The sequence below is a fragment of the Asparagus officinalis genome, chromosome 1, assembly GCF_001876935.1.
Source record: "Asparagus officinalis chromosome 1, Aspof.V1, whole genome shotgun sequence".
Taxonomy (NCBI): domain Eukaryota; kingdom Viridiplantae; phylum Streptophyta; class Magnoliopsida; order Asparagales; family Asparagaceae; genus Asparagus; species Asparagus officinalis.
The window spans coordinates 9,706,480-9,771,395 of record NC_033794.1 but is presented as its reverse complement, the minus strand read 5'-3'; the positions used below and the strand labels follow the sequence as shown (position 1 = coordinate 9,771,395).

At 34.9% G+C, this 64,916-nt stretch overlaps 3 protein-coding genes across 3 annotated transcripts; all 3 read right to left on the bottom strand.

Annotated features, from left to right (window-relative positions):
• Positions 24,765-32,396, bottom strand: LOC109848966 (zinc finger protein CONSTANS-LIKE 9-like). Its single transcript, XM_020418714.1, has 5 exons — positions 32,286-32,396; positions 29,958-30,551; positions 29,087-29,308; positions 26,738-27,048; positions 24,765-25,455 (listed from the first exon to the last, which is right to left on the bottom strand). Exons 2-5 carry the CDS (start codon positions 30,528-30,530, stop codon positions 25,326-25,328), a joined length of 1,236 nt encoding a protein of 411 aa, XP_020274303.1. The 5' UTR covers positions 30,531-30,551; positions 32,286-32,396; the 3' UTR covers positions 24,765-25,325.
• On the bottom strand, positions 52,692-55,076 carry LOC109848960 (4,5-DOPA dioxygenase extradiol-like). Its single transcript, XM_020418703.1, has 3 exons — positions 54,731-55,076; positions 53,630-54,000; positions 52,692-53,080 (listed from the first exon to the last, which is right to left on the bottom strand). Exons 1-3 carry the CDS (start codon positions 54,956-54,958, stop codon positions 52,888-52,890), a joined length of 792 nt encoding a protein of 263 aa, XP_020274292.1. The 5' UTR covers positions 54,959-55,076; the 3' UTR covers positions 52,692-52,887.
• Positions 56,761-63,457, bottom strand: LOC109848951 (calcineurin B-like protein 3). Its single transcript, XM_020418690.1, has 10 exons — positions 63,270-63,457; positions 62,927-62,999; positions 62,663-62,829; positions 62,480-62,562; positions 61,825-61,884; positions 61,253-61,361; positions 59,113-59,165; positions 58,786-58,866; positions 57,897-58,009; positions 56,761-57,155 (listed from the first exon to the last, which is right to left on the bottom strand). The coding sequence occupies exons 3-10, from the start codon at positions 62,778-62,780 to the stop codon at positions 57,098-57,100; spliced, it is 675 nt and encodes a 224-aa protein (XP_020274279.1). The 5' UTR covers positions 62,781-62,829; positions 62,927-62,999; positions 63,270-63,457; the 3' UTR covers positions 56,761-57,097.

Below are 64,916 nucleotides of genomic sequence, written 5' to 3'. Positions count from 1 at the left end.
GTAACCTTAACAACAAACGCGTAACCTTAACATGCAACCCGTAACCTTAACAAGCAACACGTATAATCTTAACAACCAACCCGTAACATTAACAACAAACACGTAACCTTCATATTAACGGATCTTGAGGATCTCTCTGTCGGATTGTTAGGCTCTGAAAAACACGCTAATTGAAGAAATATGTAAACTCCTGAACGTAGCTTGAAGCTTGAGAAATGTTGTGAATAGTGCCATGCATATTAATTAAAAGATGTTGCCATATTAAGAGTTATTACAAAAAAGCGAGTGTTCTTGAAAAATATATAAATTTATTTTGGTTACCTATTAAAGACGTTAACATGGATGGGCGGGCCAACATGCATAAAAATAGTGCATCTAGACTTCCTATATCGTCTAAAAGTTACTCTAAATATACAGAACACTCAGGATCTCTCGGTCGGAATCAACGCGTTTTCCCCCCGTCGAGCTTGGATTTGATGTTTTGGTGCATTTTGTTTGCTTCACTGGTCCTTGTTCTGCTGTTATTGTGATGTCGAGATTTCACCTTGTTTGTTAGGTCCAAGTTTACATTTTTCTTCAATTAGCGTGTTTTTCAGAGCCTAATAATCGGTCAGAGAGATCCTCAAGATCCGTTAATATGAAGGTTACATGTTTGTTGTTAATGTTACGGGTTGGTTGTTAAGGTTATACATGTTGTTTGTTAAGGTTACGGGTTGCTTGTTAAAGTTACGCGTTTGTTGTTAAGATTACGCGTTTGTTGTTAAGGTTACGGGTTGGATGTTAAGATTACGGATTGGTTGTTAAGGTTACGAGTTGGTTGTTAAACAAGAAAAAACTCGTAACCTTAACAATCAACCCGTATAACGTTAACACCAATCCGTAACCTTAACAAGTCTGTAACCTTAACAACCAACGCATATTCTTAACAACCAACCCGTAACCTTAACAAGCAACCTGTATAACCTTAACAACCAATACGTAACCTTAACAACAAACGCGTAACATTAACAACCAAAATATAACCTTAACAACCAATGTAGGACATTCTAATGGGGGAGTAATTTTAACAAGCAACCGGTATATTTTTATTTGGGTTATTTTAAAGTTTTTTTGGTGGTAATAGTTTTAGCGTTGGTAATTAGTAACATGTCTGTACCCATCATCATGGCCATCATCATCAACTTTCTCCTCATGGGCGCTCATCTCTTTCGCCAAAACCTCATCAAAATCAATCTTTTTACTCTTCAACCCCCTCTTCTACTTGCTGTTGGCCTCCTTCGATTCAAGGGTCTCTTCAAAGGCATCGAGGATGAGGTGGATGACATGGCGGTTGGGTGAGGCATCCCAACGAGCCCAGAAGCTCTTGTAGCATCCAAAGCAGGAGCAACCAAGGTTAGGGGGCATGGTTGTAATTACTATCAATCTTGTCCTTCTTCTTCTTATTATTGTTCTTGGGTTGGGCGAGTCCTCCCGCACGCTCCCACGCTCCCATGAACAGGTTCTCCCACGCTCCCACGCTCCCATGAACAGGTCCTCCCGCCCGCTCCCACGCTCCCATGAAACCCAGCTCGCAGAGAATCATGAGCGGGTGGAGAGGTGGGGGAGGGAGGAGGGAGAGCAGAGGGATTGCAGGGTTAGAGAGAGAGAGAATGGGTATTATAGTCTTTCCCTGTGTGAAATTCATTGGGCTTTGTGTTTGGGGGCTCAGAGAACAAAAAATTTACTTTTGGGGGCAAAGCACCCGTTGAAAAAGTCTTGGGGGTGGGAAGCTTGTTTTCATTCGTTTTGGGGGCTGGAAGCATTTTTCCCTAGATTTTATTTTATTGTGAGGCGTATATGCTTTTTGGAGCGGTTGTCTTTATTACAATTGATTAAAAGATTCAGATGTGGATCCAAGTTTTTCTCGGCCACATATGACTGTCTACGTTTGAGTGCAATTATTAAACTAGTACTTGCCAATTTTTAGTCACTAGTTTTTATGCATCATAATTATTTATTTTTAGTTTATTTTCTTACAAAAATTTATTCTTCTATTTCAATTCGGTAGTTTTTACTTACTTATGTCTCTAAAATTTAATATTTTGATTATTTATCTTCTTTAATGTTTGTTTGAATGAGCTACATCTAATTTTAAGTTTCATGTTGATAATTGAATTGACACGAAACGAACGTGAAACCAATTTGAATATTCATGTTATTTGGATCGACATGAAAGGAAGTTTTGCTTATAGAAGTATAGTACAGCAAAAATAAAAAATACTTGAAAAAATAGCATTATAATAGAAAGATGAATAATTAAAGCGAATAAGCCTATACAATTGATAAGAAGTGGCTAAAATGGCGCAAAAAAAGAATATGGATTTGATTCATAATCATTAATAGACTTTATTAAAAACCATAAATTAAATATTAATGACAACTCTATTATAATTTTATATGATAAAACGTCCACAAAATAAGTATATAAAAATATTTAAAAATTCATGAAAATCTCTTCCAAATATTCCTAATTTTACTCAAAAAATTAGGTTATTTCATAAAATGTTAAGAATATATTGTCTTTTATTTTTTATGTTTTATTTTTTATTGAGCCGAGATCAAGCCTACTTCACTTTTATCTTTTTCTAGGGTAATTTTATATATATGATAAATTTTTTGTGTTTCTAATTCATTATTTAAGTTAAGTTAGGATTGACCTATTTTTTTCTTTGTAATAAATTCTTGTGTTGTGCACCTGATAAGAGTTTCTACTGCGTCAAACAGTGTTACATTTGCAATGTCCTAAGTCATCAGAGATTCTACAATATTTATTATTTATACAATTGTTATTAACATCAATATCTATCTTCTTGTTGCCGCCTTTGCAAGCATAAAGTCACAACTCAATTCTAGTATAATTGGTAGTTATTTTTGCCTTAAATATGTAATAGCATATCTGTACATTGGTAAATTTTAATTAGGTTTAATTGTGTGAATTATAGAGTAGTTTTTTAAAGATTATACCTCTTTTGAATGTTGTAATGCTTGCATAATATCGCTAAGTTAATTTTTTATTACATTTGTAAAGAGCCTTGATGGAGATGCTTTTGTCTTGATAGCTCATTCTGAATGAGCCCTACATATTAACTTAAAAATGTCATATTTGTTGTTTATTGTGTTATATGAATTTTACTTGGTTTACTTACCATTCTCTTATTTATGTAGTTAGTTGAATCTTTGGGTTGATATATATACACAAAATTGCGATGATGTGCACATCTTCCTAGCAAATTTGAGATGAATATAAGGAAATGAAATATATTACCTTCATATTTGGAGATCATGAAATCCGATAATGTTATTATGGGCTTATCTTTGATCATGTCGTAAAGAATTGATCCTTTTTTCATAGTCATGTTCTTAAATAAAGTTACACGTAGAGGCATGCCACTATATAGTAAAATGAAAAAATATCGATTTAAATTTTTTTATCTTAAGTTATGATAAGTAAGTATCGTGAGTATATATTTTGTCCACTATAGTGATTTCCCACCTTTTGTCTGGCTTGTTAAGTAAGTAATATGTGGATACCTTTTGTCAGTTATAGTGATTTTCCTCATATTGCCTGGTTTGTTATATCTCGTAATATAGTTGATCAATAGCTTCACGTTAGTTACTATTGCAATGTCATCTATATCTAACTATATAATAAGTTTATGACTCCTTTAGTATTTGAAGAATAAAATATATTTATAAGACCTACTAATATTTCTTGTATCTTCTATGAAAAATATTTCTTGATTAGAAAAATAAAATATAAAAATTTAATATTTTCTTCAATGGGAAATTAGTTGGCGCTTCTTTGATAGATACGTCTCTTGTTAATATCAATTCAAGTGATTCATGTAAGTTTATGAATTTTCGGTTAATTTCGTTCACTTTTCCATTTAAAATGAAAACAACTAGATCCTTTTAAAGGATATCTCTGAAGTTTTTAATAGTTTCTCCATACGTAACTCATTGTGTTTTTTTACCATGTGAATATTATTAACATCAAAGTATATTTTTTTACCATGTGAATATTACTAACATCAGAGAATAATGTTTATAAAATATAATCAATTAATGCTAAGCTGTTATATTATAGTCTTTTATCAATTTTAATTGATTTAATCTTCTATCAATTAATGCTACCTCTGTATTTTTATACTCCAACTTATGAGTAAAAATTATATACAATTACTTTTATTTAGACAATGATATTAAATTTTAATCTATCAATATATTTTTTAATTTCATAGTTTTTTGTAATTTTAAACTTTTGAGGGTGTTTTTATAATTTTTAAAACTTTGATGGTGTTAATTATAAATTTTAAATTTTAGGGGTTCACTACTAATTTTTAGATTTTATGTTTGTTGTTTTAAGTTTTTAAAAGTGAGGATGCTTTGTGTAATTTTGAATTATTGAGGGTGTTTTGTGCAAATTTTAAAAGTTTTTAGTTTTTGATAATAATTCATGTATTGTCTTTCTCTATCATCTCTGAGGCTTAATTGATGCGACAAAGAGCTTTTACAATAGAGAAAGGGGAATCTATATTCAAAGTTAATGGTAATCCCTAAAATTCATCTATGTTGTTCGTAAGTTTTGAGAGCGTTTTTTATAATTTAAATTTTTTATGGTGTTTCTATAATTTTTAAAATGTTGAGGGTGTTTATTATAAATTTTATATTCTTCAGAGGATACTGTTAATTTTTAAATTTCATGTTTGTTATTTTTAGTTCTGATATGTGTCGGTGTTTTGTGTAATTTTAAATATTTGAGAGAATTTTGTCCAATTTTTAAAACTTATTGGTTTTTTTTGTTATTATTGTAATATTTTATGTAACTTATTAATCTAATTTTTTTAAAATTTTTGAGTTATTTGGTAATTCACGTGGGATTAAGATAAAATATAATTATGATTATGATAGACTAAAATCTAAATAAAATATTTAGAAAAGTGAAGGATAATATTGACTAAGGAATATTTTCCGGAACTCGTACTTCTAAAAGAAGTATATGATTAGAAATTTTGAGACGGAGCATGTTATTTTGGGCTTGGCATTTGATTCATGTATAACCCATTCTTTTGGTGCATTGCATAGGCTGCAATGCGGTGGTCCATTTGGATCGTGGAATGGCCCCCTTGTATATTTTGTGGGGTGAGTTTTGCAAAAGTGAAATGTTAAATGGACTGCAAGAGTTGTAGGAAATTATGGCGCAACCGAGGTGGCGGAGGAAGTTTGATCGAGAGAGGAAGGAAAAAGAGCCGAAATGATTAAGGGTAACAAAATAATGAAAATATAATCTTTTTCTCACCGGGCCTTCATTATCAAACAATATTTCCAGAAAGCCTTCATCTTTTCCCCCCATTTTTTCTACTTCTACAGGAAAGCTTTTTCTTACTGGGCCTTTATATTCCCTTAAGGCCGGCTGTCAATTCATTAGTTGGCCCATTTCATTTGTCAACCTCTGTAATTTCTCGCTGCTAAACCAACTCTAACAAAATGGAGAAGAAAAGAAAAAGGTAAAAAAAAAAAGCCTTATTGAATGCTATATTCTTGTCCTTTGCAGATCATATCTAGGAGTGTAAATGAGATAACTTCAGCAGAATAAGCATTATTACTATAGAAAACGAAATTAATATATGCACCTTAATGATATGCTCGGCATGCGTTATTATGCAATTGGATGAGGTAAAAAAAAAACCCATTTATATTCAAAACTATGGGACCAATTATAATACGCTAAAAAAAATGCATGCTGAAATCTTCTAAGCGTCCATCATTACTACAAAATCTCAGAAAACTGAATCGAGAAAATTATTAAATAGAATAAATCAGCCAATGCATCAGCATAATTACCTTAGCCGCTGTCACACTGAATTCTTAATCTTTTCAATTGATAGATCATTTCCTTTTTTTTAGCGGAAAGTATACATAATTGATGAATGTAATTATTTATTAGAAATGATACAAGCACACCTTCTGCCACACGCAGGGGGCTCACTTGAGATTTTTTAAAAAAATCTCAAGTAGGACCCCTGCACTGTAGCAAGAGAGGAAGTATGGTAGAGGGTGTGTCTGTAACTGCCATGTTCATAAAAATATTATATATCACCAGTATTTACAAAATAAACCTGAATTAACAAAATGGATAGGGGAGGAAGCACAGTAGATGTAGACGGAGGAGGGCGGACCTTTGTCGTCATCTTCCAATCTACAGCTATCGAGCTTCCAAACCATCCGAAATCCAGGAAAAAAAACTTAAAAAACTTACTTCAGCTGCCATACTACTGCTATATACAAATACAGATCCAAAACATGTTCCTCCTGAATAGAACTATCTAAGGAAGAGCTGAGTAGTGCATGATCCAAAAACAAAAGAAGGTATCTAGAAAATCTTCATTGAACAGAGGTGGAGGGTGTGCCTGTAGCGCCACTCATTATTTAATAGAAGTTGGAATCAAGATGGAATAAATAAGCCCATTGCGACTGTTTATTCAATTTTTTTTTATTTTTTTTATAGGATCAACTGTTTTAGTAGGAAATTAGAATGCCGTCGGTACTACCACGCAAATACCACTGGTTAAGAGATACTATAGCAAAAAAGTAACCAACAGCCGCAATAATAGGAAATTATTGCCTTCAGTATGAAAATTTTAATTGGAGAAGATATTCCTAATTATAGGAGGCACCCCTTGATTACAGGAATTAAACAGAAATATTTTGGTATGAATTCCACGTGTCAGGGCTATTATTAAAGATCCTAATTCCATCTTTCTTGGTTCTGGACTTCGTTACAAATACTCGTTCAGGAATCAATTCTCTCTTGTCCTCTTTCTTGTTCTCTCCTCCAAGAACAGCAGGTAATTTTCAAACCCTTTTGTCCTTTATTTTTAATTTTTTTTCATTATTTTATCAAGTTACGAGTCACATCACATGATCAAGATTACAAGTAAAAAAAAACTTTTAACTTTTTCCATTCTTTATTTTAAGGTTATCACTTAATTATCAGCATCTGAAGAGCACATGGGTTCATGCATTTCTAACATATTTATATTATAGCAAATCTTGTTTATTCGTTTCTTTGTAAAGCAGGTCGCTCATGAAATTATTACATTTGCTTTCTCCGAATAAAAAAATAATAAATAAAATCTATTTGTTTGCTATGGATGTCTGTTGTCTGATCTGAAACTGTTATTGTAATATTAACAATTGATTCCGAAAGATTCTTGTCTCCTGAAAGTCATAGAAGGTGATATTAATATTATTATTAGTTCACTTTTCGCCTTTAGGAAGCCTTTATCTGGCCACAATATTCTTTGAATTAAAAGAACAAGTTTCTATATTTTAGCCCCTTTTAACTTGTTAATTCATCCTTGTCTAGTTGCTTTTATAAATTATATAGTTAATAAGTTTGTTATTGATCTAGAAAATGATTTTAATTATTAGGTAGTTGACAACTTATTGTTTTTTTTAACTTTTTTTTTCTAGAAATCATATCTCTCGTATTCCTGGCCAGCAGCATTTCGATTTCTTTCCTTTTTCTATAATTGGTTTTTGTTAACAAGTGCCCTAGGGGCTAGGGAACTTGTTAAGAGTTATTAATTTCCGATTGAAGAGATTTGAATAATTTTGATGGAAACAGATTTTGATCATTCAATATCTCAAACAGATTAGGATTTTAAAAACAAGTCTGCCACACCATGGTGTGGCACACACCACACCCATGACAAACATGACAGATTCTGGCACACCCTGCCACCTAGGTGTGGTGAAGTTTGTCTTTGCTTATTTTTCACGTTTTTCTCAATTCTTTTCTCAATTCCTTTGCCGTTTTCACATATATCTATTGAGTTTTTGTTCGTATGCAACATCCAAGGTTTATTTTTGTATTTGATATTTTTTTCCCATTTAATTCGTGTTCATATGTGATCTTGACGAATATAGATATACGCATACTTCTGAGGATCATATTTACATTCACTCATACATTCACGATCAGAACTTATATATACAAAGGAAATATGATAAGTGTCATATCTGATCAGCCTGGTACCCTCATATTGAATCTCGGTATCATATTGCAGAGAGGTCCAAAGAGAACGATCGATGGAGGCCGAGAAGAGCAACACAGACTCCGCAAGCTCCCCTAGGTTCGATCAACAAAAGCCGACACCCCTCCTAACGAGACAACTGAGCCAGAAGTCCAACTGCCTCTGCTCGCCGACGAACCACGCCGGTTCGTTCAGGTGCAGGCGCCACAGAACGTCTCTGAAGCGCAGCAGCATGTCGTACGGGTCTGCGCTATCGGAGCTAGCCAATACCAAGGCTTCTCCTGAGCATGGAAGCCCCCTAAGAGGTTGATTTTGTACATATGCACTCTCAAATATTTCTATGTACGTTGAATGCCTCCTAAATGACTAATATACGATAAAAAAAATTCTCACACGAGTGTTTGGATGGTGCCTGAGATTGCCTGTAGTAGTAACAATGATCTGGTTGAACTTAATTGGTGGGTGAAAGAGCTCGGTTCCTGTGGATGATTGAGCTATGCTCACAAATGAAGTGAGATTGTTCGGTTCGTCATATAGTCTCACTGTTGAATTAATGCTTAAGAGAGAGAACTTTAAACATAAAATTGGAGTAAATTCATAACATATAGCTTAGACTTTTTGTTCCAATCCTCTAGTTAAGACATTGACTTCCGCTTGGTCCCGATTTCGCAACCATAAAAACCTTATATAGCCTTTGATTGATGCGGTATATTTAGAAAAGTGCGATGGATTTAGACACTAATATACAATTCATGTAGTGGAAGGTGTCATGTGATATTACTGAACACTAAATAGCTCCGCCACTAACCTTGCAATCCATTCGATGTTATCTGTTTGGCTCATTTGGTAAAAGAAAAGGAACCGGAAAAGGGTTTTAAAAAACTTTTTTCATGCATTTCCAACAATTTTTTTTATAGAAATAAAAAAGATAATGACATACAATTTTATTTAAAACCCATGAGTTAAAATAGGAAAGGGACATTTATATAAACACGATGAAACAATTTTTACTTATAAAAAGTAATAAGGAGAGGAGAGAGAGAGAAAAGGGACGAGAAAATAAACAGTTAAGAAAAAGTGAGTCTTCCATAGCAGTTCTCGCATTTCCTCCCAAATCAAGAGGACGTGAGTTTTTCATAAAACTTTCTCACTTTTCTCCATGTTAAAGTAAGACATATATTTATACAAGTAGAGGAGTGTGAGGTTTGTTCTCCCAAGCAATGTTACTACTACAGTCAAAAGAACGCGAAGGTTAGAATGAAAACCCGAAGGTTAGAATGAAACCCGAAGGTTTAAAATAGAACCCGAAGGTTAGAATGAAACCCGAAGGTTTAAAATAGAACCCAAAGGTTAGAATGAAACCCGAAGGTTTAAAATAGAACCCGAAGGTTAGAATGAAACCCGAAGGTTTAAAATAGAACCCGAAGGTTAAACGAGAACGCGAAACGCGTTAAGAGGCCGCAAAACGACAAGGCCAAAATATCTGGCAGATGAACGCCAAATAATTAAAAATAAAAATAAAAAAAATAAAACATTAAACGGCTGCAAAGCAATAAGGCCAAGATTTGGCAAAAGAACGCAAAAGCGTTAAAAATTTTATTGAAAGGGAAATAGCCCTATCTCTGATACCATGTTAAAGTAAGAGAGAGAGAGAGAATCTTGGGTAAATTTCCCTTGAATTGAATATTGAGTGTGCACATATATTTATACAAGTAGAGGAGTGTGAGGTTTGTTCTCCCAAGCAATGTGGGACTAAAACCCACTACAATACACTATTATCAACACTCCACTTTATAAAAACTTACTTCTACAAATCCAAATTTAATAGTAAAACATTTTTTAATAGTAAAACTTTCTCACTCTCTCCACCTGATTGAAACATGTTTCTATACCCGAAGGTTAGAATGAAACCCGAAGGTTTAAAATAGAACCCGAAGGTTAGAATGAAACCCGAAGGTTTAAAATAGAACCCGAAGGTTAGAATGAAACCCGAAGGTTTAAAATAGAACCCGAAGGTTAAACGAGAACGCGAAACGCGTTAAGAGGCCGCAAAACGACAAGGCCAAAATATCTGGCAGATGAACGCCAAATAATTAAAAATAAAAATAAAAAAAATAAAACATTAAACGGCTGCAAAGCAATAAGGCCAAGATTTGGCAAAAGAACGCAAAAGCGTTAAAAATTTTATTGAAAGGGAAATAGCCCTAGCTCTGATACCATGTTAAAGTAAGAGAGAGAGAGAGAATCTTGGGTAAATTTCCCTTGAATTGAATATTGAGTGTGCACATATATTTATACAAGTAGAGGAGTGTGAGGTTTGTTCTCCCAAGCAATGTGGGACTAAAACCCACTACAATACACTATTATCAACACTCCACTTTATAAAAACTTACTTCTACAAATCCAAATTTAATAGTAAAACATTTTTTAATAGTAAAACTTTCTCACTCTCTCCACCTGATTGAAACATGTTTCTATAATAAATTCAAATTAAGCCAAACATAGGAAGAGGAAATGATGGGAAACATTTCTGGACAATTTGTGACACACACCTTTCCCTATTCCTGTCCATTTCTTACAAATTGGGCGATCCAAACAGCCCCTAATTGTGGGAAGTCATTTCAGCTACAGGCATACGTAGTACTCAACCCTCAGAAAAGTCTATTTCCGTAAAAATCAACACACTGGGTTGGAAACTACAACAAAAAAAAAAAGGAAAAAAGAAAAGAAAAGAAAAACAAAAACGATGTGTGGGCTACGCCAACCGATCAAACTCGATCAGAGAACGCTCACACCCCTACCCCCGTCAGTGCGCTCGAGCGGGTAAGTAGCCCCCACAAAACCCAAGCGCCCTCTCAGGATCGAGCCTGGGGCCTACACAACGGACACGCGGCTCGTAATCCATCCACACTACGTTGTCAAAGCCCTTGTGCGAACTGCCCCACGGCAGCCGCTAACCACCCTCCGGCTGATACGGACAGCAGACCCTGCAGTCGACGACACTGCCTCTCCGCCCGAACATTACGCTTCGCCCGTACCTCCCCGCCTGCCCGGATTCGGTCGGGCGATAAACAGCTGAAGCCGATAACCGAGGACACGTGAAGGCCGTTTAAGGATTGCGATCGACATGACGGTGTTGACTATGATGACCGTTAGCATGCCCTCTGATGGGGTTGGCAAGCTTGAGAGGCCCATTAAGATTTGACGAATTGGGTCTGAGCTTTTTTTTTTTTTTGTTCTTCTTGATTTTAATTGATTTTGGGAAGGAAGAGAGACGGAGACCGGTGAATTAATGATGACGAGAGGCGAGAGAGAGGGGAGGGGGTTATATATACACACGGTTGGCAGGACAAGGAGTCATTAATTATTGAACCGCGGTTAGGTCTAATGTCCCCATTATGGTAGGTTTAGGCTATTATTATTTCTTGAGCTTTGCTACAGGGACCCAAAATATGGGACCAATAGGAGGGACAAGTTAGGTGTCCCCCTCCTATTAGATAATGAGTTGGTCATAATTATGATGACCAACTCATTATCCAATAGGAAAAAAACAACTCACTTGTCCTTCCTATTGGTCTCATATTTTGGGTCCTTAAGGAATTTTTCTTATTTCTTTGGTAATATTTTTAAAGTCGTTTTAATGATCACTCTCGTGTTCTTGTAAAAGTTTTCTTAATGGTGTATAAATGATGTTTAGTTTCTGTTTTGTTTTAGTGGCGTACAAATTAACCCGTTTACGAAAAGCAGCTGCGATTACATCTTAATTACTTTGAAACGGATAAACTGAAAACATTATTCAGGTAGGATTCATGTCTCGCGGATCTGACTATAATTAATTTAAAATAGGCCAGACAACACTAGCGACAAAACAGTGCACAGTATTTTTCTCGAGAAAATAAAAATAAAAATCAAAATGAAGCGCAATGCTAATGGAGTTAAAAAGGACAGGCTGGTGCGTCAAGTTCCAACAATGTGCAAAGGTCCGAGAAGAGATTACACCACTTTGTTTTTATTTATTTATTTAAAGACGGTCATTACTTGTATTTTAATTTTTAAAGTTTTACTATATGCACCCAAAATATGGAACTAACATGGAGACATATGAGATGTCCTCGTCCTATTGTATAATGAGCAGATCATCATTAATGATGACCAGCTCATTATGCTACTTGTATCCCCTGTTGATCCCATATTTTGGGTCATTGGAGAAATTTTCTTATTTTTAAGATGGTTTCTAGAGAATCTTTGAAAAATAACTAAATAGTAATAATTGAAGCATAAATGTTAGGGGGACGATGCTGTGATTTGTGACTTCCATTTCACTTTTTCAGTGAATCCTTTGTACTTAGTAAGTCAACAATATTTAAGAGTTAGGAATTAGCAGATTAACCCCTAAAGACTTGCTCGATATTTGATCTTTGTTTTTTCCCCCCAAGTCCCCAACATAGTTGTCATCTTTGGAACAAGTTGGTAATGTTGCTTTCAGACATTTATGTTCAATGAGTTAGGTAAATTGTCTTTGTATGGACGCGTTGCATTTCGTGGCAAAACTCCGCCTTAAACTCTCCCAACAATGTTCAATGATTTAGGAGGTGGGACTTCGGAATTCAAGATCAGAATTCTTTAAAATCCTTAAATTCCCTTTTGCCTTAGTTGCGTTTAAATGCCCTACGTGGTTTTCCACACTTTGCACTAATTATATGTCCTCACTTGCTTTTGGCAATATTTACATATATATCTTAAAAATTTTAAAACTCACATTATATGCCAATAGTTTTCATCTAAACACCCTAAATTTTTTAAAAATTGCACTTCAATACCCTCAAGTTTGCATAACTGAGGCTATTTGAGGGCAAGTTTCAAAAACTATAGGATAAAAAAGATTTAGGGTATATAAGTGCTGCCAGAAATTAAAAAGTAAGAATACATAAGTGCAAGTTTTAAAAAAATTAAAGTACATAAATGCTGTCAAAGATAAATAAAAGTATATAAGTGCAAAATAGAAAGAACTTTGGGGTATTTAAGTGTAATTAGCACTCCCCTTTTTTACATGAACTGAAGTGTAGATTTTGGGCCTATTTTCCTCCACCATTCTGGGAAAGGAAAAAAGTTTCAGACAAATATTTGACGATATAAAATTTATACGGTTGAATTGCAAAATAAAGATTGTTAAGATTAAAACAATATATTCAAAAAAAATCTTCATATTGAAAAGGACGATGAGGATGGAGGAAATGGACCTTGTCACGTTATCATCTATTTACACTTTTTCTTCGGCAGAAGCATCCCGAAAATGTAACCCCATCTTTTGGGGGATGATGACACGCGTTGATGCTTCATCCACATCATGGCATCATAGGGGACCAATGAATTAGACGATGACTCCAATGGAGCTCATTCTCTTTCCATCAGGAGGAGAATTTGATCCTCATATCATAGGTTGAAACACAAAAAGGGCAGAAGTATGTGTGTGTGTGAAAAGTGTTCCTAAGCTGACGCCTTAGATTATCATCTAAGGACACGGTCTAAAATCACATGATTGGGCAACATTGTGGATGATCCGCTCCGTTGAACTTGATTTACATATTATAAAACCCCAACAAACCAAGTTTGGGGTAAACCCATCGTCGTTTGACCCTCCGTCAGCCATGTGAAAAGTTATATTCATTCAAAACCGTTAAAATTGATACGAGTGGATGAAGGGTCAAACGACGACGAGTCCACCCCAAATTTGGTGTGTTGGGGTTTTAGAATATATAGATCAAGTTCAACGGAACGGATCATCCACAATGTAGCTCAATCATGTGATTTTAAGCCGTGTCATTAGACGATTATCTAAGGCGTCACCTTAGGAACACTTCATATATATATATATACCTATATATATATATGTGTGTGTGTGTGTGTGTGTGTGTGTGTAAACTTGTGTCAACTTAAGTGAATGAGGAATAGTGTGTCTATCAAAGTTTTTAACCGCTTATTTTGCCTAGGATCTTTGTATTATATAAAAATGTGTTTTATATTAATAAATGTGTGGCTAGGAACTTTGGTGGACATCAACTTAAGGATATGCTTGGTACCAAGCACAAATTTTATGTTTGGTAGTGATGTGGCACAATCCCCTCCACTCATTCAAATGAGGGACCACAGTCATGACATGGGTTGAGGAGTGCATGAGAATATGCAACCATTTGAATGAGTGGAGAGAATTATGCTACCTCACTACCAAGCATTATTTTTTGTGCTTGGTACCAAGCATACCTATTTTTCTCATATATATATATATGAGAAAAATGGAGAACCTTGCTACCAAGTTGCTTAAAACAACTTTGTAGTGATGTGGCCTAATCTTGCCCCTACATCACACCTCGAAGATAGAGCCTCAACCACCCATCACCAACTCTAATGTAGATGTAGGGACAAGATTAGGCCACATAACTACCAAGTTATTTGAACCAACTATTAAAAGACTGAGATCAAGATTTGCCATTAAATATGTGCATATTGGGGTAATTACACTTAACTCCCAGGAACTTTCAGTAGTACTCAACAAATCCCGAAAAAATTTCAAAATCACAACAAATCCTAATAATGTTGAAATTGCAGAAAAATCTCAATAAGTTTCCGCGTTTTGTAGATAACCGCCATAAATTCAAGCCAAAAAAGCAACATAAAAAGTCTTCTGAAAGTTATTGAGGGTTTAGTGTAATTCACCCAAAAGATATTGGTGATTTTTCTGTAAAATTCATAGGAGGTTTACAGCAATTTTGAAAGTTATTGAGGGTTTACTATATACGCCAAAAGTTCTTGGGGTTTCGTCTACTTTACCCTATTATATAAGTTATTATACACGCACGTATAATGCCACAAACGACTGTGATTCCAAATTTTTCTAATGAAATAACATTCATTTCCTACTATTGAACCTGTATTTTAGTTTCTAATGTGCATGCTAAAATCTATTACAAATCCTATTTTAGTTTCTAATGTCATTTTATCTTTTGTAAAGTTACCACAATTATCCCGCCAGCTTTCTCTCTTCTTAAAGGTGACCACTTTAGAAATATCCAGAAATAACGGGAAGCTTCCCTTCCTCCCCTTTCCTCAACCAGCCAAAAACAAACAAAAAAAATTCTGACATGCACAGTTTGCACAGTAGTACGCCACACCAAAAAAAAAAAAAAAAATTTCTGACCATGCACAGTATGCCACATGATCACGAGCTCGGTGATCTGTACGCATCAAGAGATAAAAATAGGTCCATATCAAGAAACCATGTGACTCGCTCTCATAGGTTTTCACTGGTCTTGAGTCGTCCATATGAAGGAAATTATTGTAGTGTGGCTGCTTTGTGCGTTCGTGGCGGCGTCCTAGAAACTGAAGAGCGACCCCTTTATTTTCTCGTAGCAAGGGCGTGACATCTGGATGAATCGCTTGCTCATAAGTTTCTGTCAAGCTTGAGAGGTTCATAATGTTCACGGTTTCAGACATGATGATATGATATTTATGCTAAAATGCTTCGAGAGGGAATAAATCAGCGGTAGAGTACAAAAGATATAAAGAGGGGGCAGAGCTCACGTTGAGGAGTTTGCCATCTGTTAAGCTGGGGGTTGCGTTGAAATTAAGGTGATCATGCTAATTTTTTTACTGATCAGCCTTAAGTAAATATATATTACATGAGCTACTAACGCTCCTGTGCGGTTATAACCAGACACAACGAAAATGAAATCTATTTTCGGTAGATAGTGAAGAGGAACTACTAGTTCTCTATCTAAAGGTTCAATAGCTAGGTTTAATTGCAAAGAAAAATAGAATAATTCTTATAATGTAGTTAACGTTTCCATGAAAAGTTTGTCACTGATTGATACATCATAACTGTGAAAATTATGGTAAAGGTTAAGAGTTATAATTTTCTATTATAATGTATTATTACAGGTTGAGAATCCTTTTTAACAGACGTACTGAAATCGGGACACATGAGTTAGTGTTAACTTTTAAAGAATTCACTTTAAATTTGCGATTGATGACATCTGAATCATGATGTATAATTTTATATTGTAATATATCATTACAGGTTGGGCATCCTTTTTCATAGGCTGAAATCTGAACCCATGAGTTAGTGCTAACTTTTAAAAAATTCACTTTCCAAAATTTATTTTAAATTTGTGATTGATGGCATTCGAATCATGATTGCTTTGATACTATTTTAAAAGAATCCAATCAATACACCGTAAGTTACGGCAAAGATTGAGTGTTATATTTTTGAATTTATATTCCAGCATTCCAACATTCTTCTAGCCTATGAGATGTTATTTGGGGATAGAGTACTTCTTGATCTTGAATCTCTTCACCAATTGTGATGCTCTGTTTGTTCGGAATCGTGAAGCTTCATCAGTGTTTGGGTCAAAAAATGTTTTCTTCATTGCGATTGAATCTATTACAACTTCAGGCGTTACAATAAACTCAAAAAAAGTTAGTCTTTTTATAAGACTTTTACACAATGAAAATAACTGTTTACAATCTCTTTCAAACAACATACATATCCTATTTATTAGTCTATGTTTGCGTGGGATCTGTCTGTGTTGGGGACGTTGATATCCATGGACTGCCTACGGATCGGATCCGGTTGACAGAATGATTAATCAGAGCTCCTACTTTACCAAGAAAATATTTGCTAAAGTACTGATATCGACCAAACGAAATCAGTACTCTTCTCGAGATTAAGACCAAACCTAATCTCAAGGAATGGGGGGACGGGGTTCAGATGTCACGCCTCGTTTCCCAAAATATTCAGGAAACGGGATGTGAACAAGTCCGCAACGTATTAGGTTGAGAAGAAATATACACCATTATAATTCTTTCTTTTTCTTTTCTTCTCAATCTAATACGCTAAGCGTCAAATACGTAAATCTCAATCACAGGTCCCCGATCACAATAGCAAGAATAGAAAGACAATCCAGAATAAGAAATAATCATCCCAGACATAAAAAATATGGGTCAAACATGCCCTTATTACAAAACAGGTCCAGACAGGAATAAAATACATAGTCCATAATAAAAGAAAATACTGCCAAAATACGAAAATCCGACATTAACTAAAGAATAAAAAGATAACGAGTTCTAATGCTCATTAGCTACTATAGAGGAAAACACATCTAGACTTCGGTTTGTTCTTCAACTCCATCGGCAGGATACTCCGGCTCGGCATACACTGGCTCTGCATCAACATCTAGCTGGACCTGTCCGTCTCCTAAGTCTGACGCACACCAGAAAAACAGGTGTACGTCAGGGTGCATGGCACTCGGCAAGATCTCACATGAACAAATAAAACGGTCTAACGACCCATACTATAATGATAGGAATACTAACAGGAAAGACAATACTACATGCAACTGGAAATCGAATAGTAACATACAGCTATGTGAGTACGATAACTGGGTCAAATACTAACCAACCTAACACTCAATGGTCCACATCTCACACAGAGCCAACGCTCCTGTCATCGGATAACTGACTGTTCACAAATCCCCTACGCGCATCCAATGCCGCTACACGAATCGGTCAGAGGACTACACGTAATCCGATTTCGGCCTGGTCCGAACTCAAGCAGAACTCGGGTGACTACACAAATTCACTGACTAAAGTGACTACACGAATTCACTTTAGCCCAACAAACCAACCCCAGTGACTACACGAATTCACTGGTGCGAGCCTGGAAGATACATCAACAATCTTATCCGATCACATGAACACTGACTTCCCCATCCCAACTCTCTTGTATTTTCTAAGTTAACCATAATCTCATTGAAACTCGGGTTCACCGCCTAAACTCACACATGTCACTAAGTCTGTTCATGACGCACAATGCTACTAAGTCATGAACCACTAGGGTTCTCAACACATCAACAGATCATAAATATAATAAGGCATATTAAACATGATTAAGCAGTTTTATGAAGCAGAAATAAGAACTGTAATGAACATGAAATGCTTAAACAAATTACAGCATGAAAGTAAAACATGAGGGAGCTTCATTATTATCTTACTACTGGAATGTCCGAACTTCTCATACAAAATATCTGTACTTACGTATTCTCTAATACGGTAAAAAAAACTAGAAACTGATGTCGTTTTGTACATGAAATGTCACGCTCTACGATAATCAGTCGTACTATCATAAATAATAATATTCTTTTTCCAAAATTATTCTTTAAAACTATTTCTCATAATAATTAACTTAAAATACAAAAATATATATACATAAAATTGTTAATTCCTTTCTACATGAACAATAATATTTTCCTATTTTATAAATTACCTTAATTAATTCCTTTTCGATAAAATTTCGTAAATTCTAATTTTAATACATAACTTGTCATTTCATGTCCGGAATATCTTGCCTACGGGACGGTGCGGATCTGTCGAGCGGCTGCCGGCGAGGAGGAGGCGTTCGACGGCGTCGTCGGGGCTGCTCGGGGTGGCGCTGTGGCTGACGGACAGAGGAGGGCGGCGGTCAGGCGAGGCGCTGGCGGCTGACGGCTGTCGTGGGAGCTGGGTGAGGGCTCGACGGCGATAGGGGTAGGGCGGCGTCGTCGGCGATCTTGGAGGCGGAGACGAGCGCGGGTCTGGGCTGGGAGTGGTCGGAGCTCGGGTGCAGGCGGCGGGTTTCGACGGAGAAGAGCGGCGGAGAGGGGGTTCAGGCGAACGGCGGCGAGCGGGGGTGGTTGTCGTGGTGTTTTTGGTGCTGGGGGCGGTGAGGTCGGGTTGGGGAAGAAGATTGGAGGATGGAGTTTTTGAGATCTGAGGGAGAGAGAGATGGTTTAATATTATATGTATATTTTGATAGGGTTGATAGGGGGTGTACGGGAGAGTTAAGGAATGTTTATTTTATGGAAGGGGAGAGAGAAATATGGGAGTAAAATGGGAAGGTGTATAAGGAGTTGATTAGGAATTGATTTGGGGGAATTAGGAAAGAATTCAAATTCAAATGAGAAAAAAATAAGAGAGGGAAAATTCGAAAATTCCACATAATATTCTGAATTATATTAATAATTAATAATCAACCAAAAATCTTTTTATTAATATTCATATACTAATGTACTATACTCAAGTTTACATTAATAATAACAAGGTCATTAATAATATCAATCACCAAATGATAAAAAAAACACTAAACCGTAATTTAATATTTAGCAGAATTAAAAATATAAGATTATATATTTTATTATTTATTTATTTTGAAAACTCAAAAAAATTCCTGAATTTAGGAAAAATATTATTAAAATATAATATATCATTTTAAATACTAGAAAAATTTATTTAAATACGTAACAAAATTCACGGTTGTTACATCAGATCTCTCGAACTCTCCCTCTTTATGCTGAAGAACTTCGCTGAGATCAGCTAGCCTCCTATGAAATTCGTGCTCTCTTGCTCTCCAATTCGGCAACACCTTCTCGTCTTGATAATAATTCGTCCCCTTTGAAAGGAGATGCTAAGCTTGTATTTATAGGGCTAGCTCTGGATGCGGGGTATTTTGATAAGAATGAGAGATTTGGTCTTATCTTCAGTCAATAACGGACTATCCACGTCTAGATATGATATCTAAGTAGTTGGAACACTTAGAAACGAAGAAATCCCGAAAATCTATCTGAAAACACGTTTTGGGCACTCGAGGCACGCAACAGGTTCTACTGTCCCGGCCTGGGCGCGGGATAGCTCGTGCTGACTGGCATGGGTGCTGGATAGCTCGTGCTGCGGACTCAGCCGTGCCTGTCAGCCGGCCTTGGCGTCGTCAGTTTTCTCGATCGAACCTTTTGGTGGGCGCTCGGCTGCCGGGGGCTTCTTCAGGTTGTCTTTATCCTTTTGCGTACTTTGTCATTTTATTGACTGATACGTTTGGCCAATTTGCTTTATGCGCTCGTTTACAGTTCGGATAATCCTCTCCGACTTAGATTTCGACGTTTATCGTCCTCGCTTTGTCTTGAGCTATGTGTGGACACCTACATGCATTTTTAGACGTCTACAGTCGGCTGTACACAACATGCAGTCATGAAATCACTTGATGCGTGCATGCGGTCATATGATACGCGCCCCCCTCGGCTTTTTGATAGTGGCATCTTTCTAACCTATGGATCTTAACATAGAAACATGATATAGGTTTGATCATTACGGAGCTAGCGATCTGATGTTAATTGAATCTAGCTGGAAAAGAAATGCTATGCTGGTTTTCTGATTCCCATCAAAACTATATGTAGTTACATAGGTAGATATGAAGTTAATTAATAGGTCATTTCTAAGGAGATAAATACAACATTTAGTCATGGGTTATCTCCCATAATGTGAGAGATATAAATGTTTAATCGAAGAATCAACCATGGAACCTAATTCCACTTTCAATCTTGAATTAAAGCATCTTGCGTTCTCTAGCTAGTCGCTTCTATCCAAATTAGCTTTCCTGATGCATTTTAGGTGGCGGAGGTATGATAGGTTTGAGCGAACGACTGTGGAGCGTCTAAGCTAAATTACCCTAATCCTCCGGCATTTTGCAGTCGTCCCCTGAAAACTTTCAGAATCACAGTAAACCCTTCAAGAACTTTCAAAATTCACACTAAACCCCCAATAGCTTTTAAAATCACACTAAACCCTCCATAACTTTTGAAGTTGCAGAAAACCCTCATTAAGTTTTCACGTTTTGTAAAAAATCCATAAATTAGAACGAAAAAATTAGGATTCACTAGAATTGTGTAAGGTTTGTCAATTAGTTTATCTACAACGTCTCTTAATAACACGCCGCGCGTAAGAATTTGGCGCCACTAGAATTGTGTTATCAACTTGTAGCTGATCTGAATGATTATTGCTAGCTACTTAAGTAAATTACATTTTAATAATCAACTAGCAGCTTGCACGTGCCATGCACTAATTTTTTCTTATTTTATGTTGTAAAGAAAGAATACGGACAAATTTTATTTTATTTTATATTACTTTTACTCACTTACATGCTTCTGCACCTTCAGTTTCTCTTCTATGTCATACAAACTTATTAGTTCAAAATTATATGCTAACTTCTTTTTTATTTGTATGGTTTTGATTAATAGGTAATTAAACACATTTTTAAAGAAGCTTTTTTTTGTAAAGAGAGAAAACTAATATCCTTTTAACAGAAATATTTGAAATATTTTCTTATCATTTTTTTTAACGAAGATGCTTGTATATATAATATTACAAATTTCTATTTTGTTTAAATAAAATATTAGAAACTGTTCTAGTACTTTAAATTTTTTCATAAAGTATTATAAACTAGTTATCATCTTTTAACAAGCATCGTTCTTTTTATGGTGCTGCTCATTATTCATTTAACTTAATTCAAACGTATGTATTGCAGTTTCAACTTAATTTTTATTTATATAATTGAAATTAATGCAAATAATATTGCTAAAGGGCTTAAACTTAAAAAGTATGTCTAGCACATGTAAAAGGATAAATGAAAGATGTTTGAGCGGATGCTAAGGGGCTGTTTGGTTCGCTATTATAAGGGGTGGAAAACTCAGAAAACCCCTCCACGTCAGATTTTTAGCCCTCCACGTCAGATTTTTTGTTTCCGTCCATTTCTTTGTGCCGCTTTGGTTCGCTCGAATGGAAGAGGGAAAACTCTGTTGAAATCGCAGCCAACTAAGATTTTTTTTCCTCTCCGATTTCCTTCCTCAACCAAGTGAAATTGATGAAAACTCTGCCACGTCAGATTTTTTTCCTTCTCTGCTTTGTTTACAAAAATTTTCCTTTTTTTTCTATGCGAACCAAACACAAGAAAAATAAATATATTGGTTTCCCAACATTTTTTATGTGCGAACCAAAGCAAAACAATCTATTTCTTGGAAAAGTTTAGAAAACTCAAAACTTGTGTTTCTTTACATGGAACTGCATTTCTCTATATCAAGGAAACGAACCAAATAGCCCCTAAAAGAAATCCTAAAGGGCTCAAGTGTAAAAACAAGATCAACAATAATGTCACGCATAACTGCACAAGGCGAAGAGGGATAATTGTCCCGAACGGATAATTTTATCCTATTGGAATAGGAAACTTTTGCAAAATAGATCTATTTTTCTAATATTTAGAAAAACTGATTGTTTTGCTGAATATTTAGTAAAAAAGATTTTTTTTTGACCAACATGCCAAATAGAGGTCTATTTTGCTAAATATTCAGCAAAACGATCTGTTTTGCTAAATATTTAACAAAATATGTCTATTTTGCAAATTTCTTCATTGGAATAATATGAGTAGGACAAAATAGAATAATTTGTAATAATAAGATAATTTAGAATTGTGATTTGAATAATTTAAATAGGACAATTTGTTAGGTAACAGTGTAACACTTTATTAAAATATTCTATTACATTATATGATTATTACTATATATTCTGAATATCTACAATATATTATATTAAAACTAATATAACATACTAATAATAAGTTTAGTATAATATAGGATAATATATTATAGTAGAATATTCTCCAATATATAAATTATACATTATTTTATTGAAAGCATAAAAACGAATTATATTAAAGTGTATCACATTATAATGAATATAATAAAATATTAAAATATTGATAAATTATAAATTATAATAGTATATGACAGTTAATAAATAATATAATACAAATATGTAATAATAAATTATATTATCATAATTAATAACACATACTAGTAATAAGTTTAGTATAGTATAATATAATATATTGCATTATATTGTACTGTAGGATATAATATAATATAATATATTGTATAGTATATTATATTTTATTACATATTTATACTATTTTATTATATTATAATATTTATAATATAATAATATATTGCCATAATTTATAATAATATAATATACTATATTATAAAATATTATATATTATTTATTATAATAAATTATATGCTATTTTATTATATTTTAAATAATGAAATTATTTTATATTGTATAATATCATATTATAAGAAAGTGGAATATAATACATTATATTTGTCATTAATATATTATATTAAAAACATGATCAGTTATATTAATTATTTAATGTTTTATATTTAGTTAATATTTATATTCAGTTATTTTCAATATTTAATTACATATCTAGTGTAATTAGACATATATTAGTAGTTAAAATATGAATGTTTTTTAAAATTACCCCATCTGTCCCAAATTCTCCCATATGAGATTTGGGGTAAAATTTAGCTTGGAAGTAAAAAAAAATTTCTATTTGATTGGGATAAGTTTATTAATTTTATGCTCTGTGGGTTATTATCTTACTATTGTTTTAAACAATCAACAACACCATAAAGTAAAATATCATTCCCAATGTCCAAATGAATAACACTAAAGGTCTCACTTACCACAAAATTATACCAACCAATAACCCCCTTAGAAAAAAGAGATGTAATTACAAATATACTCTCTTCTTTCTATTGGGTGGGCACATGTCATTCCAACTTTTTGGTATTACCTTCACTTGATTTTTAATATTATAGCATAGATATGATACACACAAAAGGTTTATAATACCAACAATTTTGTAGGCCTTCAATTTAAATAGGTAGGTTGCACCTAGACATCTAGAATCACATTAATCTAGCAAATACGTATATAGAAATTAATTGAATATTTTCATTCAAAATCAGTTTGATCTTAGTGCTCTCTAACTAAAAGTTACCTAATCGAGCATATAAAAATTTCTATATGTTAGTTATATGATTTCTTGATTTCAAACACAACCTACCATACTGATGGAAAGGATATATATATATATATATCTTAGTACAAAGTTCATGCTAAGTCACATGCTTGGTAAAGCGAGAATAATAAAACATGGAATCAATGATAAAAAGTTCATTAACATCTAAATCCACTAGATTTTGTATAATCCAAAGTTAGGATCTGTATTTCTCTCAGAATCTGATCGCATGTGTAGCATGTTCCCCTCTCCAATTATTAGAGGCATGAGAATATTATGTATAACCCTCTTAATGCTAAGAATATTATTTCTAACCCCTTTGTACTAACAAACTCCAGAATTAGCCCTAATTTAAGAAACAGATAAGAATATCAGTTTTTGTGACTTGAAATAGCCGGAAGAAAAATAAACTAATTAATATCCTCTATAGGACGTCTCTTCCTTCATAATAAATTAATTAATATCCGCAGAGTATATTCTATGTATTAAAAAGAAGCCCCCTCTTTTGGTCCTTGCGAGCCACAACTTTAAAATTCCAAAAACTCCTTTACATCTGAAAAATAAAATTTGTGAATGCCTAAAAAAACCAACAGAAAATGAAATGTTATTTTACAAAACTAAAAGAGACATCCTCGTACATGAAAAAAATCACAGAAATGTCAATAAACTTGAAAAAATCTAAAAAATCAAACTAAAATACACTCAAAATCATAAAAGTCCCCTTGACAATTCAATTACAACACACCCCATGTTCTCTGTCATGCACGCATAGCGTGCACCGCACTACTAGTGATAGATAAAAGAAACAGTATAAACATCATTTTTGAAAAAGCTGATAAAAAAATAAGAAACCTCTTAGTTCAGAGAAAGCATAACCTCTGATCATTCTCAAAACTGAAGAAAATTTTCCATCACAGCAGATAAACAGGTACCCTATTGCAATCTATTCCACAAAAAAGGGCATAGAAGTTCAAACTTCACAGTTTCTCAAAAGCCACGCATTACAAAAGCAGTTTCCTCAGTCGTAAATAAGCGCCTTCTCTCAGTTAAAACACTGCATTCTCCACAAACTTTTTACATGTACCCAAAAAAATGTATCCAAAAACTATCATCACATATATACAATTTTTATACAAAAGCCTCACCTAGTAACCGAAGCAGCACTACAGGTCATTGCATGCCCCATGGCGATGTAGCTGGAACCTTGATTAGAGCCAGCATAGAAAAAAGGCAACAACTCCATATATAGGTGATGGACTTAGATTTTTTTTTTCCCCTTCTTCTTTTTGTTTTATTTTAGCATGGAACATCTGGGGACAAAATAACAGCAGAATACCTTCTTCAAGAATGTCGTGACAAATTCACCCAGAAAAATTGGAGCATCAAACTCAACTTTATCGACCAAGCAACAAAGCCGATGATAGTCAATAATCATAGGAGAGGCTTTTAGCTGTCGACGTTAACTCTCCAATAATAGTTTAGTGGAAAGTTAATATTCTATATTAGGTACGGTGATGACCGTGTTTTCAGTAGCTTCTTGTTTGGCAGAGTGGATCATAATCATAAGCTTCGCCTGCCTTCACAAATCTCCCCTTCACACGCCTTCTCACATCGGCCCTAGCTTTGCGAGAGGCATACCTTATTTTCTTGTCAAACCTGTACAATAGGGAAGGAAAATGTCCCTCATGTATCAGTTATTTATCACTACGGCCAGAACTTAAACTTACTACATAAGTTTACACTATAAAAACAATCCGAACGGATGTGAATAAGAATGATATGCAGAGAATAACTATGCATACAGAAAGTCCTTTCTTAATTGTAAAGTCCCGAAGACATTGCAAATTTTTTATGAAATTATAATTACAGAAAATAAACTTTCAAGTGGTTGTCCCAGTTGCTAAAACCCATATAAAAATGATGAAGGTTCTTTCCCAGTATTATCACGGTTCATCATGAGAGGAAAACAATATAACTAAAATCTTAAAGTTGAAGGGGGTTTTCAGGTAACCCCTACACTTAAGGGGGGCTTTCTCATCTTTTGAAAGGTGTGCTGGTTATCTGATTATCGTCTAAAGCTAAGGGGGGATTCTAACATTTAGCCTAACAATTTCCAGAATAAGTAATCAGGCCAACAGGAAAATAATCATATCCAGGAATTTTAACAGCCTACATATATTGTATAGTTTTGCATAGCACATGGTGCATTTGATAGATTTCAGCTGTCAATAAACATTGAGAGTCTCACTCTCACATAGGCTGTTTCATCCGTGTATTAAGAATATCAGATTATGCTTGTTTTCTCCCTTGTTCATATTTTACATGGTACAGTAATTGCTTGTTATAAACCTTGGGGATACCTTTGCAGAAGCCACGTATAGTAATATAGTGTTACTAATCAAAAAATTTCTTAAATACTAATAGTATGATAAAATAGTAACATTTAAAGACAAGAAGGATTAATTTTGGGTTGATTTCTGCTTTAAACTTGCTTTACAAGTAAATTATCTCTCATATTCATTAATTTAGGCCACATATAGTACTATAGTGTTACTAATCAACCTTTTTCTTCTATACTAATAGTATGATAAAATAGTAACATTTAAAGACAAGAAGGATTAATTTTGGGTTGATTTCTGCTTTAAACTTGCTTTACATGTAAATTATCTCTCATATTCATTAATTTAGGCCAGACCAGGTAGTGAGTATACAATATTCAAGACCAGAACTTAATGGTTGTTAAAGAATCCCAGATAAGGTTCCAGTTCCAGGTCAAAATTATTTAAGTGCGGACATTAGTTTACAATATAAGATGAAAGAATCCAAATTTAAATGTTTATAAATGGCCAAGAAATAAACATCAGTATATTGACAATAAAATAAAATAAAATAAACACAAACATGTGCATGTAAGTTGATGCTTGGAGTATGTACTCACTTGCGAGTTTTCTTCTTTTCCTTGTAGCGCATGACAGCACTGTCTCTGTTAGCTGCAGGAAACGAGGAACACTCATGCCCAGTTGGGTACCATGGAGGTTCGCCCATGAGAAGCATTGATGACATTTCTGGATAGTCTCCGGCACTGCTTTCACCAGTCAGACCAGAAAATGAAAGGGATAGGCTGGAATGAGCTTGCCTAGCTGGAAAAGATGCACTAGGATCTGCTTTACTTCCAGGATTTGATGGCAAGGGATCAGCCCCATTGCTGCATGCTTGCTGTCTTGATTTGATGCATCCTGCTGATGATTCCTGAGAAATATTTATCGGAATAAGAAAAATGCTACTGGCAATTCCACAAACAGTAAGGAGCTAGCGCATATACTCCTATATGGTAGAGCATACAACATTATATTGTATGACTTTTGGTGTAATTCCATCCAAGAGAAATAATATTTATAATAGTGGACTTCAAAATTATAAAACCTTGCATTATAACTTTTGTTATGGCAAGGGTGGAGGAGAAAACATATGCTTCCAAAGAGGAGAGCTAGCACATATACTCCTATATGGTAGAGCATACAACATTATATTGTATGACTTTTGGTGTAATTCCATCCAAGAGAAGTAATATTTATAATAGTGGACTTCAAAATTATAAAACCTTGCAGTATAATTTTTGTTATGGCAAGGGTTGACGCAGCGCGGAAGTGATAACCTCGGAATCCACCAAGGGTGTTCTCTGAATCCACAAAGAACGATCTTCGAATCCACGAAGAACTTCGAATCCACGAAGAAAATATTAAAAAAGAGAAATTTTATTGATGAAAAGTTATGCCTCTAGGGCTTACAAGACTCTTCTTAAATAGAAAAAGAAACAAGACTCCTACAAGGATTCTGAACTTACCAAAAATAGTAAAAGAATTCCTAAAATATTAAAACTCCTAAAAAAGACTCCTTATGATTAGGAAAGTCCACCGGTCAAATCTGAGATCAAATCGGATTTGTTTCCTAAACAAAACAGACTCCTAAAATATTACTTAAAATAAACTGAAGGCTGATTATTTTCGGATTTTAGCCAAATCTGGGTATAACTGATGAGATTGTAAAAATCTGACAATCTGGTTGGCTCCGTCTCGTCGAGATAGGCGATTTACATATATAATATGTCAGAATCTGCCTTCCGGATTGAAAGATATGATTGTTTCTTTGCGGAAGTATAAATCTGTATTTAGCTCGTGAATGTCCGAATCCTCCATTAAATTTTCTGTTAAGCGTCCTACATCAAGGGTGGAGGAGAAAATGTATGCTTCCAAAGAGGCCTCATAAGCATCCAAACATTTAATTACTCCATTTGTTCATCAACCTCTAGAGGAAGAAGCATCTCGATCTCCAAGATAAGAGCTTCATAATTCTATATTTCAATATGAATGGTGTATTGATGAAATGATTCAGGTTGAAAGTTCCACTAGCAGATTCTACTGCAATCAACCTTGGATTATAACTAGTTCAACAGAGGAGTATGATTATAATGATGGGTTTCTGAAGGTGATCTGTATTATTACTCGAGTAAGAAGCGTGCCAAAAAAGATAAAAATCAGAGCGATAAAATATGCAAAGTGTAATAAATACGAAGTAGACCAATGATATTTAGTATTTGGCAATGTTCCATGGTATACTTTTATTAGTAAACTAACAGTGCACATACAATAAGCTGGCCAAATAGCAATAAAAAAATATATTTTGTGCAGTGCACGTACAATAAGTTGGCCAAATGGCAATGTTCCATGGATATTTCTTGTCACCAACCACCAACAGAAAACTTAAGCTTATGGGTTGTAAGATAACAATGTATGCCAGGCAAATATAAGATAAGAGAACTAGTTTCAATTGCGGTTGCTTGATGATACATTTACATAACAAAACTAAATGGTCAAGACTAACTTCACGTTTTAAGTTTTAACAAAACAAGGCCGACCTTTACTCTTTCTAACAAATGGAACACGAATTCCATCTTACTCCCGCTGCCATGTTGCCTCCAGTGATCATCTACAACAAGTTTCTTTCTTCTATGTAGATGATTACAATAACCCCCATCCTTTTCAACACAATTTATCAGCATTTAAATATAATTAAAAACATGCTGCAGTAACAAAGCCTCCCTATGGGGCTGGGAACTAGACCAGTGCCTTATGCAACATTGGATTGTATAGCGGACTCCAAGGACAAATCTTTTGTTGTCAGTAATGTTATCTCTTCATTCTATTAAGATAATGCACGTGCAAGTCTTTATAAAAAGGAGATAAAAGAAAACAATAAAGAGAGTAATAACATAGTTTTGACATGTTACCTCAGGGATATCTCCTTGGCAGTTGGAATTGGCACCTGATGTTTCCTTCAAGTCAAAGAAGCTATCAATTCCAGCATCATCGAAAAGCTGTCCTGAATAATTATGAGATCCACCAAAAAGTTCTTCATAGTCCTCAAGCGTCAAGTCAACATCATCCACTTGGAAATCTTCATTGAAGTCACTTTTGCGGATTTCAACTTCTTTCGTCCCAGAACCACATAGCTGCATTTTGGATAACAACGGCAATTACTACAATTTCAAGGTTATTTCATACGTCTTTCAACATAATCCTTGAGAATTCCTGTTGCATATTTCAAGGATTAGTCAAAATAGTACTCATGAGAATTCATGCCCACTATAATAAAGATTGTATATAAATTATTTGCTTGCCAAAGGAAATACAGAAGGCTTATGAATACTTTTAACAAGGGAAGGATGCAACTTCAATGAGAGTCTGAGACACTAACTCGAAAGATCATTATCAGTTACTAATTGCACAAGTAATAGTTGTATGAAGTAGTTAACAGAAATTGGGTTCTTACTAACGTAAAAGATATATTAGGAAGTTGCTCCGTTGATAATAAAAAAGCAGAAATTTTCAAACTGAAAAGAAAAACAACATTTATGTATGTGTTTCTGTGTGTAATCTGGCATTAGTAGTGACTTGACATCTCAACTCTCTTTTCTTCTCAGATAGAAAATATGAAATTCATTAACCCTGAAAACTGAATTAGCATTTCAAGTTAGCAATTATAATAATCTTTGCTTTCTTTTGACTCCATCCACTAGAGTAAAAATATATATTATATAGAAAAAGAGACCACATGCAAGTTAAAATTTTCATTGTAGACATCAAAAAGTCTTACTGTACCTTAGGTGCGGTCGACTGCATTGGATCAGCCTGCTGTGCCCTGTTTTGCAAAGCATTTGCTGAAGATGCAGAATATGATCCGATCCAAGGATTAAATTTATCCATAGTGTCCATCTGATTCATGATCACATCTTGATTACTGTTGCTCCCTGGTTCTCCCCAGCAAGTACTGGCCCAGTTCTCATTGATGCTCATCAAGCCCATACCCTGTTCACAATTTGAATCATCTTCGGAAGGAAACTCCCTCACAAAAGACCATATTCTAGAAAGCTCTGCAGCAGATGGGCAACCAGAGTAGCAGTTTATCGTCTGTCTTTTATGCTCAGAAGCTGAGGCCGAATCTCTGTGTCCATTCCAATCACAGTTGTGGCACAGAGAAACATTTTCCTCAATGCACCGCACTATAGAAGGTTGCGAAAAACACCTATCGCATAGAAGTGTTCGAGAGTGGCGCCTGGAGAGAGCATTCGCTGAATGAACATTGCGGTCACATGATAAGCATAAGGAAGCAGCATCTGAGCGGCAGTAAACCATAGACCTTTGCTCCGCACAAAAGTCACAGAGGGCACCCATGATCACTGAAATTAGTGTTCACTGTGTAGATTCAAGAATCAAATCAACTAATTCAGCATCAAACTGGAGTATAACCGCAACCACATAATGTTAAAGATATCAAAACTTGTGGTTGTAAAAGATTTTGAACAATCAATATTGTCGCTGTTCCATCCTAATGACAGAATCCCCAGATATGAAACAAAGTATCCCCATTTTGTCACAAAGTATGGAGAGACATCTTTATGTCTAAGAAGACTATAGTTGAACATCTGAGGTCATCAATTTGAATTCATGAAAGTGACATGGATAAGATTTCAATTTTCTGGATTTCCAGGAGACAATCTTGCAAAGGGCTTATGTGGAATCATGTTTTATTCCGATGACTTATTCCAGATAAAGAGTCATTGAAGACTCCACCCTATTTGCTGGCCCCACATACTAAATTTAAATGAACAAACCAAAGATTTTTGGCAAGATCTTTAAAGTTTCTAACATTAACACTCCTAGAGATGATCCATGGGTTATGCAGCCAGCTCATATCAAAAGGACAGCCATGAAAATGAAACTCATTGGAGTAACTTCGCAGTACGAACAGAATTTCACAAAGAAAAGTGTTTACCACTAAACCCAAATTGATCTTGCTCAAATTGGTTGGAGAACAATTAAATTGATTTCATGTAGTGCAAGAGTACTCCCAATGATTTCAATAGAATTGTAGTGATACATAGATACAAATAGCAATCAAGTTATGTTTTTTTTTTTTTTTTGCAAAAATAAACCATAATTCCAATAGCTCCGCAAAACTTGACCAAACGCATTTCAGTTATGATCTCTGCAAAATTCCTCCAATTTTAACCAATTACACAAACAATATTCCTCTTAATAGAGTTAAATTTTAGGGCAAAATATCCTCAATTCGTTCCATGTCCGTTAATAATATAAAAACATTTTCCTCGTTTCATAGGCTTGATCGTATAGTTTTGTGTTTGGAAAAAAGTTAGGCCAAAGTTGGTAACTTATTTTAGTTCATAGAATTGAACAACCCCTAACTGGTTCAACTCTGGTCTGGTTAAAAAGTAAAATTGGGTTGTTCTGATTTTTATCAGACTGGCCCCTCAGTCGAAGGAAACCTCAATAAGAGTAAAACACCCGAAAAAGATAAGGATCAGAAAGGTAAATACTTAAAAGGATCAGAAAGGTAAATAGTTAAAAGAAAAGGATGATCTGAAATTAAAAATAGTTAAAGAAAAGGATGATCTGAAATTAAACTTAAAAAAAATTCTGCTCAAAATTCCTTAAAATTGCAAATTCTATTCAAGGGAATTCAACAATTAAGACTTTTTATTCCGTCTTTTTAATGTTTAAATACTATTTAAGACTCCGAAGCTACTAGAAACAACTTCAACCCATCACCAAACTCCAAAGTAAAAATCGACAGAAAATGAATCTTAAAAATCATCCAAAAAAATAGAGGAAAAGATCGGCTAAAAAACTGCAAACTTAACAGAAAACCTATAATCTTAAACAACAACAACAAAAGAAATATCGAATTTCGGATCTAAATATATTTCTCCACAGGCTTTCTCACCAGATAATAGAATTCAGACAAAAAACAAATTTTAAATCCGTTAAAAATCACAGATTCAACTAGCAATCACCTCAAATTCACACCAAAATCCGCACAAAAAAAAGAGGCTAAAATTCAATAACAAATCTCAAAAAACTCATCAAGAGAAGAAAAAAAAAGGTTGCTGACTATGAATTAACACGCACCAGTTCTTCAAATTTCCGTTAACTACTCGCCCTTCGTCTACAAAATCCAGAGAGAGAGAGAGAGAGAGAGAGAGAGAGAGAGGACGAGGAGGATGAGGGGGGATGGAGTCGAGAGAGACAAGAGAGAGCGAGAGAACAAGAGACCAGAGAAAAAAGCGCATAGAGAGAAGCTTAGTGGGTCCCACATGGCTCCGGGAAAAGGCCCTTTCTAATTTTCGCTTTTCGGGGGCAGGAATGTAATTATTTGCAGATTAATGGGGTGTTTTTTTTTTAACCACTGTAGGATGAGGGGTGAGTCGGATGACACGTGTTCACTCCGATCGAAATTGGCTAGATATTTGTTCAGATTGAAAATATCTTGCCCCGGACAAAAGAGAAAAAAGGATCTTAGTACGCTCGTAGAATAAAGTAATCATATAAACATGGCTAGATGCAAACAGACCCTCTGACGTATCATCTAATTGCAATGAGGCTCTTTATCGTCTTTACCTTTTTTATTTATTGTGAATAGACAACTTGACATTTCTATTTGTTGTAAATAATTCATTTGTGATTTTTTCTACTTTTAAAATCGTTGAAGTGTTTGAGGAGGCAGATGGATCACCTATAGCTCTATTGGTGATGATAATTATTAAATATTTTCTTTTAACCGAGTGGAAAAAAGTTCACTAAGAAGGTGTATTGGCACTTGGACCAATACCGTAAAAGGTTTGTTCACAATAAGTAGAACTATAAGAGGTTCATTCAGGGGGTGTTTGGTTACATTTCTATAAATTATAGGAAATATTTTCCATCCCAAATTTGATTTCCTTGTATTTCTTAAAAAAATTATAGGAAAAGTTTTGAGAAGTTAAAAAGTACAAATTTTCTTATTTTTTGTATTGTGCTTGTTTGGTTCAAAACAAGAAAATGAGAAATAACTTTTTGAAAAAATAGCAACATTTCCTATAATTTATAGAAATGTAACCAAACACCACCAACTTTATAGAAAAGTGAGAACTTTGTAGAAAAGAGTTAATGAGTTTTATTATTTAAATAATGAATGCGTCAGATTTCCAAGAGATTTCCTCCCATTTTAGAAGGAAATCAATTTCCATAAAATTTGGTACTTTTGGGCACTTTACAGAAAACATTTCTGTAAATTTTTTTGGAACCAAACACAGTTTATAGAAATGTATAGAAAACTCTTAATTACATAAATGCCATGCGTCAGTACTTTTGAGAAAACATTTCTCAAAAACAATGCAACCAAACACCCCCTCATAATAAATTGAACTATAGCGTGTCTTTTTGCAATTGAATGATACTTCAGGGGTCTGTTCGCCATCAACCCTATGGACATGCACATATTCACAACTGAAGAATTCATTGCTTGGTTAAGATTCTAAAGCTAGCTAACTGGCATGTAGGGGTGAGCACGGTTCGGTCCAAACTGAAAAAACCGACCGAACTGAACCGAAATCAAGAGTTTGGTTCGGTTTTACTTATATGACAGTTCAGGTCGGGTTGAAATCTTTTCAACCCGAAATAACCGAACCGACCGATAATAACACATTAACATAACACCCCAGAGTCTGAGAGACCCGACCCGTGAATCCCTTCCCTCACATTTCATCACCTAAACCCTAGATCTCATTCCCAATTTCAGCCGCCGCTCCCAGACTCCCTTCCCACTCGTCGCTCGATCGTCAGTTCCTCTCTCAGTTCCTCAGTTCCGTCCGTCCGTCCGTCGACTCCGACTCCTCAGTTCGTCGACTCCTCAGTTCGTCAACCCCTCAGTTCGTCGACTCCTCAGCCCGCACTCCATCAGTTCCTCTCTCTTACAAGGACCCTCGAAATCCCTCGCTTCCTTCTCCTTCGATCCTCTAATGGCGGTCACTTCTTTGGACGAGACTACGGTCGCGAAAGTCCTCCGCCATCACCATCGCCGCCGACTCGCCGCCTCTTTGTCGGCGCCGACTCGCCGCCTCTTTAACACCGCCGACCCACCGTCTCTTCAGACTTTAGTCTTCGATCCTCTTGCCCTTTTTCCCATGCCCTGGTGGAGTCCCTAGAACCTAAAACTCTGTATTTTGGGATTTCCCATATGAGTCTATTGCATACGAAATCGAAATAAGACTAAATTATTAGTAAGTAATCCCTCCAAAAAAGATTCAAGCTTTTTCATTAGTTTCATCAACTTCTCTTGGATCCTTACTAATTTTCTGCTTTTTGTTGATCAGATTTGAGATCGGAGCAGTAGACTACAATCAAAATAATGGCTTTGGTGAGTTTTTAATTATTTATTAAAGAACTCTGCAGATTTTGGATCTGATTTCGTTCTTTTTTCTATTGATGATGTTCTTTTGTTTGATTTGAGATCACAATAAAGTTGGGTTTTTGTTTGTTTGACTGAATTACGAGATCTGTTTTAGTATTAGGTCGATGAGCTTACTTTTATGATATGTCAAAAGTTCATGAAATTTCTATGTCGACTAATTTTATATGCATCATCGTAATTTTATATGCAGATATAGAAGAGCTTACAGTTTAGGTAAGCTATTACTTAAATGATTTCTGAAGTTAAAATTCAGCATGTAGAACTGAATTATAAATACTTGATGCCACTGTACACTTCTCATTGAGAATGCGTTTGTTTGTTTGATGAAGTTAGAACCGAACAAACCGAACCGAACCGCACCGAACCGACTTGCAATGGTTCGGTTCGGTTCGGTTGTTCAAAATTTGATAAAAAACGAACCGAACCGAACCGTGCACACCCCTACTGGCATGGTTTCTAATACAATATAGTTTAAATCAAAATGAAAAATAAAATTACTATATTCTCCAAAAGGAGGTCTAGAAAATATATCTTTGAGATATACTCGATCTTAGCTTTTATATTAGATAAAAGGTATATGACCACTTCAATTTAAATTGTGCAATATCTATTGATTTTGCCTCATCTGGATTTCACCTTTCATACTCAATTATTTACAAATTTTCCAATTTTCTGGCATTAACTTATCAAATTAATCTCCAATGCCAAAATTTTGGTCGTGTTCGTACATGTAGAATAATGTATAAATGTCCTTTAGTGGTCACAGTATTCCACTAGCTGGAGTGGAGCTTTTCTTGTCTCCTCCAATGACAATGATATAAATTTAAAAGGAGTTAAAGATTATCAAATAGCAATAAAGTCGTATAATAGAATTTAATTACCATCAGGAATCAATTAGAAAGAGTGGTAAGTTCCATCAAAAAAAGAAAAAAGAAGAAAGAGTGGTAAATAGGCCTGCATACGGTTCAAAAATATATGACTCGGATATGACACTTATCATACCCGTATTCGCTTGTCAATCACGTATACAAACACACATATGGAATGCCTCAGTAAAGAAAATTTATATTCGCATTCGCTAAAATTGAATACGCTTACAAATATATAAGTGAATATATACACGGACATAAAACAAATGTGAGAAAACTAGATAATAATGTGATTATGTGATCATCCAAATCAATTGATCTAAGGATTAAATTTTTTCCAACTATATGACTAATATATATTTGGATATTTAAGATATGGATTCAAATATTTTAGGAATAAGGATATTTACTTTTTGTGCTTTCCTTAACAATGAAGTAAAAAAAAGAAGATTAATACCCAATAACTCAAAATTATCGACTTTTAATCTGTTTCTCAGCCTTTAACTAATGCCCATTTACAAAAAAACAAACTCCTGACAAAGTTAAAATTAATTGACTAAAGCCGCAAACAAAAGCCAAAAAGGAAAAATAATTCATTTTAAATAAACACGGAGAGATAACGCAAAAAGATATCTAGAAAGAATCAGATTCAAATACAGTTGCTATAAAAAGTTTGCAATATCAATTCAGAAAAAGTCGCAACGTGTCCCAGCAATCACAGCCGTTGGATTTACAGCAAATCATGATCTAACAATTTCAACGGTCGATGACGATCCAAATTCTAAAGATTATGCTCAGCAGCGAAAAGAGCACTGTGGACTCGGAAGAATCGTTCGGAATGGACGGCTGAGATTCAATCACCAATCATTTCGCGTCCGTATATGCGTCTGTGTCCTGTTTAGGACCAACCGCCACCATGAAATACCAAAATTACTGGGCCCCACAAGAAGTCCCTATGCTGTAAATTCTCTCAAATCCAGGGGTATTTAAGCTAACGCAAGAAGCAGCAGAGGATGGCGTCAGCAGAATTTTCGCGTCCGGGTAGGTGCAAGCGGAAACTATTCATGCCACGTCACCTAACGCTGACGTGTCGGGTTTATCCATGACTACAGAGGAAAGCGTATTGCTCTCTTTTTTTTTTACACGTGTCGATAAGGCAGCACCCGATTCCTGCGGGTCCCACGTTTGTGGAGGTCGGCTTAAAGTTAATGAGGTTCATTAAAGCGTGATAACGGTGTTTTCTTTGGTATTAAGATAGTGTAGATCACGGTTAGAATATTGAGTTAGAGGAGGTGACGCTGGCACGAAAGTTTGATTTATCGATTACTTTTCGTTTAGTTTGAAAAGTTAGGAGGAGATTGGTAAGTTTAACCTTAAGCTTTCCGTATTAAGTGGAGGATATAAATTATTGTATAAATACCTTTTTTTAAGTAAAAAGCGCACATAGTTTACAAATTATCTTAGTTTATGGTCAATAGTTTTGGTTTCGCTTTAGTTGTTAGTGCATGTCGTATAACTAGGTGAAATATTAAATATTGAATGATATCGCCTATATCTATCATGAGATTTTTGGCTAATATTTTTTGGTGGATTGTGCATGGGGCAGAACATAAGAATAATTATGAGTGCAAGGGAAAGTTTTGGATTCATAACATTAGGCAGAAAAATTTGACCACGTACGATTAAGCATTAATGATGGAAGATATTTTTCCTTAAAAAAATATGCACCTAGGATTCCACCTAGAGTTCAGCTCATATACATGTTTTAGTACTAATCTCGTAATTGATGGCTACATTGGTTTCTTTACGATCCTATTCTCATAGCAGAAGAGGGGTTAACAAATCTGTCTAATGAGAGGCGAGTTAAAGCTTTATTCCCTCTAGAGGTAAGGAATATAATATGAAAAAAATATTATAGTAACTAATTTAGGATATTTATGATAGCTAACTTCCTTAAAAATGTTCTTTATTTTCTAAAAACATAAAAAATTTAACCTTTTCTCTTCACTATCAAATCTAACCGGAATTAAGTTACTTTCAATCTCTCGTGAAGTGTTAATCAAGTTAATATTTCTTCTTAATGATTCTCTCTTAATCCCTCTTGAACACAGCACCTATAGGATCCCCCCCCCCCCCCCCCACCCCCCCCCCCCCCCCCCCCCCCCCCCCAATGTCATCTTTCTTTCTTTCTTTTCCTTTTCAAAATTTGTTATTTTGAAGGGGGGAAATGCCATGTTATTAAGAAATTAAAGTTCAAACAGGCAAGAAGTTTTATCATATAGGACGTTCACAACCAAGGGATGGAAATGCTAAAAAGAAGGAAAATATATGGTGCTCACAAATTATTATAGTTTTATATTATGACAATTTATTATTTTTAGGCGGAACTATAGGAGAGGCTGCGAAATATTGATAATAATTTTTATTTAAACAAATCACTCTTTTTTATCCCATCTGCTGTGGGATTATAGTAACACATGAATATCCAACAAAAACTACTTCCAATCTCTAATAGTCAACTTGAGAACCATACATAGATCAAATTCGCAAGGAGGTGGAAGCATTTTTTTTTCCATGATTTTATCCTTCTTTTTTCTAATTAAATACTCTATATTTTAAAATTTTCAACAATTTAAACAAGAACGAATGTGCTTCATATATCTCATCAGCAAGCATGCAGAAGAAAAGAAATCAAAACATACATAAATATTTGACGTGTCCATCAAGAGGTAGCTTTTGTAGAATTTGCAGCTTAAATTATGTCCTTCAATAGTTAGTTATGTGCCCATATTCATGCCACGTTCAGCGACGACTCATGTGACTTGACGCATGCAGTTCTTTGGCAAATGTTTATTGTTTCGATCATTATAGTATTATTTGATTCTTGATAAGTTTCCAAAACCTATATGAATGACGATTAATGCCAATGGAAGAGAAATTTAAAACCCAGATCGAGAAATAACTTATGCCTTTAAAAAGAGAGAAGATCTTTCTTTTTCTTTTTGTTTTTTTTCCAGAAAAAGAATAATTATATCGCCATATTAGGTGCATGGGAAAGACCCTGAACGTAACGTATTGATATTTTTCTTTGTATTTTAGTGCAAAATAGAAGATGCAAAGTTTTTTCTTATTCTTTTTTCATATTTAGGCGAACATGAATCGTCATTGTACAGCGCAGAACGTAAGCATGAGGGTGGACCATTTGAGCAGTGGGCTCCCGGGTGGCCCTTATAATTACCAACGCACAGCTGTGGAAATTTAAGTGCTTCTGAAGCCCAAAGTACGAGCACGCAAATATAAAAATATATCTTATGTGCCTCGTGTACAAACCATTGATGGTGTATTAAAAATTTCATGAAATTCCCTCCAATAAATCAAAATTTAAAAATTTGTTAGTTCCGGAAAAGCCATATTTCAAAATTATTTACAAGAACAAACCTTTGTGGAAAAAATTTCTGATTTTCAAATTTAGTTACGTATTTTAATTTCGTTTAAAAATTTTCAAAAGTGTTTCAATTTTATTTAAAAAAAGAGACCGGGTTTTGGCCATGTGATTGAAGATGGACATCCCTGTGTCATTAGAACTTATAATGTGTCATAATTAACTGATCGAGTCCTACTAATCCGAAAGCCCAACCCGTGTGTGAGCATTGCTGACCCATCTGGCAGCCCAAGTACGAGACAACATGCGTCTTCGAGCTGGCCGGGTACATCAAAAGAAGTCGGGTTCAAGATGAAAGACGTATTCTACTTAGATCATCGCTAGAGAATGTTTCGAATAATGAGACGACCTCTCAGCTTCAATAGTCGTACTTCGCCGCTCAATCATTGTCGCATTTTATGTTGAGTCAGAGTCATTGTGACTCTTTGGGATGAAGTTATAACTCCTCAGACCACTCCAACACTTTAGTCGTTTTGTCACTGTTGCATTAAATGCTAAAGTGACTCATTCAATCTGCTGCAAATACGTAGAAAGTGCAGTCTGATAAGCCGACTGTATCAACATGGTCAAATTACCGATATGCCCCTACCAACCCTTTATAAATAGTGCTCAATCTCCACTATTATAAGGTACACAAAAAACTACTAAATAACTCCTTGAAACTAGATTATGCAAACTTGCTTAATCTAATACTGACTTGAACGTCGGAAGGCACAGTGGAGCCACAAACCCCGGCCCTCTAATGGATGTTTCTTATGTAGGAATCTACTTCCCCCTTATTGAGCAGCTATTAAGGAAGATCAATGGATCCTAAACTCCTCTAAATATCAACTAAACCATACAATCAAATTTCTGACATAAACAACTCATAAAACATAAATATCAGAAATTAACACCGAAGAAAATTGTAAACAAAGATGATCATAAGAGTTTTGGATACATTTCGATAATAAGTTTATTGGAACCAACGAGGAATATCAAACACATAAACGTTAATCTCACAGCATGCATGCATTGATTCTTGAATCGATAAGAGGAAAAAGAGAACGCAGTGTAACCCCAGCTGTGATGGATCAATCCAGCCTTTGCGGTTTGGCCCGCTGCACCCAAAGCCATGTGAAGAGGGTAAATGTGATTCGTGTTGTAAATATACCACAAGATAATTCTAGGGGTTTCGAAATGAATCAAACAACAATAAACCCTAGAAAAATAATCTAATACACATGATTAATACAAAGAGAAAATTAACAATAGATGCGGAAGCGTACCTGGATTTTTGAATTAATTTGTAGAAGATTACCGAAGGGGTTGAGATCTTCTAATCTGGATGGCCTCTCCAAAATTCCTCTCTAGATGGGGGTTAAGAGAAATAGAGAACGTGTCATTAGATTAGGAACCATAACTCATTAAATAGTTATTGTAATTTCTAATTTGACCCCTCATCAAATTAGAAATTACAATCTGGTATCTACACAATTGGCCCATGACACATTCAATACCCATTGACCCAATTTACCTGATTGATTACTTTACACGGGTCAACTTTAAAAATGATAGCACTACACACTAATATCACATATGTGTCCACAATTTAGATTTAATCCAACAATCTCCTACTTGGGCACCATATGTTTTCTTAAAGTGTGTACAAACTTTTGAGCTCAAAAATTGCTATCACAAATAAGAGTATTTTTAAACAATCTCGTCCATTGACTGTATCTATATAAGATCAAAGCGGCTTTCGTCACATTTATCGTGACTAAACCCATCAATGGTCACTTATACCAATAAGTCAAATGACATATATAGATCAATCATGGATGTATAGCATAAAAATTACATACAATATGATCTGCACATGTCTATTTCCAACTGGTCCTACCTTAAACTTTATTAAGGTCAATATCAAACATAATGTAACAGAGTGTATAAACTGAATACTTTATTCTGATCAGAAAAATAACCAAACATAAAACATGTCCAAAATACACATAAAACAATAAAAATACAAACTCCCACTAAAACATGATATCCTCAAATAATACAACACCCATATGAGCAGTGTGCTCATGAAAGACCTTGAGTGACAATCCTTTTGTAAGCGGATCTGTTATTATGGAGTTTGTTCCAATGTGCTCTATGGATATCTGTCCACTCTACACATTTTCTTTCACAATTAGGAACTTAATATCAATGTTCTTTGACTTAGTCGAGCTCTTATTGTTATTGGAATACAACACTGCTGATTTATTGTTACAAAACAACTGGAGTGGTCTTTCAATATTTTTCAAAATGTGCAGTCCAGTGAAAAAATTTCGCAGCCATATTTCATGATTAGATGCCTCATAGCAAGCTACAAACTCTCTTGCCATAGTAGAGGAAGCTACAAGTGTCTGTTTGACACTTTTTTAGTATATAGCTCCTCCAGCTAACATATAAATGTAGCATGATGTAGATTTTCTGCTACCTTGGCATCCAATAAAATCAGAATCAGAGTACCCAATGACCTCCAACTATTTTGATTTTTTGTATGTGAGCATATAATCTTTTGTTCTCTGCAGGTACCTCATAACCCTCTTGACTGCTATCCAATGGTCCATACCAAGGTTGTTTAAATATCTACCTAACATACCACCAATGTATGCAATATCTGGACGCATATACACCTGAGCATACATTAGACTCCCTACAGCTGAAGCATAGAGAATCTTCTTTATTTCTTGAATTTTAAGGTTATCTTTAGGGCACTGATTGAGACTAAATCTGTCTCGTTTAGCAACATGGGTGTCACCTGCTCTATAATATTACACGCCAAACTTTTTGAGTACTTTATTGATATAGCTCTTTTGTGATAATCCAAGTATACCTCGAGAATGATCTTGATGTATCTGGCTTCCTAATATAAAAGAGGCGTCCCCAATATCTTTCATCTCAAAATTTTTTGATAGAAATCTATTGGTTTCGTACAATATACTTATATCATTAGTGACAAGCAATATGTCATCGACATACAAAATCATGAAAATATACTCACTCTCACTAAACTTGTAATATATACAGTCATCAATAATATTCATCTCAAAACCAAATGAGATAACTATTTATTGAAACTTGTGATACCATTGACGAAGAACTTGCTTGAGTCCATAAATGGATTTTCTTAATTTACAAACCATATTATTTGGATCTCCTGACACAAAGTTTTTTGGTTGCACTATATAAATCGTCCATCAATGTTCCTATTGAGAAACACATTCTTAACATTCATATGATGTAACTCAAGATCAAAGTGAGCAACAAGTGCCATGATTATTTTAAAAGAGTCTTTTGATGAAACCGGAGAGAAAGCCTCTGTATAATCAATACATTCCTTTTGAGTATAGCCTTTAGCTACAAGACATGCTTTATACCTCTCCACATTACCATTTGTATCCCGCTTGGTTTAAATATCCATTTACAACTAATTGATTTTGCACCTTCTGGCAATGGAACAAGTTCCTAAATCTTATTGTCTTGCATAGACTTGTACTCTTCATTCATGGTATCAATCCACTTTTAAGAGTTAGAATCAATCCACTTTTAAGAGTTAGAACTTTTAATGGCCTGATGAATATTGATTAGATCATCTTCCATCATTCCATTATTTTTCTCACGTTCTTGGAGAAATACAATATAATTATCCGGAATAGCATTTTTTCTCTCATGGATCTTCTTAATGACACTGGTTCTTATGGTTGTTGAGTTTTTTCTTCTGGAGCAGAGAGTTATTCAACATTATCGTTGGTACCTAATCTGTTTGTACCTAATCTTTTAACTTTGATCTGTTTACCCTTGATACAGTCAACACATACATTAAAATCTAAAAAATCAAGAGGATCCAAAATGTCATCAGACACAAGACGCTCAACTCTACCTTTGAGATATGACCCAAACGCTTATGCCATAATATCGCGAAATTTTTCTTATTTAATTTACACTTAGTATCACATGATTCCACATGTAAGGTTTCATTATAAGAAGTAATTGTATCAAGCAAATATAAGTTGTCATAAGTACTCAAGAAACCAGTTCCCACAATATTTGAATTTAAAGATAAACTGAACTGATTGTTTCCAAATGAACAATAATAACTTAGTTTGTCCAATACAGAAACAGAAACCAAATTCTATCTAAAAGACGGTACTACAAAACTATCTTTCAAATCCAAATAGAAATCAGTTTCTAATAGCAACCTAAACTACACAATTGTTTTAACGTCTACCAATTGCCCATCGCCCACAAAGATGTGTGTATCACCATAACTTAGATTTCGGTAGCTCAGGCAATTCTGCATAGAAACACTTATGTGAGTAGTAGCACCAGAATCTAACCGCCAAGTGTTTCTAGGTACTGAAGCTAAATTAACCTGAGAATAGACCAAAGTAAGGAACATACCCTTCTTGACACGTAAGGCGTGATATTTGGTACAATCATTCTTTATGTGTCCAGTCTTATTGTAAAGGAAACAACTCTGATCATCCTTATGTTGTTTCTTTTGAACTGGACCCTTAGCACCTTCATTATCAGTCTTCCTTTTATTGCCCTTATCCTTAGAGGCACTAGCAAAATGAGCACTTTCTGTCTTATCTTACTTCAACATATATTTCTCTCGCACACAGTATGAAATGAGCTCATTCAGAGTTCATTTCTCTTTTTGGCAGTTATAACTGACCTTAAATTGATTAAATTATGCAAGAAGAGACAACAGAACCAGATACACCAGTAACTTATCACATAGATCAAGTTTTAGTGGCTTAAGTTTCAAAGTAATATGAGACATCTCCATGATGTACTCCCTGATATTTCCTTTGCCCTTATATTTCATCGAAATCAAGCGAGCTAAAAACATGCTTGTTTCTAACTTATCATTTTTAGCAAAACGTTTCTCAATTTCGGCAAGAAAATATTTGGCTTTAGTAATCCCTTCGGATTCTGTGTCCCTGAAGGCTTCCGGAATACCACGCTTGATGATCATTAGACTCATGCGATTTGAACGCTCTCACATCTTATACTCCCTTTTTGCATCAGGAGTGCTATCCGTAGTGAGAGGTTGTGGTTATTCAGTCCTTAATACAATGTCTAGATCCATGTAACCAAGAACAATAAGAATGTTCTCCTTCCAAACTTTAAAATTTGTCCCATTGAGCATGAGAATTAAGTTGATATTAGCAGAAATTATAGTAGCAGAGACATTAGTTGAATCACAAAATAAATAAAGGAGATCACATTATTAATATAATCAGTATTCCATAAAATTCAAATAATGTCAAATCTCATTTCAAGATATCTAGCACAACATTAATATCAAGTCTTTTGACAAAAATATTAATTGCAAGTGATACATTGTTGCAATGATCAAACTCTGACAATAACGCGTGTCAAATAAAAAAACTATATTTGGATTGATTCATTATTCACATGTAAACCTTATAATTGTCACACGTTTATCATCGCAAGTGTGTATGCAATATAGATAAATATTAACCTTCCTTTGAGCCGATTAAATATTTACATGAAGACATACACACAAACATCTAACATCCCTCATGAACAATCTACACAAGAGATGTTACTTTGACAATATCTTGTTTCAATTAATCATTTGGAATGAGAGACAAAATTAATACCTTAGTGTCATATTATTTAAATAAAAATTGATCAACAAAAATTGAATCCAAATTAAAAGGAAAATTTATGAATTTTATTTGGGCAATAATAACCAAAATAACATAGGCCTGTAGTCCATTACACCCAAATAAGATAAATGGTTTTATTAAAACTTGACGGACCAAAAAAGGGCCCAGTCACGAATAAATTTCCCCTATTTGAAATTAAATATTGATTGGCCCACACAAATTTAATTTGATCACATGGCCACGTGATCACAGGACCACGAATAACATGAATTTTTTTATGATCACAGGCCCACAAATAGCATAATTTATTATTATTTTTTAAATCTGCACATTGGCCTGTGAGTTATATATGCCCAAATCAAAATTTTGTTTCCTGATGGTAGCGGCCATGGTCATGGCCGCTGCTAGTTCCTGCACAATCTCTTAATGGAATTGTTAACAGTTAAAAATACTTATGATTGAAGGAAAAAAAGAGATCGACTGAAAGAAATTGGGGCAAACCGATCCAAAGCGTTTTCAGAGGCCCCAAAAAGGCATAATTTTTTTTCGATTTATTTCCCAGCGACCAAAATTGAAACAAACTGGAAGATCAACGATTCATTTTTTTAAAGCACGAATTGATCAACTTCAATCAAAATTCCACTTACAGAAGCCAAAAAGATCCAAACTTTGACACAAAGCTTCAATTAATTCGCCTGGATCCGATCACAGTCCGATCCCAGACGAATTTTAGTTGAAGGTAAAGAGACACAAATTAAAACTTAGATCCTCAAAGAATTAATCATGGTGCTCTAATACTGCTTGTTATAAATATACCATAAGATAATTCTAGGGTTTTCGAAATGAATCAAACAACAATAAACCCTAGAAAAATAATCTAATAATACACATGATTAATACAAATAGGAAATTAACAATAGATGCAGAAGCGTACTTGGATTCATGAATTAATTTGTAGAAGATTACCGAAGGGGTTGAGATTTTCTAATCTGGATGGCCTCTCTAAAATTCCTCTCTAGATGAGGGTTAAGAGAAATAGAGAATGTGCCATTAGATTAGGGACCATAACCCATTAAATAGTTATTGTAATTTCTAATTTGGCCCATCATCAAATTAGAAATTACAATCTGGTATCTACACAATTGGCCCATGACACATTCAATACTCATTGACACAATTTACTTGATTGATCACTTTACGCGAGTCAACTTTAAAGGATAGCACTACACACTAATATCACATATGTGCCCACAATTTAGATTTAATCCATCAATCCGCGCATGGATGCGCCTTCTTAGCATTTGGTGCCTTCTCCTTATAATTCTTCACATCTTCATGCCTAATTATTGTTAAAATAATGAATTTTTTTCATTTTTCAAACTTCTCAGTTCTACTTAAAATAAAAGATTAGTTGCACATAGACCCCTGGAATTGATTTTTTTGATTCTTTAACTCTTGTTAGAATTTTGATAGATATCATCACTGGTTGAAATCAGCGAGTCTATTTGATGGTAAAATGGTCAAAGGAATCTAACTCAGAGTCTCAAGATGTCTACTTGCAACAATAAAACAATGGATTCGGATCATCTCTAGTGTAAGAAAAAGAATTGGAAAGACTATTACTAATCACAGGATCCAGTTCCTCTCTACTAAAAAAAATTAGTGGAGAGATCACTACTGTATAAAACAATAGAGGCACCGACATTACAAGAGATCTACGTGCAATTGATCCTAAATCTATTACTATTATAAAAGTGTGTTGCCATATTAAAACATTTCTTCCAAAAGTATCCTCCGAAACACATACATGCATACATCTCTAGCACATCCATACATGCATACATTAAGATATATACATACTTAATTTTTCATAACCTTCCTATTTATTAGCATCAATTTTTATTTAACCACCTACTAATAACATTCCCCCACTAAGTCTTGACATTACACACTAATAATGAAAAACGTTATAACTATTCATCTTCCATAAATCATTATAAATTACTATTATAATATTCCCCCACTAAGTCTTGACATTACACACTAATAATGAAAAAGGTTACAACTATTCATCTTCCATAAATCACTATAAATTACTATAGAATCTTATCAAATTTCTCTAACCAAAATTCTAACTTTTAATCAAAATTGTTCATATTGAAAAGTAAGGAGACACGACTACAACACTTACAAACCGCAAAAAATGTGAGTGTGTCAATGGTAACATCACTGGTGGAGTACAAGCAAATTGAATGAGGAGATGGTAATGTAAGCATCAGCATAACAATTTAGAGAGCAGAGAAAAAACTGGTGAAGGCAACAAAGAAGGTGGTCCTGTATTTTTGCCTTAGCATGTAATTAAATTGGTTTCCAACTACTAGGCATGTTTGTAAATATGCTAAATTGTTTGTATAGTTTGGTTGAATCTCTTAATGCATTATGCTTATTCTCAGGATAAAAAAAGCTTTATCCATAATAATGCATTATAAGTGTAATTGTTTTTACTCTATACGTGTAAAGGGTTAATTTTCGTTCTATGGTCACTAAGGTAATACATTAATATTATTGGGTTATAAAGGACAAATAGAAAGTGAAGGAAGATCAATTTAGAAAATAACATAGTTAGTTGGTCCTGAGGATGCTTATAGAATGGACTACTACTACAATTTTAAGAGTATTATGAATTTTCTGCTATTAATCTACTATTTGAGTATAATAGTTAATGTATGATAATTATAATATATATTGATATCACATTAATATATAATATTTCTATGAATTATTAAATATGTGCAATTATCAAATATATAATGAGTAAAAAGTTATTTATTTACCAATTCAAATAAATTAATATATATCATAACATTACAGTAATATGAAAGTCATCAACTTTTCATTATTCCACTGTCTTCTTAACCCCCCTTCAATAAGGAACTCATTCATAAAGGGTTACCCATTTCTCCATTAACCATCTATAAATTACATTATTATAACAAATAGGGAAAATTATACATAATTCTCTCTTCTATATCTTAAGTTACACTAAATCCTCCTCAATATTAGCACTTAATACCCTTAAAATGCAATTTTAAAGATATAAATTGTAAGTATCAAATATAAATTTGGGGACTCTAAGAGCTGATAATAAACTAGAGGAGGTTTAATAATTTCTAGAAAGATAATTTCAAAATAACATCCCTCTCTCTCATGTAAATGTACTTGAGCTTCTTGCTTTACAAGTAGTTTATATTTTATAATAGAAACATGTGTAAGCTAATTTTCTATGTAGAGAGTTATTGTTTTCGATAAAAATAACTTATTCATGACCTCCTACAAATATACCCATTTAATATTTATGCATTAAGTCTCATTTCATTGAATAAATATTAATTCTTTATTAATTACTATAATATCTTAATATCTATTCACTTTCTAACCTAATAGAACCAAAAGAATTCCAAAAAAAAAATGATCAACAAGTGTGCCTACGTGCAACGCACGTACACGATACTAGTAAAAATAAATATGGAACAAATTTTGTATAAATTAAAAAGGTTATTAACATATTATACATATGCATCTCCCCTAACATATTATACATATACATATCTTGGCTACTCTATATTCAGAAGAAAGGAATGGCAGAATGGGGTCTCTTAGGGATATCATCTCTTTCAGAAAATTTGTTTCATCTACATCTCTTATTGATCTTCCACTTTCTGGTCGTTCTTTCACTTGGTCTAATAAACGACAAAACCCTGCTATGGCAAGACTGGATAGATTTCTGGTATGTGCAGAATGGGATAGAGTTCATCCCTTAAGCCTTCAATATTCTCCTCCTTTCGTAGGCTCTGATCATTGCCCGTTAATTCTAGATAGTGGTGGTGTCAAACCTAGTCCACCCTCTTTCCGCTTTGATAAAAGTTGGTTCCATAATCAAACTTTTATTCCTTATATTCAAGATTCATGGAAATCTTTTATATGTGAAGGAAATCCAGCTGATATCTTCATAAGAAAGCTATATCTTTTAAAGAGGAGAATAAAGTGGTGGAGAAGAAATATCTATGGTTCATTAATTTCTAGAAAAAACATGTTGCTAGCCAAAATAAATTCCTTGGACTTAATTGAAGAACATAGACCCTTATCACTATCAGAGTTATCTGATAAGAATTCTTTTCAATCTCAATTTTCTTCTATCATTCAGGAGGAGGAATCATACTGGTCACAAAGATCCCGTATTCAATGGCTCAAAGAAGGAGATGCTAATACATCCTTTTTTCATAAGTCAGCTTCTTTTCACAAAAAATCAAACCATATAGTCTCTATAGACCATATGGGTTCTGAAATTTCTGATTCTGTAGCAATATCTAAGGCTTTCCATGATTATTACTCTCAACTTTTTGGCCAGAAGCATGACAGCAAGATGTCTATTAATTGGACTCACTTATATCCTAATCCAAATCAAAATCTTACAGCCCTTGAAGCACCTTTTTTTGAATCAGAAGTAAAACATGCAGTTTTCAACATGAATCCAAACAAAGCACCTGGACCAGATGGATTTTCTCTTTTGTTCTACCAATCTTTCTGGGATCTTATCAAAAATGATCTTGTTGATCTTATGAATTTCTTTGGTCAAAACCCATCATCCCTTCATAGAGTTAATAAAGTCCTCATTACTCTCATTCCAAAATCTAAGGGATGTCCTACAGTTAAAGACTTTAGACCGATCAGTTTGATAAACTGTATCTTTAAAATCTTTACAAAAATCTTAGCATCAAGATTATCTCCTCTTTTAAAGGATCTCATTTCTCCTACTCAGTCTGCTTTCCAAACAGGAAGATCTACACTTGACTCGATCCTCATTGCTAATGAGATGATTCATTTTTGTTCTAAGAGAAAAAAGGAAGTAGCCATGATCAAAATTGACTTTGCCAAAGCTTTTGACTCTATCAATTGGAATTTTCTAATCAATTTGCTCAAAGCTAGAGGGTTTGGTGACAAATGGTGCTCATGGATTTATCATATTATTTCCTCTTCTAGCTGTGCTGTTCTTGTCAACGGATCTCCATCAAAATTTTTTAAATGCACAAGAGGTCTGAAACAAGGAGATCCCCTATCTCCTCTGTTGTTCAACATTGCAGTTGATGTCTTAAATAAAATGATCATGTGTAATGTGGATGAGGGGTCATTAGCTAGCCTGCGCATTAAAGAGCCCTTGAATCACATTAGAAGTCTTCAATTTGCAGACGATACTTTAATTTTTATCAAAAGTTCTTTCAAAGACATATCTGTTCTCAAAACAATTCTTTACATCTTTGAAGACATCTCAGGATTGGGCATAAATTTTGCAAAATCATCTATGGTTTATTTTGGAAATATTTTCAACAGAGGAGATTATCTATCTTCATCTCTTAATTGCAAATTAGATTCTCTTCCAATCAAATATCTTGGTTTACCTTTGAAAGGTGGCACATTATCTAAATCTGATTGGCAACCTTTGTTGGACAATTTACATCGTAAGCTTGCTTCTTGGAAGAGCAATTGCTTATCGATGGGAGGAAAATTGGTCTTATTAAACTCGGTTCTCTCCTCCATCCCATTATATTTCATGTCTTTTTACAAACTCCCAAAATGGCTGATTAGAGACATTGACAAAATTAGAAAGAACTTCCTCTGGACTGGTAAAAAAGATTCGAAACCTTTCAAATGTCTGGTTAATTGGAAAAAAGTCTGTTTACGCAAATCAGAAGGGGGTCTGGGTGTGAAAGATCTCAAAATTTTTAATATATCTCTTCTATCTAAATGGTTATGGAAGTGTTTTGATAAAGAATCTTTCATAGGAGCTTTTCTTCATCATCTCTACATCAGTAAGGATTCTTTTTTGCAATTAGCTAATTGGAAGATCGGCAATTCTCAATTCTGGAATAATATCATCTCAAACAAAGAAGCTTTTCTTCATCTCCTTTCATGGTCTCTTGGCTCAGGTGACAAAATTAGATTTTGGGAGGACAAATGGATTGCCTCCAACAGTCTATCAAGTTTATATCCATCTCTATACAGCTTAACCTTATCCAAGAATGTCTCCATTCATAGTCAAGGCATCTATCATAATAATTTATGGTATTGGCATCCTCTGTTGAAAAGAAGTATTTCGGCTGAATCTCAACATGCTAAACTTGAGCTCCTCAATCTTATTAACCTACAAAGAATTACAAATCAGTTAGATATTCCAAGGTGGTCTCTTACTTCAAATGGCTCATTCACTGTTAAATCTTTTTATGATTTCCTATCATCCAGAGGTATCAAATATGCTTTTGCCAAAGTTACATGGAATTCCATTTTACCCAGCAAAATACAAATTTTCACTTGGCTCTTATCCCTAAACCGCCTACAAACCAAAGATAATCTAATAAAGAAAGGATGGCAAGGAGATACAACCTGTGTTCTATGTGGTGCACACTCTGAAACTAAAAACCACCTCTTCTTCTCATGCAATACAACTATGAAAGTCTGGCGGCATTTTGCAAACTATTTGTTACCTTTTATTTGGCCGACATCTCTTGAGGATCTTCTGCTATCTGTTGCATCTCTAAAGAATTTGAATGGTCTCATATGGCGCAATATTTTTTCTGCAACTTGTTGGATTATATGGACTTCAAGAAATAAGTTTATCTTTGAACAGAAAACTTTTTCTGCTGAATCAATTATTAACAACTCAATTCTTGCTTTGCATGCATGGGCAGAATCAGGAAGAAAGAAGGAAGCTTTACAGTTGGCAAAAGTGTTCGCAACCAAACCAATACCTCGCTGCAACAGTTAAAAAACTTGGGATTTTTCTGTATGTTGTAAATATAACTTTTGGTGGTGTGTTTTCTGTTGCTTAATTGATCTATAGAAAATTTAATTTCTTTTCTCTATATGTATGGCCGGCTTTGGTTCTCCTCTATATCCATGTCAACGATGAATGACGGTAAGGCCCTCTCTTCATCTTCATGGATGTTTGGGAGAAGAAGGTTATACATCAATAGTTAAGAGGAATTAAGTTTTCTATCTATCAATTGATGGATACAGTTCGTATCCATATTTTGTAAAAATACTTTTGTTTATTTTAATGAACAGGGTCCAACCCTTGTTTTTCAGTCAAAAAAAAAAAAGGTGTAGCTAATTGCTGCACATGCTGTTGTATTGGAGCACACACCCTCTGGTTCTCAAGACAATCTTAGCTTTTAAACTTATGTGAAAGTTGTGTTAGAGTGTTCTTAACCAATATCAACTCTGATCATCATGCGGTTCAAATGAGAGTTTAAAATCAGATAGAGAAATCTTATTTGAACAATCTACCATAAAATATTAAATGAGACAGTCTATGTTATTAAATGTGCATCCAGATGATATCAACCCTTAGGCCTCGTTTGGTACGCGGGAATGGGGTGGAATTGAATGGTCATTCTCACTTCTCATTCCTTCCTACCAAACACACCCTCTTTTTTGAAGTTGGAATGCTCATTCCCACTTCTTATCAATTCCCACTTTATGTGGGAATGAGCATTCCCAATGAAATGATAGGGAATGAGCATTCCCACTAAATGAGAATCAATAAAATATACAATTTTAAAATACATCCATTCCCACTTCATTTTATAAATTACACCCAAACGTGAGAATGAGAATGACTATTACATTCTCACATTAAGTCCATTCCATTCCCTCTTCCATTCCATTCTCATATAAGTCTATTCCTGCGTACCAAACGAGACGTTAGATCTATGCACGTCCCAAAATTCAATAATCTAAATGATGCACGCTTAGTACGAGGCTGGCCCACTTGTATGACGGGCTCCCACTCTCAGGACCCAAGCCCCCAAATGCTTTAAACTCAACACATGAAACCTTCATAAAAGGCACAATAACGCTTTGTAAAGCTTGTTTGTTTCCATATGTGAACACGTTGTACAATAAAGAGTCAATTGTTGTTTATTGTCCCTAAAATTCTATTTGAGACACAGAGCCCCTGGTACGAATGGAGTCACTATTATATAATAACAGATGGCAACTCTACAAATAATAGAGGCATGCACCATTGGAACACATCAGAGGTTCTAACTGCAAATTAAAAGTTTTTAAGGGAGTTCGAGTCTCTAGTGTACACCTCGACAGACCGAAACAAGAATTTAGAAACAGTTCAACACCAAAGCATCAAGAATTACAACCTCACACTTTCTCGAAATTGAAGTAGATAAAAAAAAAAAAAAACACACACACACGCTTGCATGCATATCATCTTTCTTTAGTTGCTTTACTGCGATGTTCCGAATCGGTAGGAGGCGTAAGAAAGCGCAGCGTTCCCCCAGCTGTGATGGATCAGTTCAGCTTTTGCGCCCTCGCCTGCTGCCCCGAGAGCCACGTGGAGAGGGTAAAAATGCTCAGGCCAAGGGTGTGCCTTCTTAGCGTAAGGTGCTTTCTCCTCGTAATGATTAACATCTTCATACCTAATTTTAGTAAAAATGGAAAAAGAAAGAAGATCAAACCTAGCTAATGGTCGAAGTTAAAATAAATGAAGAAATTTTCAAAAGAGCCTGATCAAATCATGTTTTAATTTTCAAAACCGACCCTTTTTTTTTATACCAAAATCGACTCACTTTTTGCTGCTTAATCTCATTCCTAAACAGCCGGGGTTGACAACCCCGACTGTTTAGAAGGTTGTTAAATCCCAATTAGAAGCCTTAAACCCGATTTTTTATGTCCTAAATAGTCGGGGTTGGTAACCCCGACTAATTAGGAAATGAGATTAAGCTGACGTGGAAAAAAATGAGTCGATTTTGGTAATAAAAAAAGTGGGTCGGTTTTGAAAATTAAAACTTGGTTTGAGACTGTTTTGAATTTTTTTTTCTAAAATAAATAGATTATGTGCGTATTCAGAAAGAGTTGTTTGTAGATGCATCCGTAGGACTACAGGAGTGCCGTAAACGGAGTTTACCTTCCATAAAGTAGGCAATCGAGCGGTTTCAGAATGTGGAGATTCTGTAAACGGAGTTTACCTTCCGTGGAGGAGGGCTTCTCTAAGCCACGAGTCGAAATCAGAAGCCCACCCGGGGACCGGCGCGCCGTCGCGATCGATTTCCCTCAGGTTGTGAGTCGCGCTCCCCGAGCCGATTATGAGCACACCCTCCTCCCTAAGGGGAGCCAGGGCTTTTCCCACGTTGTAGTGATGAGTCCCGTCCCTGTGTGGCTGGAGGGAGAGCTGGCATACTGGGATATCGGCCTCCGGGTACATGAGCATGAGCGGGACCCACGCGCCGTGGTCGAGCCCTCGGTGTTCGTCTGTCTTTGTTTGGGTGAAGCCGGATTTGCGGAGCAGGGATTTTACTCTCTCTGCCAGTTTAGGCGCACCGGGTGCAGGGTATTTGAGCTGAAACGTGATTCGATTAGATGAAGGACATTACGAAGAAACGAGTGTTTCAGTTATCTTGAAAATTCAGTAAAAAAAAAAATATTTGTCTGATGGACATGATTTATTAATGGCTTCTCTTCTCCTCTCTTGCAATTAGGTGGTATTTGTCCAGTTACCCCCGCTATCGTTAGTATCCGTTCTAATTTAAAGAGGTGTGATAATGTCTTATAGAATTCCCAGTATCACAATAGCGATTTTCGTAATAGTAGTTTTCATAACAATAGTAGTTTTAAGATAATTGTGAAATTCTACGTAGACTTCGATTACATCCATTTAAAAAAAATTAAAATCGAGTGGTGATTGAATCCTCTTCAATTATCACCTAATTGGAGAAAATCCAGATCCTCATGTATTATAAAATTTGAACCACTATTGCTCTCCTTAATTATTAGAGGACTAACTAATCAATCATTCCAGTTCTCCTTTTTCTTTATTAAAAAAAAAAATCACGCCAAATCTTCATCAAATAATAGTAAATTGTACTCTAAATCAAAAATTAACACCACCCTCGTTCTTCTTCATCTTCTTCAACTCTCAATGAATCTGAGATCAGAAACAAGGAGCATACTGTATCTCAAATCAATCTTTTGGATATAATTTCCTTCTTGTTTTGAAGGGAAATTAACAAAAAAAAAAAAAAAAAAAAAAATTAAATATGCAAAACCCATGTATGACGCATATGACATACCTCATACATGGGCTTGGGAAATCCATAGAAATCATAGATGGTATCGTTGGGCCCGTTCGCGGCCGCGACGGTGGGCTCAGTCGTCTCCCAGTGGCCTGAAATCACGAGAATAGCCCTGGGCACCTCAGAAAACACCTCGTCCCTCCACGACTTCAAGAAACGCCTCGCAGCCATGCTCTCGTCGATCGACAGCGTCGGCGATCCATGAGATATGAAGAAAGTGTCCATGATCAGAATAACAACAAGAGATTCTGGTGACGAAGAGTGGATTGAAGAAGGAAGAAGTCGTAGGTAAGGTTTTGACAAAGAGTAGGGGTGACTCCGGGTGCGCGGTCCCTTTCTTGATTTGGTTTTAAGGGTTAAAAATGCTAACGGACCTCCATTAGCTGCTTAGCATCACCTAATTGTAACGAGACCCCTGTAGTTCTATTTGTTGCTAATAGGCTTTTTATAGTTTTACTTGTTACGAACAAACCGCCTGACCGAATATCTTTTACTCTTAAAATAGTTAAATATGGTTAAGGAGGCGAATAGACCCCATGCGGTTCTATTAGTGAGAATTGCTTAATTATTCTGCTTTACTTTTAGAATAGTCGGAAAAAATCTACTAAAGAGGTGTCTTCGCACCTGGGTAAATAGTATAGGGGTTCTATCGTAACAAGTAGAAGACTACATGGACTATCTTTGCAATTAGGTGATGCTATAGGGAGTCTATTCGTAATTAATCCTAGTTTTAAACTCAGCCACGTTCAAAATTGTTCTTAAATCCAAGATACTACAGTGAATAAACTCAAAACTCACATTCTGTATTTGTTTAAATTAATTTAAAACCGACATATCATGCTGAATTATTTTTCATACTCATTATCTATATTTCACCAAAATCAGTCTGAAACCAAAATACCCTCCTTCATTATTTTAAGGAGAATTTTTTAAAATACACCACTTTTGCTAAATATTTAGCAAAATAGACCATTTTGCTAAATATTTAGCAATAGGCCAAAAAGAGGTCTATTTTGAAAAATAGGGCTTAGAAAACATACGGGACTACTAGTCCCGTATGTTTAGAACCAACTTAATCACTGCCATTTTGAAAAACAAGACTCAGAAAACATACGGGACTAGTAGTCCCGTATGTTTTCTGAGCCTTGTTTTTCAAAATCGACCTCTTTTTAGCCTATTGGTCAAAAAAGGGTCTATTTTGCTAAATATTTAGCAAAGTGGTCTATTTTGCTAAATATTTAGCAAAAGTGGTCTATTTTAAAAAAATTCCCTTATTTTAAAATCACTGTTCGCATTTTGTTATAATTTGACAAAATGTGTCTTGTTCATCTTTAACTTGCTTGCTATATTTTGGACTAAGTTCGTGATATTTAACGATTACACAAAACTGAGATGGAATTCGAAATGAATCAGGATAAAACCTTAGGGTCTAATTATATATTCTCTTATAATTTCTTCATCTGTTTCTGTTAATTATGAGAGCATTTTTTTTAGTAGTATCGTGCTAATTGAATGTCTAATTGTCTAAGTTTATTGCACAACGTAGAGTTTTTATGTTGTTAGGGGATGCCCATGGGAATTGACTTTTTCATATGGTAGCATTTCTGTTGACAACTACCTTCCCACCAAATTGACGCAACTTCCAGAATGAAAGTAGGGGCGTGTTTGGCAAACCGATCCCGGCCGGTCTTGAAGTAAGCTAGTTCTTTTTTTGAACTAATGGAGGGGCGGTTCAAAATAGGACCAGTTTTAAACCTCTATTTTCGATCTCAGATGATCATTATTTTCTCTAAAAAATAAAACATCATTATTTTCAAATAAATCCTCAAATATTGAGAATATTATATACAAATCCTTCGAAAAAGATTTTAGTTAAAGCAAATGGGTTAACGTTAGTATCTTATTTTTTTAAGCACTTTGTGCATATTACATCTCATGAAATCGTATTAAGTTTTAACTTTGAAATTCAAATTTTAAATTTATATTGATAGCATCCACATGTTTCAGTTCTTCATTTCACATGAAGGTTCCATCAAAAAAGTGGCATTATGTAATATAGATGCTCCTTTTGCAGCAATGTAACATTTTATTGTTTGTACAATACAAACCTCTCATAAACAAAGATAACAAATAATCAATCTGATGAATATAAAAGCAGGAATTTCTAGTTAAAAATGGCTAACAAATGCAACTGCAAGCAAACAATAACCAAACTATCCCAAGGTACTACTTTCTAGAAGAAACCCATGTGGCACCATTCTCCCACATGCTTGGGTTTATCAGAGCGCATATAGTCCGCAAGAACTAACAAGCCATCAGGAGCAGCCCCTGCTTATCTTTCTAAACTTTAGTTGAATTGTATCATCAGGTATCATCAACTTGAGAATGGAACACAAAGCTAGGGAATGTTGTTGTTATGTCCCTGTTAAGGAGGCAGAAAAAAGTCAGAATCATGGCAAAAACAAATTTGAAAGTATTGAGGATGATTGTGTGTGACACAAAATTGTATAACATTTTCTATTAGTAACCACAGGCATTATTATTTATTATTATTTAAGCTACAACTGGTTCAAAATGGCTGCATGGATGCTATTTATAAAAATGGACTTACCAAATAAGCTGTACATAGAGATTTCATTCGATGATGTATGCCGTGTTTGCCAGTAAGCATGATTCTTGTTAATGATATTATCGGTTGATTATCTCTTAAGATTAAATACATAAATTTGAAATATGTGGCTCTAGGTTTCTTGTCTACTCAACATGACATCCACTAAATTTAAGTTGACCTGATGCCCTCATTAGATTAAATTTGCAAGTTACTATCCTGAAATCTGGTTCTGCAGTACACCAATATCAGGTAAAAATGTCAATAATACAATACTTATGCAGAGAACATATCGGTTCCTTGTAAAATATATAAAATAGGTGAATATAAATTCCTAAGTCTTGCGTATATGCAAATAATCACAACCTTCATTGTGTGTTTGATAGGATGGAATGGTATGTGTGTGTATGTGTTTGTGCTGGTGAGCGAGTAAGAGAGGGAGGGTGGAGGAGGGCAAAAGGTTGATTTACAAAAACTAATTTAACATTTGTAATATCCAGCCAAAATTCCATCAGTTAATAATATCAGATCAGCCACGGGATCAGAGTTTCTTACTTCAGGTACTGGAGGGTCATGTTCTTTAATAAAGATGGATGTCGTAAGACCAGATTCCGCCACTCTTCCTTATCAATTTTTCCATCATGTTTTGTATCAGCTTCCTCAAATGTCTGCAAGAAAAATTGAGATAGAAGGTTAGTGATTGCATCCGATCACAATAGGAACTTTCTACACGAGGATTACTTGAACTCAAGTTTTAGGAATTTAATATCGAATGAGGCCACTGAGACCTGTCTTAGTGGTAAAGAAGAGGGTTTGGTGGTATGTCTATTATCAATATTACCAATATTTGAGGGTTTGCTTGACATGGCTTCACTGTTTTAAGGAAAATAATGCTTTTTAATGCAAACTTGGATGCCCGGCAATTAAAACAAAAGAGACTTTCTTGAAAGCACTAATTAATAAGCTGCTCTTGAAAGAAGTCCCTTTATTGCAAAATCCTGGCTTCTGTCAGCAGTAGAAGCAGAAAGGTCACATACATTACTGCCCCTTCGAAGGTCACATACCTGATTGCCCCTTCTCTAATATTTTTTTTGTCACGTGATCTCTCATGTAGTCTGATCTATAACTAAATTTTATAAGGACTCGGGTTGTGAATATTTTCTGTGGTTCGTGAATATTGGCTGAACTCTCTCGTTCACTCCATTCTTATCAAAACTACTAAGAAATCTGATTCAAAATTTGATCTTTCTTGATGAGCATTACAATTATAAGGACCAAACATCAAAGGTTTTCTTTTCTTTAAAAAGCAGATTTGGATGAGTGCTTTTCAGGAAGGACTTATAAGGAGGAGCAACATCAAACATACATAAGAAGGATTACAGAAATGTACTAGGAAATCAAGGCAAACCAAATATCAGAATATTAATGAAAATTTTATGCACACCTTATCAATGATACTCTCTATGACTTCATCTGAAAGGTTCATCCCGGACTCAGCAAGCGTAGCCACTACCATTTGTTTCACCTGGGCACCAAACTTATTGATTAACATCAAAGCTAAGGTGACAAAAAAACGTGCATATATTTTATGGTGCCACAAACAATTTTAAAATTAACATAGACCTTCTACAATCAACTGGTAATCCACTAACAGTACAAAATTTGAAATTCAGGATCTACTCAACATTTTACAAAGAAAAAAAACCGAACTCGCTGCGGGAATATAAAGAGGAAACTCGTACTCATAACTCAACAAAATATTAAATTTTACCTCCTGTCTTTCAATGAACCCTTGTTGCTTGAGATCATATAATTGGAAAGAAACTGCAAACCAACAAAATGTTAAGTTTGTCTTTCTTGCAGGATATCTCAATCAAAAATCTTTTTGAATGAGGGCAAAACCAGCAATAACATAAGAGTAAAAAGCACCTAAGGTTCCAAATAATAGATGTCGTAAATAAAAGGGAACAATAAATTCCTGCGTAAATTGAAAACCATATCAACCAGTAGAAAATTGGTACCTTTCAATTACATAAGAAGAAACTCATAGATATTAGAAAGGTAAATAGCAAATACAAATGTTTAAAATTGTCCTCATATTATATGATCGCCCCGGAATTTTAATGACTAATAACAATAAAATGAACCATATAAATAAAATTGACACATTTGATCATTTTTAAAGAAGTTGAAAAACATAAAATGCAATGCAACGGATTGAATTCTCCAACTCAACCAAAGCTTTTTTTTTCTTTCTTTACGTGTCAGATACTATATGTAAGCACTGTATGCATGACACAGAAACCTACTAACCTTTCAATTACTTATTTTCTAAGCATTTAAAAACTACATATCCAGGCAATCTCTTTGACTTGTAATATTAGATAGAGAAATGTAAAAGTTTCTACTGAGAGGATAGAATCTAGAATCCTACAACGAGCTAAGCACCTATGCTGATATCTTGATCTCGATTCCAGTCAATGAACATACATTGAATCCTTTTCCAATTATACACTGATCTTAGCCAGCATGCTCGCTTTGAAAACATTTTCATACTAAGAAGACTTCAGTGCTCAGGCTAAGGCAACTATACTCATGAAGGTAGTAAATAGAATCTGCTTAAAGGATTAATGATTTGAAGTAAGGACTTGACGGTTCCATTCATATTATCTGAGAACCAGCAGAGAGTTTCCCCTTCCCGCATTGTACTATGTACTAGGCAATCACTTTATCAACAGAACAGATGACAGACAACTGGGCTCAAGAAGTTGGAGAACCCTTATTTTTGGGAAGTGCTAAAGTAAGTTACCTATCATGGAGGACTGCGAAGATAAGAATTAGCAAAAGACCATGAATACAGGCCCAGAGGTTTAATTTGCTGAAAGCTAGTAAATAGTAAGATCTGATAAATACATTGCATTAGTTTTAAGCATGTTTAACACTGTTGAAGTTCACAAAATTATTATTATCTATTCATATGAAAAAGTAAATGTTTTTCATGCGTTCCTTTAATCTCCAGTGGTGGACTACAACCTTTGCCTAAGGTCCGTATCTCATTCAAGAAATAAATCGTCATAGTAGGAGAATATGAATCCCTCTTCAGTGGTTTATAAATGAAACTTCAACATTATAACATAGATTCGCAATGGACCCAGGACTGGACATTACATTCTCATAACAGTAACCAAGATGCCATGGGTCAGAAGATTTAATACCAACTGATAAGTCATTGGATCATCGTTTCAAAGAGTCTTCTAGCTCTTGAAAGTTTATTTCACATATACATGGATGTTATTTTAAGAGGGCAGTAGGTTCATTTTCTTTTAATCGTCCACTTAAAGGAGTGTATTAACTAGAAAAATGTGTTAGACCAAGGGCTGTACTTCGTCTGCATCCTTCCTCTACAACTTTTTGTAGCATGTGGTGAAACGATTGCAGACACTAGACTACAAAAAATTACTATATACTCTCATAACTTGACCAAACAATGCAAGCAAGCCTCAAGCATATGGGTTAAGAAACGAAGTAGGTAAATTCAACCATTCACGGACCACAGGCACATGTGAGTGCACACATTGCCTCTGCGTCCTGCACGCTTCATGCACACACAAGCACACATCTGGATGCACATCCATATGGTATATGCACTTGTACTCTTGTATTGAATCTTAAACCAGTATAGCTACTTTTAAAATTTTCACTTAAATCAATGACTACGGGATCAGCTCAGAAGTACACCTGAAGACTAAAGTAAATACAAATTCAATAATTATGAAATATGGTAAAGTAAATGCAACTTCACCAGTTATGGAAATTCTTAAGGATAAACTTCAACACTTAGACAGTAAAGTGATATACACATAAAAATGTAAGCACAAGGTAAACACAATTAAAAAAAAAAAAGAACTTACACTCAATTTTATCATCAATTGGAGCATTTGGATGGAATACAGAGAGGGCACGTGCAAACTCTTCAAATCCTAATATTCCATTGTGTTTTGTATCAAACAAGTCAAAAACCTGGAAAATCAAGTGACACACAGACATCCCATAAACAATGCATTCATACACAAGATGTAGTACTGTTGACACTCACCTAAAATAAGAAAAGGGAAATCGGTGCATTATCTACACACAAAGTCCACAATAATGTATGCTTGTGGAAACATTTATTACGACCATCAGAAAACAAGATCAAATTGGACAACAAGAAAGCTGCCTCCCAAGAGAAAAGGTAAAAGAGCAATAAGAACGACGAACTTGTCACCATCTGCAACTTTTATGTAAGCAGCCTCATGATTGCAAATTTCCAGACTAGGATTATGTTTAAATCAAGAATGCCTTTTACTGACTAGTAATTACTCCCATAAAGTTGAAAGAAAAACATTCATATTGACAATGCCATATCTTACAAAGCATGACTTAAAACAATGCAAGGTAATATAATAATCTTTAATTCAATCAAGTTAAGTTCCATAAATACCCGATCAGCAAATAAGCTCTCCTTTTTGTTTGTCTTGAATAGGGCTAACTGAAACTCTTCCTGCAGCACAAGTGGTTATTTAGTAATCAAACCAATATCAGGTCAAAAAATGACCACGTATAATTGATAAAATATAATGATAAGGTATCTACAGTAGATAATTCATGGCTCCTTTGGCCAAACTGAAACCCCTAAGCACTATGAGGCTTGAAGAAAATGGGGAGAACATTCAAAGCTTATGGTCCTGAAGGAATTCAAGTAGATGGACAAGTTCTCCTGTAACTTAAAAGGCAGATGCTGTACATGTTGATAGCTACTAGGACCAAAATTCAAGATCACTCATATCAAATGCTATATGATTGGAAATTAAGGATCTCACAAGGATAGCCAATGTAAAACCTAGTCTGCTTACGAAAAAAATTATAATTAAGGAGGAAATTGAAATTAGAGGCAAGCCTATGAGGAATTTGGTTGGAAGCTCTTAAGAAGGAAATGATAATGATTAACTTAACGGAGGAGATAATCCTTTACAGAATAGAATAGAAGAATATGATTTTGTTACCGATCCCAAAGATTGGGATATAGATTTTCTTGCTGGTGTATCTCACAAGGACTGCAGAATGTTCACATCATACATATAAGATGAGGTTTTTACCTTGTTAATCAACCCGTCATCGATCACAGCGCTGCTGATCTTTTTAAACAACTCGTACAATGCTTCTATTTCACTTACGCTGACTGCAAACCAAATCAAGTAAAAGAGAACTACAGCTTCAGCCCACGACATATGAAGACTACCCATTACGATATAATAATTCGATATCCAAAAGGAACTTACACACTGTCTCTCTTGCTAAAAGTTCAGGATCTTCAAGGCCCTTGGGCTGCTTTTCGAGTTCACAGCACTTCAGCAGAGCAGCAAACAAATGCTTGACTCCCTCTAAGCACTGCAACATGATATTATTTTACGTCTAAATGCTTCTTGCCCATCAACAAACTCCATGCCTGCAGTTTAGAAAAGAAAACATAACCACCAACAGCAATCTAGAGAACAAACAATTTAATCTTTAACATTGCTATATAATAATACCATGGGAACTACCTTTTAACCATTTACAACGTCTATATTAACTCAATGTCAAACCAAGGGATCCAAGTATTGCTCAAACCCTTATCTGAAACAAAAAGATATAATCCATTATATCAAAATAAAGATCAATCAAGCAAAATTCCTTTCTTTTTTATCTTTTAAAAAATGGAATCATACTTGTCCGCCCAACAAAATTCGAACTGACATGGAATCCAGCAGTTTTGGGTCAAAATCAGTAGCTAGAGAAATCAAACGATTGAAAAATAACAGACTGGTCTACAACTTACCCCAAAGCTCGAAAATACCCACAAAATTCGTGCAATTTTGAAAAAGAGAAGGAGAGATCGAAACTCACCGCTGAAGACGATCGATCGTCCAGTAACCGGGTAGTAAAGATTCGAATTAGGGCTCAGCCTTCAGATATCTACTTGAATCTCCTTCAGATATCTACTTGAATCTCAATCTCAACATCCATCTAGAGAGAGAGAGAGAGAGAATGAAACGAATCTAGATTTCTCAAGGGAAGTTGTGGGGGCCGCGGCCGCTGCCCAATGAAATTGGAGAGAAACCCGTGGCTCAAAATGACAATAGTCGGGTGACGTGTTGCAAATTTTAATGACCCCGGGGACCGCGACGTAAAATTGACCTTAATCATGTGGCCCCGACACGTTTCTTGTAACGCTGTGCTGTGGATTGCTAGAAATGAGTAGAATGATGGCGGCTTATTATTAATTTATTATTATACGTACACGAAGAATACAAGAAGAATCGCCAGCCTTTGGGAACACATGAAATTATTATTAGCGAGTAGTAATAAATAGATTTAATTGCAAATTGACTAACCACATTAATTATAGGAGGAGACGGTCCCTGTGATACGAGCCCACGATCCAAGTTCAGCTGTTGAGAAGGCCCCAGGCCCCCCCAGGACTCCGTACTCGATGGTCCATGATCATGCTACCTGTTCAGCATTTGCGTGAAGCATCCAATCTACACATATCAATGAAATTAGCGTCTCAGCATAGTTAGCGTCGAGAGCCTTATTACCTGCTGTGTAGCACAGACACGGATCCGACACGGCCATCCGACACGCCGACACGAGGCAAATCCTAAAAAATACATAGCAATATGCACAAATGAATATATCCTATCAATGAGATATTACAAATACATGAGCAAGGATATATGAACTTACACAAGGGTAAAATAAACATAAATAAGATAGTGGATCATATAAATAATGAGCTATGGACAATGGCGATATAAGATATGAACATAAATATAAATGAACGCCAAAGCACACTCAAACAAGCAATATTCGACACGTGTGTCCGACACGGACACGACACGACACGGCTTCATATTATGCGTGTCCGTGCTTCATAGATTACCTGTTCAGCATTTGCGTGAAGCTTAGAAATACATTTTGAACTAAAAATTACCTACAGAAATGTGAACAGATCTTAAAAGGGCTGGGTATTGTTAATACTTGTTGCGTCTTCAAGTTTTTCAATTGAGACTGTGATCTACAAAACATCGACTTAAGGGTCAGAGAGTTCTTAGCTAGGGCCAAGCTCACCTTTTTAACACTCATTTATGGATAATAATGAGGAGCCAACTTCCTAAGCGTCATGTTTATACGCATCATCGTTATTAATTCCATTCAAGTTCTGTCGTTTAGCTCTTACCGCTTAGATATGCAACATGTATTAACAATACCCAGCCCTTTTAAGATCTGTTCACATTTCTGTAGGTAATTTTTAGTTCAAATTGTATTTCTAAGCTTCATGAACCAAACTCTGGTCATCACATTCTAACTAATAACTAATCTTGATTTTCTTCTCCGAAAACAAGCTCGATTTAGGGTGTGTTTCGTAATCGAGGTGTTTGTTTTTGTTGTGTTTTTTAGAAAAATACCATACCATTGTGTTTTTTTTTCAAACATGTTTTGAAAACACCATTTTTAGTTATTATTTATAAAGCGGCGGCGGCGGCGGGTGGG

Coding starts and splice junctions, on each gene's coding strand:
- LOC109848960 (XM_020418703.1), bottom strand. CDS start 54,958: ATGGACACTTTCTTCATATCTCATGGATCGCCGACGCTGTCGATCGAC. Junction 54,001..54,730: donor TTCCCAAGCCCATGTATGAG/GTATGTCATATG, acceptor ATCACGTTTCAG/CTCAAATACCCTGCACCCGG. Junction 53,081..53,629: donor GAAGCCCTCCTCCACGGAAG/GTAAACTCCGTT, acceptor TACTAAAATTAG/GTATGAAGATGTTAATCATT.
- LOC109848951 (XM_020418690.1), bottom strand. CDS start 62,780: ATGTTGCAGTGCTTAGAGGGAGTCAAGCATTTGTTTGCTGCTCTGCTG. Junction 62,563..62,662: donor TTTAGCAAGAGAGACAGTGT/GTAAGTTCCTTT, acceptor TTTGGTTTGCAG/TCAGCGTAAGTGAAATAGAA. Junction 57,156..57,896: donor ATGACCCTCCAGTACCTGAA/GTAAGAAACTCT, acceptor CCTCCTTAACAG/GGACATAACAACAACATTCC.
- LOC109848966 (XM_020418714.1), bottom strand. CDS start 30,530: ATGGGTGCCCTCTGTGACTTTTGTGCGGAGCAAAGGTCTATGGTTTAC. Junction 29,309..29,957: donor TGCAGTCGACCGCACCTAAG/GTACAGTAAGAC, acceptor TCCAAAATGCAG/CTATGTGGTTCTGGGACGAA. Junction 25,456..26,737: donor GAAAAGAAGAAAACTCGCAA/GTGAGTACATAC, acceptor CCTATTGTACAG/GTTTGACAAGAAAATAAGGT.